The sequence below is a fragment of the Apostichopus japonicus genome, chromosome 9 (genome assembly GCF_037975245.1).
Source record: "Apostichopus japonicus isolate 1M-3 chromosome 9, ASM3797524v1, whole genome shotgun sequence".
Taxonomy (NCBI): domain Eukaryota; kingdom Metazoa; phylum Echinodermata; class Holothuroidea; order Aspidochirotida; family Stichopodidae; genus Apostichopus; species Apostichopus japonicus.
In genome coordinates this window covers 13,608,055-13,680,143 of record NC_092569.1, presented here as the reverse complement: position 1 = coordinate 13,680,143, position 72,089 = coordinate 13,608,055, and the positions used below count along the sequence as shown (strand labels likewise).

The 72,089-nt window shown below is 38.3% G+C and overlaps 4 protein-coding genes and 1 pseudogene across 7 annotated transcripts in view; all 5 read right to left on the bottom strand.

Annotated features, from left to right (window-relative positions):
• LOC139974170 (techylectin-5A-like) overlaps window positions 1-4,037 on the bottom strand; it is a 7,827-nt gene extending 3,790 nt beyond the window's left edge. Inside the window, exons 1-8 of one of the 3 annotated variants that reach the window (XM_071981132.1) lie at window positions 3,539-4,037; window positions 2,176-2,301; window positions 1,134-1,202; window positions 953-1,021; window positions 772-840; window positions 592-660; window positions 411-479; window positions 1-184 (exon numbers count right to left, since the gene is read on the bottom strand). The exon at window positions 1-184 is cut by the window's left edge and continues 31 nt beyond it. In XM_071981132.1, coding sequence (XP_071837233.1) covers window positions 1-184; window positions 411-479; window positions 592-660; window positions 772-840; window positions 953-1,021; window positions 1,134-1,202; window positions 2,176-2,301; window positions 3,539-3,605 — 722 coding nt within the window. In that variant the 5' untranslated portion in view covers window positions 3,606-4,037. The remainder of the gene's footprint in view (window positions 185-410; window positions 480-591; window positions 661-771; window positions 841-952; window positions 1,022-1,133; window positions 1,203-2,175; window positions 2,302-3,538) is intronic. The other 2 variants (XM_071981133.1, XM_071981134.1) reach the window with 2 other exon arrangements.
• Window positions 4,038-9,782: 5,745 nt separating this feature from the next.
• LOC139973883 (techylectin-5A-like) lies at window positions 9,783-15,919 on the bottom strand. The gene is made up of 8 exons (XM_071980768.1): window positions 15,886-15,919; window positions 13,710-13,778; window positions 13,535-13,603; window positions 13,173-13,241; window positions 12,828-13,042; window positions 12,201-12,521; window positions 10,829-11,084; window positions 9,783-10,430 (listed from the first exon to the last, which is right to left on the bottom strand). Exons 1-8 carry the CDS (start codon window positions 15,917-15,919, stop codon window positions 10,126-10,128), a joined length of 1,338 nt encoding a protein of 445 aa, XP_071836869.1. The 3' UTR covers window positions 9,783-10,125.
• Window positions 15,920-17,823: 1,904 nt separating this feature from the next.
• On the bottom strand, window positions 17,824-21,756 carry LOC139973881 (uncharacterized). The gene is made up of 5 exons (XM_071980767.1): window positions 21,604-21,756; window positions 20,222-20,353; window positions 19,290-19,391; window positions 18,593-18,691; window positions 17,824-17,981 (listed from the first exon to the last, which is right to left on the bottom strand). Exons 1-5 carry the CDS (start codon window positions 21,668-21,670, stop codon window positions 17,824-17,826), a joined length of 558 nt encoding a protein of 185 aa, XP_071836868.1. The 5' UTR covers window positions 21,671-21,756.
• Window positions 21,757-43,594: 21,838 nt separating this feature from the next.
• Window positions 43,595-47,715, bottom strand: LOC139974179 (modulator of smoothened protein pseudogene; annotated as a pseudogene).
• A 2,401-nt stretch (window positions 47,716-50,116) lies between these two features.
• LOC139974165 (melanotransferrin-like) lies at window positions 50,117-68,541 on the bottom strand. 2 transcript variants are annotated; one of them, XM_071981125.1, is made up of 14 exons: window positions 68,355-68,541; window positions 63,052-63,182; window positions 62,110-62,230; window positions 61,218-61,439; window positions 60,424-60,547; window positions 59,118-59,295; window positions 58,302-58,385; window positions 56,643-56,802; window positions 55,511-55,675; window positions 54,653-54,822; window positions 53,807-53,936; window positions 53,118-53,280; window positions 52,213-52,477; window positions 50,117-50,759 (listed from the first exon to the last, which is right to left on the bottom strand). In XM_071981125.1, the coding sequence occupies exons 1-14, from the start codon at window positions 68,524-68,526 to the stop codon at window positions 50,550-50,552; spliced, it is 2,295 nt and encodes a 764-aa protein (XP_071837226.1). In that variant the 5' UTR covers window positions 68,527-68,541; the 3' UTR covers window positions 50,117-50,549. The 2 variants fall into 2 exon arrangements, with proteins under 2 accessions (XP_071837226.1, XP_071837227.1); XM_071981126.1 differs by lacking the exon at window positions 63,052-63,182 and having other exon boundaries at window positions 68,355-68,475.
• Window positions 68,542-72,089: the final 3,548 nt, after the last annotated feature.

Here is a 72,089-nt window from a genome sequence, read left to right as displayed (position 1 = left end):
CAGCTGCATCTACTCGCACTGATACAGTCACTTCCATTCAGCATTAATCCAGCTTTGCAGGTACAACCCGTGCTACCTAAACAGGTACTGTTACAAGCAGACTCTCCTCTGGGATCTTCACACGTTGCTTCACAAGTGCAGTTTCCATAGATCATGTTCGGAGGACACGTATATATCGAAGAACCTGCATAGAGATAAGAGCAGTTTGGCTTTGAAATGTCGTGATTATTGTGTTTTGTTTCATTTTTCCATGTAGTAACATCCTAATATGAACTTAACGGCGGAAAGCTGATTGCGACTTTAAAGAAAGCATGTAAATTAAATCATAATGCACATTAATGCAAAATTAATGTGATTTCTGCTATTATCACATGATATGAGTAGTGCGCTTGATATGCTACGGGACTTACCTAGAGTCGTGCCTTGTGGTTCGGTAGTGAATGCATTAGTTGGTTCCTCTGATTCTTGCACTGTCTTACCTAAACAAGGATAGGAAAGATGTTTATGAACAATTTAATAATGCAAAATTAATGTGATTTTTTCTATTAACACATACTGTGAGTTGTGCGCTTGATATACTACGGGGCTTACCTAGAGTCGAGCCTTGTGGTTCAGTAGTGACTGCAGTAGTTGGTTCCTCTGATTCTTGCCCTGTCTTACCTAAACAAGGATAGGAAGGATGTTTATGAACATTTGAATAATGCATCATTAATGTGATTTCTTCTATTAAGCATAATGTGAGTTGTGCGCTTGATATGCTACGAGACTTACCTAGAGTCGTGCCTTGTGGTTCAGTAGTGACTGCAGTAGTTGGTTCCTCTGATTCTTGCATTGTCTTAGCTAAACAAGGATAGGAAAGATGTTTATGAACAATTAAATAATGCATCATTAATGTGATTTCTTCTATTAACACATACTGTGAGTTGTGCGCTTGATATACTACGGGGCTTACCTAGAGTCGAGCCTTGTGGTTCAGTAGTGACTGCAGTAGTTGGTTCCTCTGATTCTTGCATTGTCTTAGCTAAACAAGGATAGGAAGGATGTTTATGAACAATTAAATAATGCATCATTAATGTGATTTCTTCTATTAACACATACTGTGAGTTGTGCGCTTGATATACTACGGGGCTTACCTAGAGTCGAGCCTTGTGGTTCAGTAGTGACTGCAGTAGTTGGTTCCTCAGATTCTTGCACTGTTTTACCTAAAAAATGATAGGAAGGATGTTTATGAAAAAAACTTAATAGTGCATAATTAATGTGATTTCTTCTTTTATCACATGATTCTTTATATATAGGCGTGTTTCATTTATAGTTGATCAACTGATGTATTGGTTACTAAAATATTATTTCATTTTACCTTCAGATAACAAATGATGACTTATGATTAACAAATTTAAGCAAAACACAATATTGAGGCATTACTCTAAATATTTGATTGAAACCTTACAGTAGCCGGTTAATCAATGTCGATTTCGTATAAGAGTCAATTAATAAGAGATATTATTGACTGACATTCATGATAATGGTCATATAATCTCATTTGTTAAAACCAGTTATTGGTATAAAATGAGTTAAATGTTAAACAAACATATACGTGAAAAAACCATGAAACCATTTTTGCTTGTTTATGGTATATTCCTGTCATGAAATATAATTCAACCAACACTCCTTCTCCAAATAAACACAGATGCGGAAAATACTACATTCTAACACATTGGTTACCAATTATAGTTTTCAGATAATACATGCTGACTGGTGATTAACAAATTTAAGCAAAACACAATAATGAGGCATTAATTTAAATACTTGATTGAAGCTATGATTATAAAGTAGCTTACTATATTACATTTGTATATAATATATTTTTTTTGTTGAAAAGTTAAAAAAACTTATACGTCAGAATGCAAACAATATTTGTGTATAAACATGAAAAAATTTCAAAGTTAAAGAGGGAAAACATCATGGGAATTTGGGATGCGCTATACCTTACCGATTAGGAAAAAGCCATCTTCAACATGAACTAATAACATAATTCAATGAATGTAAATATCTACTTGCTGCTTTTACTTGACAAATAAAGTCAATAAAATATTACATTTGTAAAGTTTCAAGTCTGCCATGGCTCCCAGTCATCATAAAACATTTTAATATTTATACTCAGATAAACACCCTCACCTGTGAATGGTGTTGCGGTAGTCTTAACACCCCCAAATTTGATGACATCACAATCTCCTTTGTCTCTGGTCCACTTTGTAGCGCCAGTCTCGTCAATTGTTGTTGTATAATAGCAAACCTTTCTTCCTTAGATGGAAAAATTATGACTTCATTTAAGTTCTAACACAGTGTCTATACTTCATCAACGATAGTTTTATTTCTTTGTTACCTATATCTGTTTTCTCGATATATATTTTCCTGAGAAAGTATGCTAGTTGATTATGAAACTTGTTGCTATTTGCATAATTTATGGTGTATTTTTGACCTTATTATATATTTCCATGAGTAACATTCAGTAAATTTATTAAAGCGATATGTTTAGCTTTTCGTGTATGAATGTCAGTGAAAAAGATGTTCTTTCTTTTACATCAAGAAAACTCAGATTTGTTTGAATCAAAGCCTTTTTGAAGAAATTTATTAAAATAATCTGTATTTTATAAACACAAGTAAATTTCATAAATTTTACAGATCTTAGTATGTTCAAATCGCTGTTCAGAACTAAACTTGATGCTTTCACAAAAACAAAAACGGTATAGCTTTGTTATAATTAATAACCTACTGCCAAAAATTAGCGCACCTAGTCACGTTTAGCATATAAGGCACATATTGCGAATACAACACAGGTAACGTGTTATATCACCTGTTGCTAAAACTGTCGATTAGAAATATATTTGTGTCTCTAAAGAAAAAACTTGAAAGGCTTAGCAGATATGATGATGTTTGAAAAGTTATGTTTATGTTTAATGCTTCATTCATGCTGTTTGTGCTTAAAACTGATAATCTTCAGAGCGTCGTTGCCTGAGGTGAACATTTGACGTCAATACCAAACCCCAAAAAGGTTTGAAGAATTTTTTTCTGAAATTCATGTGGACATAATGTAGCGTGATTTATATAACAATTTAACTAACTATGGTCATAATACAGCGACTAAAAAACGACAGAAATGTTACATTTACTCCTTCATTGACGTTAATCTCTTTAGCATTTAAAATTGAAACCTTCATTTTGTTGCAGCATTACTCAAAAACACAAATATTATATATTGAAATCACGTCGATAACAACATGGCATACCATGATAGGATAACTTAATTTTGATTTCCAGTGAACCTATAATAACTTGTAAATGACACATATTTATATTAAGTTTCAAGATAAGTCTATTCGTCCACTACATCATTATAGGTATTGCCATCATACTTTATGTACATATGTTATGACAGATTTATTCATAAAAAATAATGTAACGCATCATCCCGAATTAATCTTTGAAACAGCCTGTTTTGTTCAGAAAAGATGTTGAAACGTTAAGAGATGTAGCTTACCCTCGGTCCATTCGAGCAGTAAATAAATTCCGCAAACCATGGCAGCAATTATTGTGAATGGCTTCATGATTCCTTCCGAGACACCTCAAATCTACGAAGTATATAGTTGGAAAACAGACGATGCGAGCTAAGAATCACATCAACACAGCTGTTCCGATTGTCAAGTGTGAATGTACATTTATGCATACGTGTAACTCTTTAAATATCTATTTAATTCACCATAGCAACTCCAGAACCAATAGGTTACGTTTCAAATATGACCGCCACAGCGATGAATAAACATATTGTTTTATAGTAACTATGGATATATATAAAAACATTGAGTGATACAAATACGCTAATCTTTATTAAAATATAAAACTTACTTATAAATGTTACAAATATAATATCTTATTTTTATCTTGAAAATATTACACAGTAAAATAACAACTGGAAGTTAGCGCCATGCGTTTTGGTACTAGGTTTATAAGTTTTAATCTTCAGATTTCGGCATATTATAGTTATATTGGTAGTCCCACACAAATACAAATGCAGTTTAGTGACAGCGTTGGTTTTTTTTTCGTTTAGCCCTTTGCGTTTATCCTGTTGCTGTTATATATATATATATATATATATATATATATATATAGATATATTTATATATATATATATATATATATATATATTTATATATATATATATATATATATATATATATATATATATATATATATATATATATGTGATATATATGTGTATATTATAGTTATATTGGTAGTCGCATACAAATGCAGTTTAGTGACAGCGTCAGTTGTTTTTTTTTTTCGTTTAGCCCTTTGCGTTTACCCTTTTTCTGTTTTCGCCACCAATAATAAGCGACTGTGGACTATGAATTTATAAAAAAGATTTATATATATTATTTTATTTGGTTCTGACTCCATCAATGCAAATTACACTTATCTAGCGTCATACTTTCATTGTGTTACATTTTGTACTTTTCATTTAACAGCCAAGTATTGCTGACGTAGGTCAATATATTTTCTTTAACAATACTCCTTATTTGTCAGTTATGAGTCATGTCTTATTTCTCTGGTTTACTGTAATAATATATTCGTTTGGAGTTAACATGGATTTTAGTTATAATATATGTATATATATATATATATATATATATATATATATATATATATGTATGTATACATGTATGGATAGATGGATAGATGGGTATATGGATAGATGGAAAGATGGATAGATGGATATATATATCTATCTATATATATATATATATATATCTATATATATATATATATATATATATATATATATATATATACCGAAGTCCGTACCACTCGACCACAGTGATTCTACTGGTGTGTTAATGCGTATAAATTGGTTTTGTATAACTGGGTCATTGAGGGTTATAAAACTGGTGTGTTATTCCTTATTTAAGTACCATATATCTGGCATACCACTTGCTACACATTCATATATATATATATATATATATATATATATATATATATATATATATATATATATATATATATATATATATTTACATATATATCTCTAAATTAGACCGTTGGGCGACATAGCATAAAAAGAGCACTTAGGGCAACATTGGCAATTTAATGTTATTGTTTCACACTGGAAATTTGTAAAGACTCCAGTTTGAGTGCTTTTAAAAGTAATCCTTTTGCAAAATATAAATACCAAGGATTTTAATGAAATAATCAATTAATTGTACACAAACACACTTAGGGCGACAAAGTGCATCTCAGTGAATTTAACTGTGAAACTGCACTTTGGGCGACATCGCATCAAATAGCACTTAGGACGACATTGGCAATTTAGTGTAATTTCATTACATTGGATGATTGTTAGGACTCCAGTATGAGTACCATTTATAATAATCCCTAGCTTTGAAGTATATATATATATATAGCAAGGAATTAAATTAAGTAATGAATTAATTACACATACACATGTAATACAATGCAATTTTGTTAGCTGGACCACTGTAAGGACTCCAGTGTGGGTACTATTGATAGAAATTCCTTTGTAAAACATTATAGCAAGTGCTTCAACTAATTAATTAATAACACATATACATGTTGGCGTATGTGAATTTAGCTCTTTTCACAACACTTGGTCAACATATCATAAAATCAGCACATAGGCGATATTGGCAATTTAATGTTATTCCATCACACTGGACCACTGTTAGAATTCCAGTATGGGTACTATTGAAAGATATCCCTTGTAAAATAAACATAGCAAATAATTTAATTAACTAAGTTATTAATTACACATATATTAGTTGTCTTTTGTGAATTTATCTCTTTTAACAACACTTAGGGCGACATAGAATAAAAACAACACTTAGAGCGACATTGGCAATTTAATGTTATATCTTCACACTGGACCACTGTTAGGACTCCAGTATGGGTACTGTTGAAAGTTATCCCTTTGTAAAATAAATAAAGCAAATAATTTAATTAACTAAGTAAATAATTACACATATATGAGTTGTTCTATGTGAATTTATCTCTTTTAACAACACTTAGGGCGACATAGAATAAAAACAACACTTAGAGCGACATTGGCAATTTAATGTTATATCTTCACACTGGACCACTGTTGGGACTCCAGTATGGGTACTGTTGAAAGTTATCCCTTTGTAAAATAAATATAGCAAATAATTTAATTAACTAAGTAATTTATTACACATTCCATTGAATTGATGCATTTTTCACTAAAAATCAACTGAAGGTTGCAGCCATTTGAGGGAGATATTTGATATACATGACAGTTAAACTACCAAAAACAGGTTTCACCTGGCATATAACGTATATATATAACATATATTCTCCTCACTGCGGCATGCATTTAATTGTCAAGTGGCACTGCAGGAACGAAAAATTAGCAAAATTTCCTAAATTCAGAGTGCCCCTTTAATAGTTGGCATGATTCTAGAAATGACCAACTTTGTTTTGAGTATGAAAGTCTCCTTGAGACCTTTCACCTTCTGCAAAGGTACATGTGTCTATATGAATAGAAGTCTTTGTGTGATTTCTTGAAATAATGAGTGTGGACATGTCCCATCAGTCACAGTTTTTTAACATTTGTTTTAGTCATAAGCCAACAGAATGATTTTAGCTGTTATTGGGGGTCCATCTATCTAGTGCTACTCAGGGCCTAATCTGGCATGAGCAGAGATTCTTCAATTGTGTATAGGGTTATGTGCAAGACAACCTGAAACTTCTGTCCCATCAGTCACAGAATAAGCCTACATGTGTGGTGCAATGCAAAATGGGGAAATCCAGTGCTGAAAGACAGCGAAACAAGAGGGAACGTTTGAAAGCAGAGGGGAAATATGATGCATATAAAAAAAACATAATCAGCGTATCGCAAATAGTGGGCCCACAAGAAGAAGCGGGAGATGTCTTCACAACAAAAACAGAAGCGCCGAGAACGTGTACAAAAACGCAAATCAGAATACAGGTACAGTATATCTCTTCAAATTAATTTGTTAGACCATGTTATTGAAAGCAGCTTGTGTCACTGACATGATGGTGACATGATGAAGTGTTCATTGACCTGTGAGGGTTATCCTGAATCAAGATTGGTATACATGTCAGATCTTTGGATTTTACTGTCCTATCAGTCACAGTAGATGGTTCAGATAGTATAGCCTATATTGGACAGTTTGCAATGCCTAAAAGTATTAGTATAAGAATAGTGTCGTTCCATTCAAACCTGATTTCCTAAAAAGGGATGACATAACAACTATTATCATCTACAGCAGTGGCATGCACAGAGGTTTATGGAGAGGGCTGGATCACTGCATACAGGCCCTGCTGTCCAAAATTTGAGGAATGCAATATTCTTGGATCACAGAACAATAAGGCCGAGTTGAAGGAACTGGTGGGTCTATCAGGGGGGAAAAGAACCTGAAGCACTGTACAAAACACTCCTGGTCGGCAGTATCACCACAGGAGTACCCGTCACACAAGTGAATAAGTTTTCACAGAACCACTAGGCTGTAACTTAAATGATGTAAGGTCCAATCCAATCATTGGTAAGGCCAGGTGGATCCTTTTCATAGTATATGTATGCCCCTTTGCCTATTAGTTTTGGCTCTTTCCTCATGGGATATTGACCACTTTAGTATTTTGGGGGGAAATGGAGAACATGGCTCAAAATAATTGTATTAGACTTTCACTATATGATTGGCAGATTGGATCCTAATCCACAGTTGAAAGTATTTCGGTACTTTTGCTGCCCAGGGTTAAGCTCAGCATTTTGTCGAAAGCTCATGTGACTTAAATGACTTCATCAATGTTGTATAATTAGTATCCTGTTCATTATCAATGTTTGCATGTTTCAAGGCTCGGCTCGTTCTGTTGTTGTTAGTAAATAAAATGCAAGTTTCAAATGCATATGGAGTGTGTTTCATTTTTCCAGTTGTCAGTACAAGTGGGATGACATGAGTCCCATACATGGGCAACATACCTCACCAAATATGGGCCCAAACAGCTTTCCCAGTGAGGCCCCAACAGATCACACACACATGACTCAGTCATATGGGGCTATATGAGACAGCAAGTGTGGAATGGAACAGGTTTTCCCATGGGCCTGTGTCAGTTCTACATATGCCAGTTGCTTCTATGGGATGCTCATATGGCAAACCAATGTGGGACCCACACCCCCATTGGCCAACTCGAGTGGGCCCTACCTGTGATGACTATGGGTGGCTAGAGCCTAGATGACCCAAGTTTAATGCTAGTTGGCACTATATGTGGATGCAAACTGAAGTTAGTGCAAAACAAAATTTGCTATAATTTTGGAGGAGATAGCGTCCCATCAGTCACAGAGCTTCTGTCCCATCAGTCACAAGGGAAATGCCACTGTGTGAAATAGTTAATGCCAATATTCTCTCAATGCCTTCACTCAAGATGTTTTCACTGAAAAAGATTATAAAAAGAGGGAGCACCAACCTAAAAATTACTGAGTTTATAGATACATTCATTATCTATTACTATTGTTAAAACATTATGTTGCAAAGGTCCCTTTGTAAGAAAAGTAATCTGTGACATTTGGGTGCATGCCCAAAGAAATTTCAATGATAAAAAATGTTGAAATTCATATCGAAAATATTTCCAGGTATGTTCTTTATAAAGGGGTGTGGCTGGGAAAGCAATTTTAAAGTCACCTAAAAGCTAACCTAGATCAGCTTTCATGGTAACCACATCAAAGTAAATACAATGTGTCAGGTATGGCCCCATGAGCAACAAATGGCCATCGCCAGTAATTATTGGTGGTGGGATAGCTTTGCCAGCCTCACGGATGACCTAGGTCAGCTCATGAGGTAACCACTTGAAATCTACTGGAAAATGATGGTTAGGACTTCAGATACAAAGGATGGGCATTTCCAGTCATTTTTATTGGTGGGTACCCCTGCCAGTAGACCACCAAAATGCCCATCCCCTCATTGACCTAGGTGAGCTCATGAAGTAACCAGTTGAAAACTACTGGAAAATGATTAGCAGGACTCTATATGTGAGGGATGGGCAATTCCAGTAATTTATATTAGTGGGGTACCCCTGCAAGTAGACCCCCAAATTGCCAATCCCCCTCATTGACCTAGGTGAACTCATGATGTAACCAGTTGAAACGTACTGGGAGTGATAGGTATCACTTCATATGTAAGGTTTGGGCAATTCCAGAAATTTCTATTAGTGGTTTATTCGTGCCAGTAGACCACCAAAAAGCCCATCCCCTCATTGACCTAGGTCAGCTCATGAAGTATCCAGTTAAAAACTACCGAAAAATAATTAGCAGGACTCTATATGTAAGGGATGGGCAATTCCAGTAATTTATATTAGTGGGGTACCCCTGCAAGTAGACCCCCAAATTGCCAATCCCCCTCATTGACCTAGGTGAACTCATGATGAAACCAGTTGAAACGTACTGGGAGTGATAGGTATCACTTCATATGTAAGGTTTGGGCAATTCCAGAAATTTCTATTAGTGGTTTATTCGTGCCAGTAGACCCCCAAAAAGCCCATCCCCTCATTGACCTAGGTCAGCTCATGAAGTATCCAGTTAAAAACTACCGAAAAATAATTAGCAGGACTCTATATGTAAGGGATGGGCAATTCCAGTAATTTATATTAGTGGGGTACCCCTGCCAATAGACCCCAAAAAAGCCCCCAAACTGTGCTTTTGATTAGAAAACTGCTGAATTTGAGATCCAGATTTCTTCAAGAAGAAAACGTCGAAATGGGGATAATTTTCACATGGTTAGAAAGAGAACAATCAGAACTATGAGAACAATGTATCAAATCTTCCACCAGACAATTCCTAGAAAATGTCGGAAGCTACATAGTTCATGGAGACTTTATATTATTCCAAATAGAGAAAAAAGAATGAAAAAAAAAGTAAAATGAAAAAGAGAACAATGAATCTACGTACTTTTCATGGAGCTTTTTTTAAAGAGAGAAGCGATAAGCGTCCTCACATAGCTGTTCTAATACTAATTTTCCACCTCATCTACCAGGCATTCATTGGATAATAATTTGTCAATAACACTGTTCATGAGTATACTATTGAAGTGGTCGAATTTCCATGGTTGTACCGCTCACACCGCAATCGTTCCCAGCATGACCCCACCAGAAGATGCTCCTGTTACCGTTTTCATTGTAACGTCCGTTGAGATTGGAGTAACTGCAAAGGCCGTAGTGTCCATGTATGTGCCAACTCGCGCATGAAGGTTGTTCATAGCCATCCTTATAGCCGTACCACCAGCCACCTTGGTGTCTCTGTGAACAATGTATGCCATCCCGGCCATCGTTGTCTCTGTCGCGGGTACTGAAAAGTTTCCCAGAGTTCCAATTCATGGCATCATAACCTGAAAGGGATAAAATAAAAGACAACAATCCCAAAAGCCGAAAGAAGGCGGCAAAACCTTTATAACAGATGTTTCATCAATTGATTTACTGCAGTATAAAATAGTTCTATCAGAGATGAATGTCTATACCCGACAGGTATGAATGTTTTCGGAGAAGAGGAAATAAGGGTCTGAAAGTATATCTTTATACCCAATGTGTTTGGGAAGTCTTTATATCGAGCGCGCAAAATTCCATTGACTGAGGGGGTGTAACTTACATGGAAAATAAATTTCGCAATGCTGGAAGAAATCCACATCTAAAATATCATTTTCCTATATAGCACTAGATACGAGTGATGAATCTCATCATCATTAAATCAAAGTGTCTGGTGACATTTGCATCACTAGAAGGTACGTACCAGAATTTCCTGTGTAAGTTCCCAGAGATAATGTATAGTTGTCCCTCTCGTCACCGATGCTGAATGTGCTATAAAGGGCGAAGGTCCGAGAACCTGAGACTATGTTCACTTTAAGCTGGTAGACTTTTTGATTTGTAAGGATGTGTATTTTATCGTTACCAAGCCAGTGATTGGCACTTAGATTTCCAAAACCTTTTTTGTAAGCATTCCAACCGCGATAGAAATCCGTTAAGTTCGAGCTCCTTCGTTGAATAACCTACAAAAACCAAGAAGAATGCAAAGTGTGAAATCATTTAGTCACACTGAAATGCTACAGTTAGAACACTGACACCGCGCGAAGAGGGTGTTGATGATGATGGTGGTGATGTTGATGATGATGATGATGATGATGATGATGATGATGATGATGATGATGATGATGATGATGATGGTGGTGGTGGTGTTGATGATGATGATGATGATGAAGATGAAGATGATGATGATGAAGATGAAGACGACGAAGATGATGATGAAGATGATGGTGGTGCTGATGGTTATGGTGGTAAGATGATGGTTATGGTGGTAAGATGATGATGATGATGATGATGATGATGATGATGAGGGTGAGGATGATGATGATGAGGATGATGAGGATGATGAGGATGATGAGGATGATGAGGATGATGAGGATGATGATGATGATGATGATGATGATGATGATGATGATGATGATGATGATGATGATGATGATGATGATGATGATGATGATGATGATGATGATGATGATGATGATGATGAGGATGATGATGAGGATGATGAGGATGATGAGGATGATGAGGATGATGAGGATGATGATGATGATGATGATGATGATGATGATGATGATGATGATGATGATGATGATGATGATGATGATGATGATGATGATGATGATGATGATGATGATGATGATGATGATGATGATGATGATGATGATGATGATGAGGATGAGGATGAGGATGATGATGAGGATGATGAGGATGATGATGATGAGGAGGATGAGGATGATGATGATGATGACGATGAGGAGGAGGAGGAGGAGGAGGAGGATGAGGAGGAGGAGGAGGAGGAGGAGGAGGAGGAGGAGGAGGAGGAGGAGGAGGAGGAGGAGGAGGAGGAGGAGGAGGAGGAGGAGGAGGAGGAGGAGGGTGAGGGTGAGGGTGAGGTGGAGGGTGAGGGTGATGATCATGATCATGATCATGATCATCATGATGACCATGATCATTTTGATGATCATGATGATCATGATGATGATCATGATGATCATGATGATCATGAAGGTGAGGATAACCATGTATAGCGATCCTGACAATGAATGTTCTTAAATTGAAAGAAAACAAATATAACGAAATACCGTCCATCCTCCACCGCCTGTTGTCATGTCGCAATACACATGAAAGCCGGTTTCCTCCCAGTCTGTGGGATATATCGGATACACCCCGTCAGCCCGCATCCCATCCATATAATACTCATAACAATCCTTCCGATGTGTGGTAACGATACGCATGCAGCTTTGTCCATCTCCAGCGAACCCTTCGTTACAAACACAACTACCGATACCCGATCTAACTTCACAAGTTGCCTGCTCATTACATCGGTACTCCTTATGAATGAGACCATTGTCGGTACAGGTTACTCGAGAGGTACAGCTAGGGTTGAGGAACGTTTCCCTCTCCTGTAAGAAAATGATTTTTGTGTGTAAAGTTTGAAGACTTTTATCCAAATAATGGAAAAGATACATACTTAACGTGCTGTTATTCAGTACATATAGATTGTAACAAACATTGAATAAAGCCGTTGTCGTCTCATTAAAAATACACCTATACTGTCTTCTCAATAAACCCTAAGTTCATTTGTATACCAAATAAAGGACTGCAGGATGCTATAATATTGTTAAAAGCAGCGGAAGTGCTAATAGGATGCCGTTTTTTATTTCGGGCATTAGTTTATTACACAACGTTAGCCTGCTTGAGTGACTTACACTGAGTGCAAATCCAACATCTTCGAGATAACATCGACATTGGTTCAGAGGTATACAGTCTTCTCCAGGCTGGGTAATGCTAGAACTGTCAGGGCAGATGCATTTCTCTGGTTCAATGGTAGTTGAATTAGCACATGTTTGTGAGACGGAGCAATTTCTCTTGCAAGTACTTCTCCCATCACTCCTATCGTATGGGCACCGTTCAATATGCGAGTCTAGATTCAAACAAAACAAGCAATTTTAGGTGAGATCAAGGTCTTTTTTAATATTGTGTGAACAGGAAGTGGGAGGGGGCGGATCGAGCTCCTGCAGGTAAGCAAAGTAGATACATACTACGGGACTTACCTAGAGTCGTGCCTTGTGGTTCAGAAGTGACTGCAGTAGTTGGCTCCTCTGATTCTTGCACTGTCTTACCTAAACAAGGATAGGAAGGATGTTTATGAACAATTGAATATTGCATCATTAATGTGATTTCTTCTATTAACACATAATGTGAGTTGTGCGATTGATATACTACGGGGCTTACCTAGAGTCGTGCCTTGTGGTTCAGTAGTGACTGCAGTAGTTGGTTCCTCTGATTCTTGCACTGTCTTACCTAAACAAGGATAGGAAGGATGTTTATGAACAATTGAATATTGCATCATTATTGTGATAATTTCTATTAACACATAATGTGAGTTGTGCGCTTGATATACTACGGGGCTTACCTAGAGTCGTGCCTTGTGGTTCAGTAGTGACTGCATTAGTTGGATCCTCAGATTCTTGCACTGTCTTATCTAAAGAAAAAGGGATATAATGTTAATGAAAAACTTGCATCATTAATGTGATTTCTTCTATTAACACATAATGTGAGTTGTGCGCTTGATGTACCACGGGGCTTACCTACTGTCGTGCCTTGTGGTTCAGAAGTGACTTCAGTAGTTGGTTCCTCTGATTCTTGCACTGTCTTACCTAAACAAGGATAGGAAGGATGTTTATGAACAAGTAAATAATGCATTATTAATGTGATTTCTTCTATTACACATAATGTGAGTTGTGCGATTGATATACTACGGTAGTCAGGTGGCTTAGCAACAATTTTCAGGCTTAACGTTACCGGCCGGACAAAAGTACCAAATTTGGCATGGAGTTTCTTTTCGACCTATCTATCGATTTTATCCGTGGAACCCACTTTATCGGTTCCGATTTTTCAAGATGGCGGCCAAAATCCAAGATGGCCGCCAGAAAAAAAGGAAATGTCATATATCTGGCTGTAAAAATCGGAGATGAACAAATGAGGGGTCAATTCAGGTATTTCCGGGGTCACTGAAACAGATGATGATCATGGCATGTTGCTTGAGTAACCCACTTCCAAGATGGCGGCCAAAATCAAAGATGGCCGCCAGAAAAAAGGGAAATGTCATATATCTGGCTGTAAAAATCGGAGATGAACAAATGAGGGGTCAATTCAGGTGTTTCCGAGCTCACTGAAACAGATGATGGTCATGGTATGTTGCTTGGGCCACCCACTTCCAAGATGGCGGCCAGAATCCAAGATGGTCTCCTGGAAAAAAGGAAATTTCATATATTCAATCCCCAGACCCCCTGTGCCCTTTTCTGATCGGGACCATCAAACCTTCCGTCCTCAAACGTGTAAATGAAACCGGGCTAGCACCCTGACTATATGTTATGGCTAGTATTCTAATTGTGTCACTTTGGTTCAGGAAGCCACTTAGGACTTATTGGGGAACTCTGAGGTGTGATCGACCGTGTGGATAGACACTGACGCAAAGCTCGTTATTATATGGGAGTTACGAGTGTCATGTAAGACTGATTACATTGAGTCAACTATATAATAGGGTAACTTGAGGGAAAACAGACCAGATGTGATTACCGACTCATTGAGAGATTTTGTACGATTGTGCACCCTTCATAAACACAACGTCAATTGTGCGAACAACACACGCTAAGTCAGGTCACTAGTCATCTGAGGTATTTAGGTCGTTCTTTTCGAACCTGTACTCCAGGGCTGCTATAAGCGAGGATCTCCAGGAAGACTTGTTGTCTGGTATAGACAAGGCCCCCCCCCCCCCCTCATAGTAAAACGATAGCTTGGGTTCGAATCTCTTCGTTGGTGAGCTCTGGACAGCGGTAGCAGCTATGAAGAAGGGAAAGTCCCCGGTCCCGATGGCCTCCCTGCTGAGTTCTATAGGACCTTCTGGGAGGTTCTCGGTGGGGACTTTAGAGACGTGTTCGCTACCGCTTTCCAGTTGAATTATATGAGCCAAACAAAGAGGGCTGGAAATATTGTTCTCCTCCCAAAGTGGGAGACCCTTTGGACCCTAATAGGCGTACAATAACGCTGTTAAATCTGGACTACAAAATCCTGGCCAAAGCATTAGGAAATCGCTTAGCGGATGTAATGCCGGATATTGTAGGTCCTCTCCAAACTTGCGCTGTGCGAGTCCTTCGGATTGAACTCAGTGTTTATTCGTTGGGTCTCGTTACTATATAAGGACGTCACGAGCATGGTCACTGTTAACGGATTTACTTCTGGTCCCTTCCCGGTTCGAAGGGGAGTCCGTCAGGGTTGTCCCCTCTCCCCGTTGTTGTATGTTCTCTTCAGCGAAACGCTCAGTACCTCGCTGGACAGATGCTTGGGGTTTCGACCTTTCAATGTACCGGGTGGGGCTAGAGTTAAATGCGTGCAATATGCCAATGACGTCACTTGTATTGTCTCGGACCTCGTCTCCTTCAAGCCTTTATCGAAGGTTTTGGCCACCTTCCAAGAGGCTACTGGTGCCAGACTTAACAAGTCCAAGACCAAAGGGCTGCATTCAGGAGGTTGGCGTGGCCAATCCCTCCCGTTCGATGCTACTTGGTCAGATGTCATGATCAGGGTAATCGGCATCTGGCTAGGTTATGGTGCCCCGGAGGCCACCACTTGGGCCGAGAAGGCTGATCAGGTGGAGGCAAGGCTCGACACATTCAATCGGAGGTGACTCTCCCTCCCTGGGAAGGTTACAGTTGTCAATCGTTTTATTGTTCCTCTCCTTTGGTATCCTGGTGATGGCTGCACCAGATTCTGCCTTGGTGCGATTGGAGAGGATCATTTTTTATTTCATTTGGGGAACGTGCAAACTAAACCTTCTCAAAAGGACCATTCTGTAAAAGACCCCCTTGAGCGGGTGGGCATGGTTTGGTCCACCTACCATCTCAACTGCGCTTTCTCCTTTTGAAAGGTTTGTTCGTTGCGTTTGAGAATCCTTCGTTTGCCTTTTTTGTTAGGTTCTGGGGTGGTTTTCTTTTTCGCCACTACTGGCCCGGATCCTTTTCCAATAACCGGCCAAAGGCGACACGCCCTTCGGGGGTGTATACTCAGATTGGTGACTCACTTTGTAGAATCAAAGAGGAGGGTGGGCCAGATGTTCTGCTGAACGTGGCCCCCTCGGCTTGCCAAACCGCCATCTCTCCAGATGTGTGGTGTTCTGTGTGTTGCAAGTCACTAGATAGCCGTCTCCGGGACTTGGCGAGGAGGATTGCACATGGGGTCCTCATCACTAACCATTTTCACCTAGTCAGGTGGCGATTAGGTTATGGGATTTGTCCCTGTTTGGGCTGTAAAGCCATCAGGACTATGCAACACCTTTTGCTGGAGTGTCCCTTTGTCCGGTTGGTGTGGGAATGATGGTTTCACGCCTTCATTATTAGTGTTATTGGTTGACCTCAGATGACTAGTGACCCGACTTACCGTGTGTTGTTCGCAGAATTGACGTTGTTGTTTTGGTTATTAGTGTTATTGGCCCAAGCAACATACCATGACCATCATCTGTTTCAGTGAGCTCGGAAACACCTGAATTGACCCCTCATTTGTTCATCTCCGATTTTTACAGCCAGATATATGACATTTCCTTTTTTTCTGGCGGCCATCTTGGATTTTGGCCACCATCTTGGAAGTGGGTTACTCAAGCAACATGCCATGATCATCATCTGTTTCAGTGACCCCGGAAACACCTGAATTGACCCCTCATTTGTTCATCTCCGATTTTTACAGCCAGATATATGACATTTCCCTTTTTTCTGGCGGCCATCTTGGATTTTGGCCGTCATCTTGGAAGTGGGTTACTCAAGCAACATGCCATGATCATCATCTGTTTCAGTGACCCCGGAAACACCTGAATTGACCCCTCATTTGTTCATCTCCGATTTTTACAGCCAGATATATGACATTTCCTTTTTTTCTGGCGGCCATCTTGGATTTTGGCCGCCATCTTGAAAAATCGGAACCGATAAAGTGGGTTCCACGGATAAAATCGATAGATAGGTCGAAAAGAAACTCCATGCCAAATTTGGTACTTTTGTCCGGCCGGTAACGTTAAAGTTGCTAAGCCACCTCACTACGGGGCTTACCTAGAGTCGTGCCTTGTGGTTCAGTAGTGACTGCAGTAGTTGGTTCCTCTGATTCTTGCACTGTCTTACCTAAACAAGGATAGGAAGGATGTTTATGAACAATTGAATATTGCATCATTAATGTGATAATTTCTATTAACACATGATGTGAGTTGTGCGCTTGATATACTACGGGGCTTACCTAGAGTCGTGCCTTGTGGCTCAGTAGTGACTGCATTAGTTGTCTTATCTAAAAAAAAAGGGATATAATGTTTATGAAAAACTTGCATCATTAATGTGATTTCTTCTATTAACACATAATGTGAGTTGTGCGCTTGATGTACCACGGGGCTTACCTACTGTCGTGCCTTGTGATTCAGAAGTGACTTCAGTAGTTGGTTCCTTTGATTCTTGCACTGTCTTACCTAAACAAGGATAGGAAGGATGTTTATGAACAAGTGAATAATGCATTATTAATGTGATTTCTTCTATTACACATACTGTGAGTTGTGCGCTTGATATGCTACGGGACTTACCTAGAGTCGTGCCTTGTGGTTCAGTAGTGACTGTAGTAGTTGGTTCCTTTGATTCTTGCACTGTCTTACCTAAACAAGGATAGGAAGGATGTTTATGAACAATTGAATAATGCATCATTAATGTGATTTCTTCTATTAACACATAATGTAAGTTGTGCGCTTGATATACCTCGGGGCTTACCTAGAGTCGTGCCTTGTGGCTCAGCAGTGACTACAATAGTTGGATCCTCAGATTCTTGCACTGTCTTACCTAAAAAGGATAGGAAGGATGTTTATGAAAAACTTAATAATGCATAATTAATGTGATTTCTTTTTTTATCACATGATTCTTTATATATAGGCGTGTTTCATTCACAGTTGATCAACTAATGTATCGGTTACCAACATATTATTTCATTTTTCCATCAGATAATACATGCTGACTGATGATTAACAAATTTAAGCAAAACACAATAATGAGGCATTACTTTAAATATTTGAATGAAACTTTTCATAAGCCGGTTAATCGAGTCGATTTCGTAAGAGTCAATTAATAAGAGATAGTATTGACTGACATTTATGATAATGGTCATAGAATCTCATTTGTTAAAACGAGTTATTTGTATAAAATGAGTTAAATGTTAACCAAACATATACGTGAAAAAACATGAAACCATTTTTGCTTGTTTATGGTATATTCCTGTCATGAAATATAATTCAACCCACACCCCTTCTCCAAATAATCACAGAAGCGGAAAATACTACATTCTAACACATATATAAATCAGAGCATTCAACGACTTCCTGTTATTAAGAGCTAACATGTATGTAGGAAAACCATGGAGGTGATATTTGACAATTATAATACATGTTTACACCTACCAGCTGGTGTCTGGGTACTCATATTTACAGCTTGTGTCGAAAGAAATTCTGTAAATATTGTAGGAGGGATCAACGTAGTTTCAGAAGATTCTCCTGTTCCTACGCCAAATGAGAAATCCAGTTGTTATTGTTATATACTCATTATTTATACCAAGTTGTGGTTGTGTGCAATCCAAAAAACAATAATAATTACCCAACATTCGAATATAAATTACATATTAACAAAATAAAAGATATTGCTTTCAATTTCAAAAATTATGCTAGGATTTTATTAAACATGTTGTCGAAACGAGACAAATTCTTAAAGCAATGCCACTCTTGGCCATCGAAGAGTGCATGAATGCATGGTTACAACAGATAAACTCCTAATATGCTAAAGTACGTATACCCACTTGGTAGTGTATTAGTGCTACCAACAGTTTCTGTAGATGGTATATGTATGCATGCATGGTTATAACAGATAAACTCCTAATATGCACAAGTACGTATACCCACTTGGTAGTGTATTAGTGCTACCAACAGCTGCTGTGCATGGTGAATATATGCATGCATGGTTATAACAGATAAACTCCCTGATATGCAAAAGTACGTATACCCACTTGTTGGATTATTATTGCTACCAACAGCTTCTATGATGATAAATGTATGCATGATTACAACAGATAACCTCCTAATATGCACAAGTACGTATACCTACTTGATGGATTATTAGTGCTACCAACAGCTTCTATGGATGGTTTATCCCCTGATTTCTGTGCAGTAGAAGAGGTCAGGATATCCTGAGTAGTTCTTGGAATTCCTTTGCCAGGAGAATATGTTGAAGAAAATATATGATCAAAGGTTGTTTTCATTTGGTTTGTAACTTATTTGATCGTATAGTCAAGTAGAGTGTTACATCACCATATCTTTCTACATGGAGCTTTTTATAAATAGCTTTTTAAGAATTATTTGGGTCGATCAGAAATGAGCTTTCTTTGGATAAACCTGCAAATTTGTACTTTTTTCCCTTATTATTTGAAATTTTTGCTTAAATTTTGTTTATTGGAGTACACCACACTGCCATCCTCAATACCTTTGTTATAATTAACTTAAAAATAGAATTAAGAAAAGAAGTTTATGACGCGCACCCCGATGTAAGAAATTTTGTAAAATATTTTCGGTAAGTATTTGATGGATTGATTCGACTTCAAAGGCATTTCATTAGGTATATCTGCTTTACTTATGGGTCGGTGTCCTGTTGGATAGAATATTATATAGAACCTATTGTGATTGCTCAAGATATATGCGCATTGCTTTTATACATAAAATGCCGATATTCATCGAAATCCTGGAAGACAAATAATGCGTTGCATCTTAACTTTATTAAGTTGATCTGGTATTTTGGGAATGCTTTCTAAAATCATTCCACTCAACTCGTCTCTAATGTTTAGGGTGTCAAGCTTACCGATTAGGAAAAAGCCATATTCAACATGAACTAATAACATAATTCAATCAATGTAAATATCTACTTGCTGCTTTTACTTGACAAATAAAGTCAATAAAATATTATATAAGTACAGTTTCAACTCTGCCATTGCTCCCAGTCATCATAAAACAATTTAATATTTATACTCAGATAAACACCCTCACCTGTGAATGATTTTGGTGTTGCGGTAGTCTTAACACCCCCAAATTTGATGACATCACAATCTCCTTTGTCTCTGGTCCACTTTGTAGCGCCAGTCTCGTCAATTGTTGTTGTATAATAGCAAACCTTTCCTCCTTAGATGGAAAAATTATGACTTCATTTAAATTCTGACACAGTGTCTATACTTCATCAACGATAGTTTTATTTCTTTGTTACCTATATCTGTTTTCTCGATATATATTGTCCTGACAAAGTATGCTAGTTGATTATGAAACTTGTTGCTATTTGCATAATTTATGGTGTATTTTTGACTTTATTATATATTTCCATGAGTAACATTCAGTAAATTTATTAAAGCGATATGTTTAGCTTTTCGTGTATAAATGTCAGTGAAAAAGATTTTTTTTCTTTTACATCAAGAAAACACAGATTTGTTTTAATCAAAGCTTTTTTGAAGAAATTTATTAAAATAATCTGTATTTTATAAACACAAGTAAATTTCATAAATTTCACAGATCTTAGTATGTTCATATCGCTGTTCAGAACTAAACTTGATGCTTTCACACGAACAAAAACGGTATAGCTTGGTTATAATTAATAACCTACTGCCAAAAATTAGCGCACCTAGTCACGTTTAGCATATAAGGCACATACTGCGAATACAACACAGGTAACGTATTATATCACATGTTGCTAAAACTTTCGATAGAAATATATTTGTGTCTCGAAAGAAACACATTGAAAGGCTTAGCAGATATGATGATGTTTGATAAGTTATGTCTATGTTTAATGCTTCATTCATGCTGTTTGTGCTTAAAATTGATAATCTTCAGAGCGTCGTTGCCTGAGGTGAACATTTGACGTCAATAACAAACCCCAAAAAGGTTTGAAAAATTGTGACAATTTTCTGAAATTCATGTGGACATAGTGTAGCGTGATTTATTTAACAATTTAACTAACTATGGTCATAATACAGCGACTAAACAACGACAGAAATGTTACATTTACTCCTTCATTGAAGTTAATTTCTTTAGCATTTAAAATTGAAACCTTCATTTTGTTGCAGCATTACTCAAAAACACAAATATTATATATTGAAATTACGTCAATAACAACATGTCATACCATGATAGGATAACTTAATTTTGATTTCCAGTGAACCTATAATAACTTGTAAATGACACATATTTATATTAAGTTTCAAGATAAGGGAAGTCTATTCGTCCACTACATCATTATAGGTATTGCAATCATACTTTATGTACATATGTTATGACAAATTTTTTCACAAAAAAAAATAATGTAACGCATCATCCCGAATTAATCTTTGAAACAACCTGTTTTGTTGAGAAAGGATGTTGAAACGTTAAGAGATGTAGCTTACCCTCGGTCCATTCGAGCAGTAAATAAATTCCGCAAACCATGGCGGCAATTATTGTGAATGGCTTCATGATTCCTTCCGAGACGCCTCAAATCTACGAAGTATATTGATGGAAAACAGACGATGCGAGCTAAGAATCACATCAACACAGCTGTTCTGATTGTCAAGTGTGAATGTACATTTATGCATACGTGTAACTCTTTAAATATCTATTTAATTCACCATAGCAACCCCAGAAACATTAGGTTGCGTTTCAAATATGACCGCCACAGCGATGAATAAACATATTGTTTTATAGTAACGATGGATATATATAAAAACATCGAGTGATACAAATACGCTAATCTTTATTAAAATAAAACACTTACTTATAAATGTTACAAATATAATATCTAATTTTTATCTTGAAAATATTACACAGTAAAATAACAACTGGAAGTTAGCGCCATGTGTTTTGGTACTAGGTTTATAAGTTTTAATCTTCAGATTTCGGCATATTATAGTTATATTGGTAGTCCCACACAAATGCAGTTTAGGGACAGCGTTAGTTGGGTTTTTTTTCGTTTAGCCCGTTGCGTTTACCCTTTTGCTGTTTACCAGCTGCTACAAACCGCCACCAATAAGAGGATGAAGACAATGGATTTATAAAAAAAAGATTTATATCATTTTATTTGATTTGGTTCTAACTCCATCAATGCAAATTACACTTATCTAGCGTCATACTTTCATTTGTGTTACATTTTGTACTATTGCATTTGACAGCCAAGTATTGTTGACGTAGGTCAATATATTTTCTAAAACAATACTCCTTATTTGTCAGTTATGAGTCATATCTTATTTCTCTGGTTTACTGTAACAATATTTTCTTTTGGAGTGAACATGGATTTTAGTTATTATATATATACATATATATATAAATATATATATATATATATATATAAATAGGTGGATAGATTGATAGGTGGATAGGTGAATAGGTGGATAGGTGGATAAATGGATAGATGGATAGATATATAGATTTATATTTTTTGAGGGCGTTGTGGTCAAGTGGTTAAGACAGTGGACTTGTGATCTAAGGATTACAGGTTCGAGCCCTGGCCAGATCATTACGTTGTGTACTTGGGCAAGGCGCTTTATCTCCATTGCCTCTCTTCACCCAGGTGTATAAATGGGGACTTGCGAGGTAACTTGTAAAAATAGTTGTTTGCGCCGGTTTGTGGCTGCACCCTATGGGAAGTCCGACCCCGGGGGACACGTGGTTGTGGTGCAATGTGGTGCCCCAGGAGAGATTGATTGAATTGTGCACATTGGTGTGTAGGTGTGACAAGTTACCAATGACAAGGGTTAAGTTGTAAAGTCGTGTGAGAAGGCCTTGGCCCTGAACAAGACTGTAAACCTGAAACTGAAACTGATATATATATATATATATATATATATATATATATATATACAATTATAGATAAACAAAGATTACAATGGCACCTCGTACAAAACTAGCACCTTTGGCAATCAAAAGGAAATCGGCGCCTTCGGGACCTTATGCTTCTGGCGCCCAGGACCTAATGGTGCAGCAGTAAATCGGTACGCCCGGACCCAGTGATTCAGAAGTGGTTCATTGGATATGCTCTCTGTCCTATGAAAGCATAACAGACTAAAGATAATGTTTGTGGGTTTGTGTCTCCCTTAATAATAGGACGATTCCTCCTAAGACTAATCTCTAAAACTCTAAACTAAAAGTATAGGACAATATATTCACTTATGTACATCGTAATATAAACTATACTGTATACGCAACCAATATTTTTGATTTTACAACAATTATGGAGCAAAAGTCCGCGTATAAGGATAAGCTAGTGAAAAGGGGAAGAAAGTGTTTTCCATTAAGGCAGTATGCTGTCTACTAACTAATTCATTTTTATGCTCATATCCAGGTCTCGCATAACCCTATAGGAGTCCGTGGTGGTGGTGGGGGGGGGGCGGTTAACCATTACCTATATACGCATGCACTCTTATCTTCGATTTATATATCTAAATCTGTAAATGTTTACCTGCATCTCATAAAATTTGATTCGCTGTTCTTTTTATGTAGATAACATTGAAAACGATATAATGAACATAAATGTTCAGTGACGGGATACAATATAAAAAAAAAATCTTTATTTGCACATGATATATTATATTCGTTACAAGTATATGAGGAAACGATTACTTTTAATAATATTTTAATACCTACTTCTTCTTCCATTTTCTGGAATATATACGTCTACGCGGAAATATTACATTAAAAACTGACATAATAGTCTTATGATACAAACCATCTAGACATCAAGAAAAATTATATGTCTCTGAAAGGTCTCTCTACATTTACCTTCAAAATTCGCTTTCTGTACCGTATATAGGCCATAATTAACACGACTGAACCTTGCTCATTTTTATAAATAATAGGCCTATATGCAAAGCATTGATAAAGCCATATGACGATAAAAATATCAATATGGAAACATAAAAAGAAAATTCTAAGAATAGATATATTTACCTCAAAGTAGATTTACCATGCTTGTGGTGATAACAAACAATAATAAAAAAAAAAATTGTTATAATCTAAAGAGATACAGAAACCTCCCCCGTTAATACCGTATTATGTTGATATTATATATCGCTTGTTGCATCACTTGAATGGACAATTCAAAGGAACATTTCTGTCTCAATAGATATATCCTACTGAGAGTACAATGGCCGCACACATGAGTTTGAAACCGATTATCTCTAAACACAATGAAAGACAATTAAAATGAACGATAAATGGTTGCATATCGTCAAGTGTGTCTTTAAACTGATCATTGTGTACAAATAATCAATCTTGCAAAAAGCATGGAGGATGATAGAAGCAACCACGGCTTCAAAATTCTACAATATTAAAAAAAAAAAAATCGCTCGCTTCAAGATTATTACTACATCATAAAAATCATAGCCTTAGTTTAGTTCATTTTGTGCGATTACTGATTTGTTCCTCTTGTACCCATATGAGACGAAGCGAACCATAATTCTTGGCTCCTCGGTCGAAGAGTCTTGTCAAGTCAAACTCAACGTTACGTTAATAAATGAATCAATCATTGCTTATATTTTTATAAAGCCTTTTCTGAATTGCAAGCAAGATGACGGTTGTATTATTGCTTATATGTATAGTAGAAGATGTAGAAAGAAAAGTACCGTATATGAACAAAATTATCGAGTTTAAGGAAGAGGGGATGTAAGAAGGTGAGAATGGGGTGAGGGGATGTAAGAGGGGAGAAGGGGGTGAGTGGGTGTCCAAAGTTAAATCAGTAAAATGTATGCTTTATAATAATTGCATTTATATATATATATATATATATATATATATATATATATATATATATATATATATATATAAATATATAAAATAGTATGCTTTATAATAATTGCATTTATATATATATATATATTTATATATATATATATATATATATATATATAAATAGTATGCTTTATAATAATTGCATTTATATATATATATATATAGATATAGATATATATATATATATATACATATATATATATATATATATATATAGATATATATATATATGTATATATATATATTATAAAGCAAACTATTATATATATATATATATATATATAAATATATATAAATATATATATATATATATATATAAATATATATATATATATATATATAAATATATATAAATATATATATATATATATATATATATATATATATATATATATATATATATATATATATATATATATATATATATATATATATATATATATATATATATATATATATATATATATATATATATATATATATATATATATATATATATATATATATATAGGTAAGTGATTGGAAGTAAAACAGCCAATGTTTGGTTTTTGCAGAGCTTTCGAGCAAAACTAGCTCTTCTTCAGTGCATGATCACCGAAAGTGACAAGGAGTAGCAGGAATTGAAACTGTTTTATAGAGAAGATGTCGGCATGGTTGTAAAGGCAAACTATAAAAGGTAACTAACAGAGAGGATAAGGGAAGATTTTTTATTTCCCCAATTTTCCGGATGAAATCCGTAGTGTCCTGCACATAGGACGGTAGGGCCGAAACGAGAGGTTGGATGAGGAGATCCACGAATTTGGAAATTTTTTCAGTCGCTATCTTCCCTTATCCTCTCTGTTAGTTACCTTGGATGTGTCTTCGTTATACACAAATATCCCTAACGAAGAGGGCATTTCGGCCTGCACAAAAGCATTCAAACCGATACGTGGCAAAACCCCCACGAAGAAAGAATTGGCCGAATTAATGCAACTTATCTTGACCAACAATAATCTGGTATTTGGCAACAAACACTACCTCCAAATTCATGGCACCGCAATGGGTACCAAAATGGCACCGTCTTTTGCCAACATCTTTATGGGAAACCTCGAGAAAGAATTTTTATCTCGACAAAACTTGAAACCACACACGTGGTTACGTTACATTGACGATATCTTTATGATATGGACCCATGGTGAGGCTAATCTAAAACTCTTCATTGATGACATAAACTCGTTTCATCACACTATCAAATTCACTGCTGATTTTTCTGGACATGGCGTTCACTTTCTGGACACCACCGTGACCCTACAAAATGGTTCACTCAAAACAGACTTGTTCAATAAACCCACGAACAAGCACAACTACCTCTTACCAAGTAGTTGCCATCCACGTCACTGTACCAGAAATATTCCGTACAGTCAAGCGTTGCGCATTCGACGCATTTGCTCCTCTGAAGTCGATTTTGATTCACGCACTAAAGAACTGTCACAACACCTCCTAAACAGACAGTATTTTCGGGGTACTATTGAAAATGCCATCAAAAAGGCTAAAAGCAAACCCCGTACCGAAACATTGACGTACAAAACTCGTCAAACCAGTTCCAAAAGGGTACCATTGGTTACTGAATTCCACCCTGGTCTCCCACCACTGGCTACTATCATTCAGAAGAATTTTCACCTACTTCAAGGCACCGAACGCCTGAAATCAGTATTCCCAGAATTACCTGTCATCGCTTTTAAAAGACCCAGCAACCTACTGGATATCTTAGTTCGGGCATCCTTTCGGGATGACACCCCATTAGGGGAAAGCAAAACAGAAACTACAGGATCATCGCCCTGTACACAAAATTGCAAAACGTGCTTACTTGTCGATTCGACCGGGGCCTTTCAGAGCAACCAAACCAAACGCACGTTCCAAATTCGGCACAAAATTAACTGCCTATCCAAAAATGTCATTTACCTCATCTACTGCATTATTTGTAACTTACAATACATTGGAGAGTCAAAAAACACTCTTAGAATGAGAATGACACAACATAGATCGGCGATCAAAACAAAAAAGATCTACCAACCTGTTGCAAATCACTTCAATCTCCAAAATCATTCAATTGAGAATTTGCGTGTTATTGCCATTGACCAGAACGATTCTTGGACAGATAAATCTAGGAAAGCGAAAGAAAATTTCTGGGAACTAAACCTAAAGACCACGGCACCATTCGGTTTAAACATCAGAAACGATTTGCCGTCCCAGATAAACCAAAACAATTCCTTTACAATTACGACGGAATCGGATTAAAACAATCCGACGCGGATTAAAATAATCCGACGCGGATTAAAATAATCCGAATGCTAAAACTTCTGCTCTATTCAGCAGAAATCAGTAAGTCGCTTTGCCTTTACAACCATGCCGACATCTTCTCTATAAAACAGTTTCAATTCCTGCTACTCCTTGTCACTTTCGGTGATCATGCACTGAAGAAGAGCTAGTTTTGCTCGAAAGCTCTGCAAACACCAAACATTGGCTGTTTTACTTCCAATCACTTACCTAATTCAATTATTGTATCTCACTCGAGATCCAGCCTTTCTCTAAATGCAGCATAGTTGTTTAACAGTTTTTCCGTTATTCCTATATATATATATATATATATATATATATATGGTTCCCTTTTGGAACTGTTTTGACGAGTTTTGTACGTCAATGTATCGGTACGGGGTTTGCTTTTAGCCTTTTGATAGCATTTTCAATAGTACCCGAAAATAATGTCTGTTTAGGAGATGTTGTGACAGTTCTTTAATGCGGGAATCAAAATCGACTGCAGTAAGTTTGATTGTGAGATGAAACGAGTTTGTGTCATCAATGAAGAGTTTTAGATTTGAATCGTCATCGGTCAATATCATGAAGATATCGTCAATGAAACGTAACAACGTGTGTGGTTTCAAGTTTTGTCGAGATAGAAATTCTTTCTCGAAGTTTCCCATAAAGATGTTGACAAAAGACGGTGTCATTTTGGTACCCATTGCAGTGCCATGAATTTGGAGGTAGTGTTTGTTGCCAAATACCAGATTATTGCTGGTCAAGATTAGTTGCATCTATTCAGCCAATTCTTCCTAAGTGGGGGTTTTGGCACGTTTCGGTTTGAATGATTTGTGCAGGTCGAAATTCAGTCTTCGTTAGGGTTAATTGTGTATAACGAATATATATATATATATATATATATATATATATATATTTCACCATAGCAAACTTTTCTGGTGTGTTGATCTTTAATAAGTTATTCTGAAGCCAAGTGATAACTAAAATCGAAGGGAAAATATCGTATTGAGATACATCTTCTTTTGTGTTCAATATACCATTCAGAATATTCATTAATGGCGTTGATTAATTATCGCTTAAACTCTTGGGCAGAGACAGCAGTAAAGGTTGATATACATATCATCCAATCAGATATCAACAACGTAATAAATAAATGATATTTTCGGTTATTCACTATCAATAAAATTGAAGAAAATCGAAGTCTTTAATAAGGTGTGATTCTCATCTGAACATATTAAAATTTGATTCATTGGCAACTGCAGCAAAGATATATTTACAAAACCATTCTAAATCTCTCGATAGCCATGCCTCTCCATGGTAACCAAAAATCGAAGGAAACATTTCTTCTTTAATAAAGCTTCCTTTTGTGTTCAATACACCAGTTAGTTTATTCATTAATGGCTTTGAGAACTGACTTATTGTTTTAATCACAGCTAGGGCTTTATGTATTTTTTCAAGAGGAACTGTACTTTAATGAGAACAAACACTTATATAGAAGAGCAATATTCTTGGCTCCAGTAAATCAGCTTCAAGGTACACGCAGAGAAGCGGATATGTATTTAAACTGAGGTTAAAAAAAGGACGGAAGGTTAACTGTAATAGACAAATGCACACGATCATACATTTTGCTGCTACAGTTGGTTTTGTCCTATACAGGCTCTCGCCAAGGAGGTGTTACCCCTTGTAGATTGATCCAGGGCTCCCAAACTATGGCCAGAACTTCCAACATACTCATGTTTCAAACCCTTGTATTGGTAATGATGGTACAGGAACAGTAATATCGATTGTGCTGACCTTACAAACCAGAATCAAGCCATGTTATCTCTATGTTGGCGTTGCAAAGTTGTAGAAAACAATGTTGACGTACAGCCATCTCACTTTGTTCTACTTTGTCATAGTTTTTTATATATATATATATATATATATATATATACCATTCTGTCCTTTTCTAAATCGATATTGATTCAAAAAGGTATCCATCAACCATATACACTCCCAAGCGTGCAAAGAGTACCGCATGTGTTTTACGTTACGTCACAGGAATAGAAACATGTCGGTTTGTGTGATAATGCATGGGGTGATGATAAAGCCGGTGTTAAAAGACGTTATCTGATGTGATTAAAAGAAAATCAAGTTTATTGTATATATTAACCTGAAATAACATAATGGTAGCCAAATCCTTACTCCCAGCCTCCAATGAAAAGTCTTGACCATATCCGATTAAAAAATTAAATTTAAACATTTATGAAATTGACACATTTGCGCTTAATGGCATCGTCTGTGTGAGCGATATGCAATGATCGGATGTGATGTTAAGTAAGCTTCATGGCAAACTCCATTAAGTGTTTACAGGACGTGGAGAAAACATGTCGGATCTATACACTATATCTTGTAAGTTATTGGAAATTTTACTTTCATATCTCTCAAATATAAGGATGATTGTTAAGTGCTGAATTCACACCTTAACAGCATCGACGTCGTAGTTACTCCTCGTTCAATTCCACTCTTTTATTTTTAATTTGCTTCAATATTAATATTTACAATAAAAAGTAAGTTGTGTTTCAAGATTCGAGCAATACCAATAATTGCGGTTATCACGGTCAATCAGTATAAATAACGTGTTATCTCACTCTACTAAACTATTATGGTTCGGTAATATTCTTGCCTTAGTCAATTGTATTGGTTGCGATCTCTTGAAAATATTTATTTCATATCACTGTCTGAAAACCAGGAGCCAAGTGATCAGGGTTTCACGGGAAGGGATGTCTCCTCCCCATTTTGATCCACTTCTGTAAAAAGTAAGGACGCTGAAATGCAAAATTGTGTGATCTTTTACAATTTACAAAGAACAATTGAAAGTCATAATGTGGGAGGGAGGGAGTGAGGGCAGTGGTGTAGCCAGACATTTCAATCTTGGGGGCACAGGGGGTACAACACTTAATTAAGGGACACGATGTTTATTTGAATGAATGCTATCAATGGGGAGGGATCTAAGGAGAAGGGGTGTCCTCCTGAGAAATTTTAGATTAATTAAGGGTCCTTAGGTGCAATCTGGTGCTATATTTTGCAACTTGAAGTAACTTTATGTTCAAGCTTGTTCGTGACTTTATTGAACAAGCCTGTTTTGAGTGGACCATTTTGTAGGGCCACAGTTGTGTCCAGGAAGTGAACGTCATGTCCAGGAACAAATCTTATCTAAATCCGCTTGAAATTTCTCAGAATCGCTTTTGGAAGAGACCTCAGAATACAATTTGGTGTCATCAGCAAACTTCTTAGCTGCAAACAAAATATCTCCGTCGATGTCATTTATATAGGCAACAAACAACAGGGGACCTAATACAGACCCTTGTGGAGCCCCACTAGAAACGTTCTGCCAAGAAGAAGCACAGCCATTAATTACCACCCTCTGTTCCCTATTACCAAGCCAATTCCCGATCCAAGACAGTAAATTCCCTATGACACTCATGCTCTTCAGCCTAAGTAAAAGACGCTGGTGGGGAACTTTAGTAGTATATTCATTAATGGCTGTGAGAACGGACTAATTGTTTTAATCACAGCTAGGCTTTATGCATTTGTTTAAGAGGAACTGTACTTTGATGCGAACAAACACTTATAGAAGATCATCATGCTTGGCTTCAGTAAATCAGCTTCAAGGTACACGCGAAGAAGCAGAGATGTACTTAACCTGAGGTTAAAAATGGACGGAAGGTTAACTGTAATGAACAAATGCACGCGCGATCATATATTTTGATGATATAGTTTGTTTTGTCCTACAGGCTCTCGCCAAGGAGGTGTTACCCCTTGTAGATTGATCCAGGGCTCCCAAACAATGGCCAGAACTTCCAACATACTCATGTTTCAAACCCTTGTATTGGTAATGATGACATAGGTACAGTACCGTAACGATATCGATCGTGCTTATCTTACAAACCAGAATCAAGCCATGCTATCTCTATATTGGTGTTAAAAATTAGAGAAAACAATGTGACTTACAGCCACCTCACTTTCTTCTACTTTGTCATAGTTTTTTTTTAATATACCATTCTGTCCTTTTCTAAATCGATATTGGTTAAAAAAGGTATCTATCAATCACATACACTCCTACGCGTGCAAGAAGTACTGCATGGGTTTTACGTCACGACACAGGAATAGAAACGTGTAGTGTGTGTTTGTGTGATAATGCATGGGGTGATTATGAAGCCGGTGTTCAAGTGATATTATCTGATCTGATTAACAGAAAATCAAGTTAATTGTATATATTAACCTGAAATAACATAATGGTAGCCAAATCCTTACTCCCAGCCCCCAATAAAATGTCTTGACCATATCCGTTTAAAAAATTAAATTTAAACATTTATGAAATTGACACATTTACGCTTAATGGCATCGTCTGTGTGAGCGATATGCAATGTTCGGATGTGATGTTAAGGAAGCTTCATGTCAGACTCCATTAATTGTTTAATGGATGTGGAGAAAACATGTCGGATCTATACACTATATGTTGAAAGTTACTTGAAATTTAAGTTTCATAACTCTCATATATAAGGATGATTGTTAAGTGCTGAATTCGCCCCTTAACAACATCGATGTCCTAGTAACTCCTTGTTCCATTCTACTGTTTTAGTTTTAATTTGCTTCAATATTTACATTTATAATAAAAAGTAAGTTGTGTTTCAAGATTCGAGCAATACCAATAATTGCGGTTATCACGGTCAATCAGTATAAATAACGTGTTATATCACTCTACTGAACTATTGTGGTTCAGTAATATTCTTGCCTTAGTCAATGGTATTGGTTGCGATCTCTTGAAAATATTTATTTCATATCTCTGTCTGAAAACCAGGAACCAATTGATCAGGGTTTCACGGGAAGGGTTGTCTCCTCCCCATTTTGATCCACTTCTGTAAAAAGTAGGATGCTGAAATGCGAAATTATGTGACCTTTTGCAATTTACAAAGAACAATTACTTTCAAGAAAGTCATACTGTGAAGGGAGGGAGTGAGGGCAGTGGCGTCGCCAGACATTTCAATCTTGGGGGCACAGGGGCACAACACTTAATAAGGGGGCACAATGTTTATTTGAATGAATGATATCAATCGGGAGGGATCTAAGGAGAAGGGGTGTCCTCCTGAGAAATTTTTGATTAATTAAGGGTCTTTAGGTGCAATCTGGTGCTATATTTTGAAACTTGAAGTAACTGTATGTTCAGGGTAGTAGTGAAGTTTAAGCACTAGCGGTTCACGCCGGGGCCTCTGTGACCTTGTTAGTGAGAAAACAACTGGTTATTGTGATGGTCAGGGAAAGAAGTTTTACTGATGAACATAATACGTTTCGTCCTTTGTAAAATAAAAATTTGTTTGAGTAATTTTTTAACATTACAAATCGCATCTAGGGGGCAATTGTGGGCACGATTTGCTTTGGGAGGGCACGTGCCCCCAGGCCAATCCTTGGCGACGCCACTGCGTGAGGTGAAGGTGCTACTGATGAAAATATCGCCAGTTGCTTGTGCTAGTCACATGGTAAATAATGCGTACATTATGTACAAGGTTTTCACTAGTTGGGGTTCGATTTGGGGGTGTTTCCGTTCCACAAATGAGAACAATTTTGACAGTAATGGGTACTGCGAAAATATGCGGATTCAAATTGTAATTACATATATTATCATTAGTCCTACAAAAAATTTATTCATTTTGTTGAATGTGATGAAGCCAACAGAGATTTAATTTTACACATATCATTATATTACAATCTGCATCATGATGGGAGGGGTGAAAAATTATTAAGATGAAAATATGACCTGCTGCCAATTGCATGGCAGATTAAGTGTTCACATAAATTGAGAGGTAAGAAAGTTGTTCATAAATTCCGAACCAAGGTAGGCTAAGGTTTTTGAATTCGTAGCTGGCTTTGTAGTCCTAAATTCGCTTAAAAAGACTTATTTTTTTCTCTAGTATATATATATATAATTTTTACGAGGTGCGTTTTTAGTGGTGTACCCTAACGCAAAGTAATTGTGTTACTTGAGTGCAAACGTTTAACTGATGAAATATGCGATAGTATTGATCGCCCGTCAACGTAACAGCAGTATTAAGATGGGAGCGCTCTTAGTAAATAAAGTAGATAGGGCTCGAAAACCTATATATCGCTGAATAATGTATCTAATATTTTAACCGAAGAACATTTAACGTGATTTGACCGTTCAAAATTTATAAATGTAGAAAATGTATGTTTTCTTTTCTTTAGTTTACTGTTGTTTCAGTATTATGAAGAAACTATAATTAAGTGTTCACTAAGCTCAGTAAGTTTATAGTCACTGATATGCGGATGTGATTTGGACTCTAGTTATGGTATGGTGCCTTAGTAGTTAATGGTTATCCGTATATAGTCAGACCTATATGAAAGCATTCTAGTAAACGTTCAGCATGAAGAATAAAAAATCCCAATAGTTAAATAGCCAGTAACCACTAAAGGATGTTTAGAAGTAATATTGTTGTCGTGCAATTTTACGGGTGGGGTATTGGAGGGAGGGGGCAATGGGATAGGGGTGGGGGTCAAATGGTTTGGGTTCTTCGGATTTGTGCGTAAAATTGGAAGTATCTTGGAAGTCTTGTTGTTGTGTTAAGATTTTCGGGGAGGGTGGTAAGTGGTGGGAGTGGGGGGTATGAGGAATGGTGGGAGTGGTCGGGAGAGATTGGAAGGAAAGGTTTTTGGTGGATCGGACGGTATCCTGAAGCGTGGGTTCTTGTAAAAAAAAGTATCTAAATTCCTTCCTTTAGACGTGTCTTAAAAGCACTAAAAGTCAACTGAACTGACGAATACCAACCTTCTCAGCTATTGTCTGTTTGGAGGAGGTGGAATCAAAGTTATTTAAGCGGTGTGATATTAGCCGAAGGAAATGATGAAGTACATCGGATAGAGATATCGTTCAATAGATATATTCAGTGCCGGTATTTTACAAATCCAGTTAGTCACTTGCATGGCAAACAAATTATGCTGAATATGTCACTTTCACCATAATGATACATTAAGACGTTGGTGATGCCTGTGTTTGAACACTAAAACCTCCACAACGTACTTATTTAGATAACAGCTATCTTTCTTTCTGACAATATTAACACTAATAATTCTTCGGAGAATAGTGTTCACATTGTTGTTTCGTTGTATCTTACGACATGCTATATCATTCAAGAGGATGGACGAATTTTCATCTCAACAGATCTGATGTTGCAGTTATTAGACCACTCAGAGAAGATGTTTTCTCCGTTGCCTCCATTGTAGTCACTATTAAGGTTGTCATAAGTGCATAATGAGTGGCAGTTCTCGTTGTATTGGAAATAATCACAATAGCTAGAACGATAATAGCAGCTCACACAATAATAACTATAGTTGACATGCCACCAGCCGCTTCTGTACTTCTCTGCGCAGTGAAAGTGACCACATGCATCATTGTCTCGGTCATATGTGCTGACCCCCCCCCCCCCCTGCTATAATAGAGATTAGTTCCTGCAAAAGGAAAAGAAGGGGAGCTCAGTTGATAACACATGGTCGATAAAGTTGGGGAAGGGGTGGGGGTGCGGTGGGGGGAATGAATAAATGACTATATAACATTGTGAACCAGACTTGGACTTATTTAATTTAAATTTTTAACTAGTTGCTAGAGATTGCTGAATTTATTTGTATTGTTCATTTCTGGTTTGTTTGTTACAAAGTCGTTGGTTTAAGAGTGGACAATTCAATTTTAGTCATTGTAACCATTATTCAAATCGAAATTCATACACAAATAAAAACAAATTCTAATGTCGATCAGTTTTTGTAGAAAATTGTTTTTCCGAAGGGTATAGATAAATATTCAAGTCGATGAATCCAGCGGTATGAGCTATGTTTGGTGAAGTCGAAGCTCTCTTGCGGTTGCTCCTCATCTCCTCCGCCAGTTCGACGGAAGCCGGAGATCTTTTAGTGCTTTGAGGCGTTTGAAGACATGGCTACGGAGCACCATGACTCAACAGAGGCTGAACCATGTGATGGTGTGCCATATTCACCGCGAACGTCTAGCCTATAGTTCAAGCCTGTGGAGTTAGCAGAGAAGTTCGTTTGTTCCTTGGCTTACAGACGCCGCATCTTCAGGCGATTCCAGTAGAAAACTAGTGCGCTTCGTCAATATCACAATAGATAGCACTTCATAGCTAGAGCCAAAGCTTGTTCATAGTTTTTGTTTAGTTGTAGATGGTGTTTCAAAAACGGTGCTCGTTCCCTAATATTGGGGAAATGATTTAGGGAGCATATTCCTTGGCAGTGAATCCCATTTTACCTTGTTGTTGAGTGATACCGGAGTCTACTCCACAGTGAGAACACTGGGTACACGCAGGGACGTCGCTAAGGGGGGGGGGGGGGGGATGTGGGGGTGTCTCACCCCCAAACTTGGTAAAACTGACGACAGTTGGAAAATTGGAGTGCGACATTCGGAATTTCCGACTGTCGCACTCTAGTTTATCTAGGCCTATTTATTTATTCCTGTGATTGTGCATGACCTAAAAATTGAAAAATTTCGGTCATATTTACCACGTTTTCCTTGCCACTTTGAGAAAATGATCTCGCGATTCTTATACTCCACCGTACAAAACTTCGTATGATTTTGAATACTCCAAAAAAATGCCTAATACTTAGAACTACCGTCATAGGCGTAGGAGCCCAATTTGATTGGGGGGGGGGGGGGGGGATGTAACGACTTGCCCGAAAAATATAACCCACATTTTTCGCGCGCTACGCCACGCCTTGCATAATACATATGCATCGGTTTTTACATCGCATGCAAATAACATACAATAGTTGTCCGTCTTATTACCCTTCCATTTGGTAAGAATTATTGGGGAAGTCGTTGCAATATAAATGGTAATATTTATATTAGTTTAACCACTGAAAAACACATTGCAAATAATCTTTCTTTCAGTAGGTGCTGGAAAAGTTATCAGCATATTGCCCGAATTTTCTTGCGGGGGGGCTAATAAGTTTGTGAAATGAGTGCCAGTGGCTACAATTGTATCGTAAAAAAAGTTCCGAGTGACGAATTTGTCTTTTTCTCCCCGAAATCACGCAGCTAGGTGGCTGTTATTCAGCCTGGCAGGTGCCATCTCCAGCGATCTGGCAGGCATTCAAATCTGAAATTTTCTTGGTACGCTGCGCGCCAACCGATGGTGGCGCTCCGCTTAGATAGTAATTACGGCCGAAATACTCGAATCGGTTACGTCCCCTCCCCCACGTTTAAAATCGGATTGACGCCCCTGCTCCTTTGCATCAAGAAACCAGCTGGACAGGTACAGCCCTCACTACACAAGGAGTCATTATTACAACCAAATTGTCCGTTGGGATCTTCACATGCATGTTGCTTGGCAACTGTAGATTCCGTAGATCATGTTCGTAGGACATGTAGCGATCAATTTATCTGCCAGTTGGTAAGATAAAGAAAAAAAAAAACATGTAATTTTTACAAGAATATTTTGCTTTTTGCAAGTTGGATATACCTCCCAGTCAAGAAAATATAGTCATTTTCAACTTTTACATTTAATAGCCACCCTCCCCCCCCCCCCCAAGGAATTTCAATAGCTGTGGATTAATAAACCAAATTGAATTAGTGAAATAGAAAGGTGATATTATTCCACACCGATTCCCCTTTGCCTGTGTAATAAGATAACTTTCATCGTATGCGTAACCGCCTAAAGTAGTGTAATCCTCCCATTATACCCGAAATAACTGCTCCGATCGATATCGAGCGGACCTCGCTTTATTTACCTACCACGAAGTAACATAACCAAAAATAAATCAAATTGAACTGGTGAAATAGAAAAAGGAATATTACTCTGAGCAGTGGCGGCGGAACCGGGGGGGGGGAGGGGGCAATAAAAAAGTTGAGGGGCAAATGCATGATAAGCCCCCCCCCCCCCACAATATTTACCAAGGCTCCGAACGTGCATATGCCCATTTTTCAATGCATAATTGTCGATCTGTCCGATGCACACGTATACTATGTAGGTGTAATAATTTTAGTAAATGCTGGGGGACCCTCGGCCCGTCCCATGGCTATAGACCACATTGTCACCCCAACTGTGTCTTCACACCCCGTGAAAAGTGGAAGCAGTGAGTGTGAGTACCGGTAAGCGCAACACAACTTCGTCTTAAGCCAATGACTTGCCTCATTTCAGCCTGTTCTCCAACATCCCCTGAAGGATATATCCTTCTAATGGTAGCACATTTCCCATGGATATATCCTTCAGGGACATTTCCTTCTAATTGGAGATGTATCTTTCGTAGGGTATATCCTTCTAAAGTGCCCTTAAGTGTGATAACTGGGTGCTCATTTCGTTTGTGCATAGTAATTGCAAGTAGTAATTTACTACACTCAAAAACGTCTTTGCGAGTACACTACGAGTAATAGCTACTCTCTTAAAACACCATCAAATTACAATGTTTTTACAGATTTTAATCTGAGAAATTGCAGGCTTGAGACCCATATTTTAGGGCTAGGTATTCGCAGCATTAAACACTCGGGAAGTGCTGATTCCGGCCATCTGGGGGTTTGAAAAACCCAAAATTTTCTTGTACGCTCCGCGCCAACCGATGGTGGCGCTCCGCTTAGATAGTCTCCACAGACTAGCCCCCCCCCCAATAAATTTCCCGTTCCGCCGCGCCTGATTCTGACTGAATATTAGTAAAAAAAGTTTGGGTGAAATGACCAGGCTGGTTGGGCGAAATGACCATGCTGGTTGGGCGAAATGACCAGGCTGGTTGGGCGAAATCCCAGGCTGGTTTGGGTATCAGATTTTGCCACATGTTGACCTCTACCAATTTCAATCATTGGGGTATATATATCTACCAAGCCGACATTAATTTAACTTGCGGTTCAAGTGATACTTGTGTTTACAAGCTTTGTTGACAATTTCCTATTAAGCTTCACAAACTTATGGATACCAATAAGGTCAAAATTGTTGTTGTTGCAAAGAGCATATATACTAACTATGAAGATACGTCACCACACCAAGTTTGAACTACATCGCAAGGGCGTAGGAACCGGGGGGCTGGTGCGCCAGCCCCCCAGTGAAAAATATGGGGGGCGGAAGTATCATTCCGCCCCCCGCTCAGCAAGTCAGAAAACCCCTTTTTCATTTCCAAATCAGAAAAAAAAAATCTCATTTGGAGCACCAAATTACATCTAAGGCCAGGTGAAAATGCAAAATTATTTACAAAATGGAGTGGGTGTTAAAGTGTGCTATATTGCACCAAATTGCATCTGAGGCCACCTGGAAATGCAAAAAAAATCCAAAGGGGAGGGGGACACCCCCTCCCCTTTAGACTCCTCCCCAGGCCGGCCATCAGTCTTCAGCCCCCCCCCCCCCCCACTCAAAAGTACCTTCCTACGCCACTGCTACATCGGGCGTACAATGAAAGAGATATTGACATTTTAAGAATTTTATGTTAAGGCCCATCTCATTAGTATTAATTAAGGAGATGGGAACCACAACCAATAGTGCATAGCTAGACATCATGGGGCATCTACCTATCCAGTATGACATCGACTCAACTTGTTGGTCTTGAGATATCATGTTTACAAGCTTTTTAAAGTGATAACACTCTAGCCACACTTATTCATGGATAATAATGAGAATAGATTTATTGATTATATGATCATGTACTTATCGTCAACTTACCATCATCATACAAGTAGGAAATCGATCGGACATATTGTTCAAGAGATATTGACATGTCAGGGCCCGCCCACTCATTAAAGCAGCATTTTGCGTCCTTTTCTTTAATTTTTCTCAACCTCACTGACTCCACTATGCCATAACGACATACATAACTAGCTTATCTATTTAAATCTTACTTCAAATGGTGGCATAAAGTCGAAAACAAGAGCCCAAGGGCACTGTGGTTCCTTGCTTAGGGTATATGACAATACACATAATATTATCAAGCAAGATTGGGCTGAAAAAGTCCAAGTAATTGTGGTCCTACATGTTCCCATACATGTTCCACCACCCCATTCACAACTTGTCCCAAAATATCAACCATGTCACACCTTGGCATTGAGATGTAATTGCATTAAATGTCAAAAAATTAACTTTGAACTTGTATGTGACTTAAAACACAAAGGTCACCCTGAGGTCAACATGTTGACATTTTTGATCGGTGAGACGTGAATATAGCATCAAACTATAAAAATTTCAAACATTTTTTCTTTGCCCATTTTCTCCCCCCATAATACTACTTTTTTAACATTAGCTGACCTTTGGTGACCTTGGATCACATGACCGTTAAGTTTGAAAATATTCCCCTATACCATTTGCAACTTGTCCAAAAAAATCAACCTTGTCACACCTTGGCACTGGGAGTTATTGCATTAAATGTCTGAAAATTAACTTTGACCTCAAATAACTTTGCACACGAAGGTCAAATGGGGGTCAACCCATTGACATTTATGATCAGAAGGTACCTTTAACATCTGAAAATAGCATCGAAACTGTAAAAATCCCCAAAACACGAAAAGGTCACCAGAGGTCAAATTGAGGTCAAGGGTCACCCAGATGCGGGTCGGCAATTGGATTACATTGAAGCAACTCCCAACCCTAACGGACAATTTGTTCTCAAGTTGTCCCAAAAATACTAGTTTTTTATCATTAATTGACCTTTGGTGACCTTGTATCACATAACCGTTAAATTTGAAAATATTCCCCTATACCATTTGCAACTACTCCAAAAATGTCAACCTTGTCACACCTTGGCACTGGGAGTTATTGCATTAAATGTCTGAAAATTAACTTTGACCTCATATAACTTCGCACACGAAGGTCACACAGGGGTCAACCTATTGACATTTATGATCAGAAGGTACCTTTAACATCTGAAAATAGCATCGAAACTGTAAAAAATCCACAAAACACGAAAAGGTCACCAGAGGTCAAATTGAGGTCAAGGGTCACCCAGATGTGGGTCGGCAATTGGATTTCATTGAAGCAACTCCCAACTCTAACGGACAATTTGTTCTCAAGTTATCGCAAAAATACTAGTTTTTTATCATTAATTGACCTTTGGTGACCTTGCATCACATGACCGTTAAGTTTGAAAATATTCCCCAATACCATTTGCAACTACTCCAAAAATATCAACCTTGTCACACCTTGGAACTGGGAGTTATTGCATTAAATGTCTGAAAATTAACTTTGACCTCATATAACTTCGCACACGAAGGTCACACGGGGGTCAACCCATTGACATTTATGATCAGAAGTTACCTTTAACATCTGAAAATAGCATCGAAACTGTAAAAATCCACAAAACACTAAAAAGGTCACCAGAGGTCAAATTGAGGTCAAGGGTCACCCAGATGCGGGTCGACAATTGGATTACATTGAAGCAACTCCCAACCCTAACGGACAATTTGTTCTCAAGTTATCGCAAAAATACTAGTTTTTTTTCATTAATTGACCTTTGGTGACCTCGGATCACATGACTGTTAAGTTTGAAAATATTCCCCTATACCATTTGCATCTTGTCTCAAAATATCAGCTGTGTAACACCTTGGCACTGGGAGTTATTACACTAAATGTCTGAAAATTAACTTTGACCTCATATAACTTAACGTACAAAGGTCACCTTGGGTCAACTTATTGACATTTTTGATTGATGAGACCTAAATTAGAGAGCATCAAACTATAAAAATTCAAACATTTTTTTCTTTGCCCATTTTCTACCCCCAAAATACTAGTTTTTTGACATTAATTGACCTTTGGTGACCTCGGATCACATGACCGTTAACTTTGAAAATATTCCCCTATACCATTTGCAACTTGTCCAAAAATATCAACCATGTCACACCTTGGAACTGGGAGTTGTTGCATTAAAATGTCTGAAAATTAACTTTGACCTCGTATAACTTCGCACACGAAGGTCACACGGGTGTCAACCAATTGACATTTTTGATCGGAAGGTACCTTTGATATCCAAATCTAGCATCAAAACCAAACATTTTCTTTTTTGCTCGTTTCCTTCCAAAATAAGCACATTTTTTCTAATGTGACCTTTGACCTTTTGACCTTGGTTTCAGATGTAGTTTAATCTCCTGATTCCAAAAAACAAAACGAAAAGTCTGTACAGCCGTCCTAACTCCGACCGAAAAACTTTGACCTCATATAACTTCGCACATAAAGGTCACACGGGGTCAACCTATTGACATTTATGATCAGAAGGTACCTTTGACATCTGAAAATAGCATCGAAACTTTAAAAATCCCAAATACACGAAAAGGTCACCAGAGGTCAAATTGAGGTCAAGGGTCACCAAGATGCGGGTCGACAATTGGATGACATTCAGGCAACTCCCAACCCAAACGGACAATTCGTTCTCAAGTTATCGCAAAAATACTAGTTTTTTATCATTAATTGACCTTTGGTGACCTCGGATCACATGACCGTTAAGTTTGAAAATGTTCCCCTAACCAGTTCACAACTTGTCCCAAAATATCAACCTTGTCGCACATTGGCACTGGGAGTTATTGAAGTTTTAATATTTTCGGTTTTTGGACCATAACTGACCTTTGTTGACCTTTGTGAGCACCAAAAACAATAGGGCACACCTTCTCCATATGGCGGATCTATAGTCCAAGTTTGGCCTCAATCCAACATTCCCTTATTGAGATAGAGCGTACCCAAGCAAGTGTCACAGACGCACACACACACACACATACACACACACACACACACGCCAACCTGACTGCATAGGTTCCTTTTGCTAAAGCAAGGAACCAAAAATTGCAACTTTCAACTTTGTTTTTTCTCCAAGATATTTTCCGTTGGGATCCCAATAAACCTCGCCCATAATATGAATATTTAAACACCACGAACGTTATTGACCAATACGTAATACAACACCATGCCTTATTTGTGTACAGTCTATATGGCAGTTGTACAAGGGAGTTCCATAACAACTCCCTGGTTGTACCAACGCAGTCTTGAATCTATTTTTAGCAACGGCTCATACCAAACCTGCATCTCTGATTGGTTGAATTCAAACTAGTGGGTTCGGGGGGAACTGTATGCGTTTAGTTTTAAATGTGGAATTTGTCGTAAACACTCTTCTCGTTATCTGCAAATATCCTTAATTACTCGCCAATTAACGTTTTTGGCAGGGAAAAACTTGGCTAATATCTTAGCTTGCTGTTTTGTGATTGCTATATGAAAAAATTCGATGGACATGTCAAAAAAGCAGAAAACGGCGACCAAACGCAAAATGCTGCTTTAATATTAATGAGATGGGAACCACACACAATAGTGCACGTATACATCATGGGGCATCATCTACCTACCAAGTGTGACATTGATTCAACTTGTGGTTGTTGAGATAACGAGTTTGTAAGCTGGCCGTCACATACACACACACCAGCACCATTGTAAAGGTGATTGGAGTCGTTGGCATGGTAACCAGTTGCTGAAGAGGCCAAACCTTCAGGCTACAGCCAGCCTATACGGATTAATGGTGCTGGTTATATTATAGGAGCCACACACCACTCAAGTTCGGAGATAATTTGTATGGAATGACCCAGGTAATGTACAAGTTATGGCACATTGGTCATGATCTATATGTTACAATTGAAATCGAGGTTTACAGTATACTCTACCTCCTTAGCCTTTTTCGATAACTGTAGTCTCAGCTCTGTGAAGTAATGTCATATTAAAGGTAGTCTGTATAGGCCCCAAATCATAGCACGCTATAGTTTATAGAAGTTTTCCAAAAGTACTTTCCTGGAAGTCTTTATTTTCCAAATTGTTTTGAGAAATATTCTATATGAACACATAAGATGACTGAATGTCCCAATGAGGTCAACTTCCTTCAAGGTGGTAATACAACCAGTTTAAGTTAAAGTTTTAGACCACAGGTGACCATATTAGAATATCTAGCATATTTGGGGCCAATACAGCATACCCTTAAGCCAATGGCCACAGAGGATACAGTTAGGGAAAGAATTTATCCAGTATTCGCATCGCAAAATGCTTTACAACATGATCAAGTTGCTATACAAGATGTACACAGTAGCAGTTTTCCACACAAGAACTATAGTATTCAAATGAGTGAAAAAAAATCAAAGCCTTGCCACATAAAATTTGAACACTAAACTATTCCCTGAAGTTTTAAATCATCATGCCTGCTCCGACACCCAAGGTCTTCATCATTCTTGACCGTGTTTAGATCCTTACATGCTAAAACCCTGCCTGTACAGTATTGTCACTATTTAACAACTTCTACAAGAATCACAAAAAAATACAAAAGAAATACAAATGCAAGGAAAACTAGAACTCTCTTTAAACTTGTTATCATATTTTTACTCTTCTGCCCTTATTTTTACATACAGTAACTGATAAGATATCAGTTATACAGGCTCCAATGTAGAAATGATATTGATATTTACAAATATGTTATTGTTACATCCTGTATAAATACACAGAACGAAAGCACATGCATTGATGACGGAAGGCAACCCTCATTGTTGAACAATGTAATAGACTGTACAACAAAATGGATAGCTTTGATTGTTTGCAGGTAATTTGTGTTCCCTTTACTGGTATTCAAGATATTCGCATAGTTTATAAAGCTGTTAACGTTTCATCAGTTTTCTTTTGAAACACCATTAGTGGTAATGTAAGGTCTTATATGTCATGACTCTTCCCTCTTAATTTTAACCATAAGTTAAACCCATTATAGAACAGTATCCTCTAACGTGTTACAGTAATTCAAATATCTCAAACTGATTTTCCTTATCCGTCATGTAATGTATTTGAACCGGCTGTTTAAATTTACAGCTTTCGCACACATGTAAACGTTTTTTTTTCTCAGGAACTACAATGGCACTTATGTGTAATGCGCAAGTTCTGTTCAGTGTACCTTATTTACCACAATTACTGTAAAACTCAAACAATTTGCCCTCGAAACATCATGTTTTCTTAATTAATGCAATACACCTACAGTAGCACCAGCCTCTTAATTTAATCATGCAAAGAAAAGTTGAGTAACTGTGTATAAAAATACTGATTTAAAGTCAAAGTATCTCTGAAACTAATTTCACATTTTTAAAATCTTTCATGAAAAAGTGTCTCTTAAATATTCTGATAGTAGACAACATCACAATTATCCTAATGAGAAACACATTCAATACTGTTAGTCTCAGTAGTTGAGAACTTGAGAACCCCATCTCAATATCTTTTCCGTAACTGGAGATGTGATTATGGTACAGTAGATACATCAAAAGCTTATGCAGAAACATGATGATTTGCTTGTTAATATGTTTACCACGTACAGTACATTACACAAATTCATCTATTCTGATCTTGCTTTTGTATATTTCTTTCAAATGAGAGATGAAAATTTAAACTTTACTGTACATACTACAGTACTACAGTACTTTTTCTATGATTCTTAAAAAGAATCATGTGTTCCTGTTTGCCGTACGAGCAGTCCTTTCCCAAACTCAGCAAAATTGTACCATGGGTGTACAATGCAAACGGGTACTGTATGAGTAACACTTATGGAAGACGTACGGTATTGAAGTTGGTAAAAACCACAGAACTTATTTGACATCTAGTAACCACAATTTGCATCAAAAGCAAGATATATGATTAAAGAGGTACAAACTTTGTTGTGTGGACTTAATATATTACAAAACCAATCCATTTCTTTGCACCAGAACATAGGTCGGGTGGTGTAGACTACTTTGCACTGAACTTTCAGGAGCTTCAATCAAGCTTGGCTTAATACATACAGTGAGTTTGGCAGCCAATAGTTGGTACAGTAGTACATGATGCTGCCATGTAATAGCACCAAACCAAAAGAATGCATGTTTGGGTTCAAGATGGCTCCCTTATTGAATGGTCAGAGTACAAGTTTCACTACTGTAACACAAAGTCGGCAAGTAACATTCGTCTCTCTGGTTTTGCGCAGACCGTGTGAACATCCTGGAGATAAGATCTATATACACAAATTAGCACTGCTCACAAGTCCATCCATAATGATGAGCCTTCCAGACTTACTGTAACTTCGTCCCAGCACTGTGGCATATGCATTCAGCCAAAAAGTCCTATCATCCAGCAGACTACATTGCATTCACCAACTTATCGACACATGTAGTACAGTATCATGCATGTCCCCTCCACACTATCATGGCAAAGTACATCCTACCCAATGCAAGGGCAGCTCCACCCACTGTACACAAAATGCCCATGAAGAAGAGCACATATGACATACCGGTCTTTGCACTGCTTGGCAAGAGATAGGACTGACCCCCTATCAAAGGCAGATCAAATCCCGCAGGGAAAATAACGATAGCTACGCAAAACAGGAACCATGCAAGCAGTCCGAGATACTTTGGGTACCTTCTCAATTTGGGTTTTTTGTCCGACAGAAAGATCATTCCAATACCCACGGTCAAGGAGAGAATGCCACATACGATGAGGCATGCAGCAAGCAACCACTCCACCGGTCCAGTGGGCATCATACACAGCATCTGCCGGCCGTGGATCTTCTCACAATGTATGAGAAGGCCCAGGCGCAGATCGTCGTTTTCTGTGACAACCCATGTTGGTTTTACAAGGCTCCAACCGGACAATGTAATGGCAATAACGTAGAGTAAACAGGCCCCTTTCAAGAAGGAATCCATTTTTATAAACTTGGTTTTCTTCTCACTTCATTCTGTGGGCCTACAACCGGAATGACTGTAGTGAACTCCCTCAGCGAAAAGGTGTAGGATATATGAACTGCATAAAAAAAACAGAGAAAATGAGTTTAATGATAGGTGCATAACGGTACGACAGATCTACATTTAAAGAGAAGTTAAAAAGGGAGTGAAGACTTGCGCACAAAGAAATGTCTCATGCAGATAATCGACCTAGTTTCAAATGAGGTGTAACAGAAGTGTTAGACACCGCCATCGATCCCAGAAAATACACACACAGCTTGCTACCGTCGGTAATTAGACACTAGTGTACAGTCAATACACACAGCTACGGTCAATACCCACAACACAGTGTACATAGCAACGTGGACATCTCAGGTCTAGATAAAAGATAACAAGGTATTAGGTTTCATTACTGTCTGCATTTTGTAGCGACAAGAAGAAAACGTCATTTGCAAGCAACGGAAAGTTAACTTTTTTAGAGTGCAGCACGCGGTTTGGGGCGAGTATTCAATGCCTTTAATGGTTCTATATAACTACTGTCATTCAGCAAAAGACATACAGTAGTAACAGCAGACTAAGACTTTATGGAAACCCCAAATCCAAAACTCACAGTGACAACCTTTTATCATTCACAGTGGCTACTGTAGAAGCATATGACTTCTGAGATAAAATTATACTTACAGGCTATAGAATTCTAGGCTTCTATTTTGAGTGAGTTGTTACCTACTCAAATAATTTCCACTCTTGAATGAATCAATATTAGGCCAATCATATGCAGCATTGTGAGCATTTTAATACAATTTTACATAGTTAAATCTCGGCAGATTGGATAAAATTTGAAACCTCTGAAGCCTCTGGAGTCCACCACATCATATAGCTTCCAGGGGCCCTACTGTATGACTGGCCCCTGGATCCCACACAGAAGCAAATGTTCTTGTTGGCAAGTCAACAAATTGCATCCACCACTCTCCCTTAGATGAAATACTGTCTATGCACTTAGACTTTCTCTACATTAAATCAAGTTACATATTTTTAGTTGGACTATTCCTTCAACAATTTAGCGGATGGAACTCAGGAAAAACCTGTTCAATTTGGTTAATGAAATATTCATAACAGTATAAAATGACCAATGACCGTGCTTGACGCACACCCCCCCCCCCCCACCCACGTACCTCAAGATGAAAAGTATGGTAACGCCACGAAATGTACATTGTAATACTGTATCTTGTCATTCAATTCGTGCCCATAACATAATCAACTGTTTTTAACGTTGAAAAACAGAAATAGCACTAGAAATAACACCAGCCAGGTGAAACCCTATTATTCTGTAGTATGCTGCATATAGCGTAGGCTACAAGCCTACATAGGTCTACTGTATTAACAAAACATAGCATAGCCTAGGCATATGACCTAGGCTAGGCTGATTTTGGTAGCCTAATAAGACTAACAATTAGTGTAGTACAGTGTACTAGTGTATGCCTACACTATAGTATAACAGGCGAGTTTAGGGCTACGGTAATAAGGCTAATTTTGGTCTTTAGAGATCCTGATAAAAAATGGTAAAACGATATCCAACGCCTTAATAGATATTATCTGTCTCTACATTTGGCTATACTTACAGTTTTTAGTTTGCATAGAGTGTTTTTCGATATAATTATCAACCTACTACTTGGCTTGCAATGACTTGGTACGTGTCCAAATAACAAGTCATTGTTTCGGCTACAGGCGTGTCTAAAATTATGCCAGATGTAAACAGTCTCCCGCCCTCAACTTTGACAATTTTGGCATTTGGTTCGGTTTGATATTTTTACCTGAATTTTTCGTTCCTTACGATTCCTTACTACTACGCACACTGTACTTGAGTTTATATGTTACTGTAAAAGTGCAGAAAAATACTTGATTCCCTCATTTTTTTCGATTTACCAATATTGCATCTATACGTTTCTTATTCATTGTGAGAAAAATATTATAAAAAATATATTAAAATATAGAGTTAACCTATACCATTTCCTTACAACTTCGAACATGCATAGTATCCACCACACTGCAAGAAACCAACACAACATTTTGCAGCGCACATATGAGGAGTACGTAGCCTACGGTAGGCTTCATTTTGGTAAGAGTAAAGTTTAACAAGACAAAGGATCGAGCCGGGGAAAAAAAACAGTGGATTGATATTTGCAGTGGTACCGGCAATTAAAGACAAATTTGTAAAACAATTTTGACATGATAAACATATAGGCTACAATTTTTTTTTCTCGTGGTTTAGACGTAACAAGTTGGCTGATAAAGTGTTAATAATCAGATTCAGTCCAGCACTTGATTATCAATTTGATTCCCAAAAATGCAACAGAGGGAGCAAGTTTGAACTATTTGACCTCTCAAAGATATCAAATTTTGGATCGCAATATAAATAGCTTGCAGGATATTTTGTTATACTGTAGAAACATTTTTAAAACTAATGTTTTCAGTATGATTGATTTTCTGTGTGATCATTACGTTTTCCTTTGCACAGATGATGATACCTTCTTCAATATGCTATTGATGTCGCCATGCACTAAAGAAAAATGTGTTTACCGGAACTTAAATATAATAATAAATTAAGAACGTCTGAGTCATCCCTTTTTCTTGAGGGTGGGCCAAACCCGGTTTCGAAATTCTTCAAGTGAATCATTTATATTGTACATCCCTCACCCCCCCACACACACCACCCCACCCCCTCCCCACCCACCCCAATAAGAAACAAATTTTGGGCAGCATCCATACAAAAAGTACAAAGTAGCGGATGAACATTTGAATATTGATGTTATGTTCACTGTTTAGTCTCAATCATGGGCGGCGATCATGGGGGGGGGGGGAGACATGTCCCCCAACATTTTAGGTGGGGATATAGTATCTAATATCCCCCCCAATATTTGGTGGCATAGTCTTTTTGTGTGGCTATAAATAGAAAATAATGTGTGAGATTATTTATCCAAATCATATTTGGCGGTGGCTAAAACTTCATCCAACACATGCTGCATGAAGTAAATGACTCTTCGTGGTCGTTTTTGTGACTTGTGACCGTATAGCATGTTGTCACTAATGATCGTTATCATAATGTCTGTACATCTATTGTGTATCAGTGTAAGTACGTATACAATCATATATGATCCACATCGATATGGGTTCAATGTGTTTCCATTTGACCTGTTTCCTACAAGATTTCTAACCGCAGGCGCGTAGCCAGGGGGCAAAGGGGGACCGCCCCCCCCCCTCGAGCATATTTTGTTGTATTTTTTTATGATAGCGAAGTTTTATGGTAGCCATTATAAGAGGTTTTAATATTTGTACACCAATAAATTAACTGTGTCTGAATTTTCGAAAATTCCCTGACCAACATTCTTCATATATACTACCCTCTACTCGTGCAATTTTGACCGGTCTGTTAGGGGTTGAAGGTTTTTTGTTCTATATTGGTTTTCCATAGATGATATTTTGTGCAACATTATGGGCATGTTTTGAAGTGAAATTATTATTCAAATTCTGAACAAATAATGCGCTTAAAACCTTGAAAAGTGGGGCTGACGGGTATTGTGGGCCGTTACGATAGTATTACCTACAAAAGCACATTTAAGTTTTTGAGAAATGTCATTTTAAGTATCATACATAAAAGGTTCGGACTACTTTAGTATTAAGTACAGACCATTAAATTAGTTCTTCCACTTAAACAGGACTTAATAAAAGAGAAAACATATATACTAAGGTGTCAAATAAAAGTGTGACAATGGTGATAACCAATATGAAGTGTAAAGAACATGTTTTGGTTGAGTTAGAAAATTAATTATGAAAGAATATATATGCATTAATTTACATTTAGCTTTAGGGAACATTCCAGATAGTTATAGGGAAGTAGGGAACAACGTAGACTTTGAAGTCCCGGCTTCTCGGAACAAGGTTTATACTTGCACGCAAATACAGTGACGTCACACGGCCAGCTAAGTTATGGAGGTTAGCTAACGCCTCCCTCCCTCCATCACAAGCACCCGTGAACCAAACCCCTCCTCCGCCCCTCCGAACCCCCACTTTCCATTTTAATTTCATTTCAATTTCGGTAAAATATCGAGATAAATAAGAGGCAGAGATATTGTACATTATATTCTCTTTCATTTTTTACTTTTATTCATTAGCTCATGATCTACAAAGGAAAATATTAAAAAGCAAATGGGAGACGTTAAGCGAAGGAAAACAGCTGTTATGTGATAATCGATTCAATTACCATGCACATGTTAACTCAACTCTATCAGTAATTTTGTGTACATATTTATATTGATCTACCCTTGAAAACAGTAATAAATACGTACAGAAACTACTTGTTCAATCAAACACCAACTTCTTCGGGACTCTTTCGCTACGAATATATTGTATCCCCCCCCCCCCCCCACACACACACTAACACACGCGAGCTATTCTCTCTGTCCACTCCTAACCTTACAAGACAGTGAACCTTAAGTTAATACGTTTACTTTTCCATCAAAGATTGGAAGGTATCTTAGCTATTATACCGAGTTAATTCAGTTAGCTAGCCTAGTTCCTTTCACACTTAATAGTCTCCAATGCGTTAACATAGCCGCTTCCCAGATAAGTATCATATCTACGACTACTACTTGGAATACTCCTCAAATTGATCGCTGAATCTTTGAACAGCAAATTTTTGCTAGTTTGGCCCTCGTTGTCGACGTAACCTTTCGAGTTAAACATCTTGAAACCCCTTTCTTCTGGATGACCGAATTGTCCCTGAAATGAAATTTAAAAAAAAAAATGGATAATTGAGTTTAATCGGTCGGTTCCTTTGTCTGTAGAGATAGTTAGAAGCGAAGATTATCATGACATTTTGAAGGCATTTTCATCGAACAAACTGGAATAGATTAGTTTTCTCTAAATTGTATCCATCGTCTGCTACTAGTGGGAAGTGTTGGATTACACTCGCTGGAACTCTAGAGAATAATATATGCTTTCCCTTGTTAAATTTTTCTTCCCCTTTTTCCCCTTATTAAGTTTGTTCTCGAGCAGAACCCGAAGATAACAACAAAAAATGGTAAATCTTGTCTGAAAGTATTCACGCATGCCACATGTCGGTATTGTGAACCCTTTGACCTTGAGAACTATACGCATTTATCTCATCTCCATACTGGATACTTCTTTGTGGCGTCCCAATGCGAAATCTGTGGAACCCCCCCCCCCCCTCCCTTACCGACCTTGCAAAATCGTGAAGGGGACTGGCGGATTGCAAAGTCGGCAATGACTATACAACGTGGATCGCAAAGTCGGTAACTACTTTTACGGTTAGATTCTTTCAAACACGACAGCATACAGAATCGTTGAATTCAAAGCCGAAGACATGGTGAATTATGTGCATGCTAAGTTCTTCAATACCGCCCTCGTAAACTTCCGGGGAAACATTTCATCCTCATTTACTTTCGGGGAAAACATTTCATACTGTAGTTTTGATTTAGAAAAGTTATTCAAGATTGAGCCTGGACCAAGAATACCAAACTATACTTGATCCACTTTCAACCCGACCCGACCCAGCCCCCCCCCACCCCCACCATTACACGGAGTCTGTAACCGTGTGCAGTGGCGTAGGAAGGTACTTCTGAGTGGGGGGGGAGCTGAAGACTGATGCCCGGCCTGGGGGAGGGGTCTAAGGGGAGGGGGTGTCCCCCTCCCCTTTGGAAATTTGTTGCATTTCCAGGTGGCCTCAGATGCAATTTGGTGCAATATAGCACACTTCAACACCCACTCCATTTTGTAAATAATTTTGCATTTTCACCTGGCCTTAGATGCAATTTGGTGTTCCAAATGAGATTTTTTTCTCATTTGGAAATGAAAAAGGGGTTTTCTAACTTGCGAAGCGGGGGTGGGGGGGGGGGGGCGGAATGATACTTCCGCCCATCCATATTTTTCACTGGGGGGCTGGCGCCCCCACCCCCCCCAGCCCCCCGGTTCCTACGCCCTTGACCGTGTGATCATGACGACGTCATGTGAGTATATTACGAGTCTCCTGGCAAAAGAACAGATTCTGTACACGTGATAGGGTTAAAGTTTGGTGAGCGATCTATTGAGTGTAATATTTAAATTAAACTATATCACGTGATCATAGCCAAATGGTCCACGAGAAGGATAAGCCGGCACTGGTTTTCATATACTGCACAGTTGTAAGAACTCAAGTTTTATGTTTGTTACTCACCACTCCCGCACTAAGTAGCGTGATAATCTGCGCAATCTCGTCGGCTTTCTTTTCTCCTGACGTCACGATAGCGTGGGATGGCCCCTGTCCGAGGTTGCATTGCCGGAAATTCCTGGGAGAGCTCCTTGTTCCATTCGGACACAAAAGTTGGAAATTTATCTGCGTCAAATTGCGGTTCCATTCGTGTTGGCCATTAGGGAATGTGTTATCTCTTATGGTTGTGTGTTTCACAAATGCTACGTCACCAGCGTTCTCAACAAGGCACCTGTCATAATGATCGAGGATGTCATATAGTTATTTCAATGAGTATAACTGTGAGATATTAGTTTGTGATCTGTGCTTTCGTTATGTTTGTAATATTTGTATAAACAGTCAATGTCCTCACAATTAAACATTGGGCGACGGAGCCAAGGTCATACAGGGGGCACCTGCCACCGTCGCATTTTTTTTAGAAAACCTCAAATGTGCCCTTTTGAAACATTAAAGTACGGTACCTCTCTTGGTAAATAAAGCATGACTCTTTTTTGACTTTCTCTGTGTAATTAAAAATAGGGGATATTTTCGTTGATAAATGAAAGATATAATGAAATCAAACAGGGCCTTATGGGGGAAGGGGGTAGGAGGGGGGATAACATCAAATGAAGGTCAAATAAATGGATCTGTTGTAGGCTATACTAAATCTTTCTTATAGGTTTAAATTGTTTCCTTTTAAACTGGTTTTGTGCTGCATATATACCTGCTGTATAAAATACAGGGCTTTTTGTTATATCATAAATAATTTACCATGCATATATAGCATTGCGGGCGGTATGTTAATATATTCATGTATCTCTGCGCCAAACAGTGGCTGACCATAGTCCTATCTATATTTAGTTCTAATACATTTCGATGAAAGATGCACGAACCTCAACGCTCCAGAATGGTAGTAGTATGGCTCGTGACTGTTTCGGACACAAAAGTCTTCATCTTTCCCGACACAGTTTGCACAGAGCTGAGGCGGGTTCGTTCCATATACGTCATAATCCCTGCTCTTAGCCCCCGGGACACAGCTCGAATTAAAGAAATTTCCTAATAAGTGACAGAAAATAAAAATTAAAAAGTCCTCTCGGTTATTTCATCACGTGTGGACGAGTTATTGTCAAAGCTATATATATATATATATATATATATATATATATATATATATATATATATACGTGTTTATATATATATATATATATATATATATATATATATATATACGTGTTTATATATATATATATATATATATATATATATATATATATATATATATATATATATATATATTGTCGTTTATGTGTGCGTGTGGGAATGTCTAGGCGTCACAACTGGTAACATGGACAAAAGAAATTCCTGCCATCAGTTGTCGAACAGAAGAGAACAAAAGTCATCGGTTGTCCAGACAAAGGGTTAGAACAAAGGGAACAGTTGTTGCTAATATAATAGAAAACAAGATTGGATGTTTGTGTGTATGGCTTACATGGCTTAAAATGATCTGTGATATTTTTTGATCATGACATATATTATTTTGATCATTAATATCAGATCATCACAAAATAAATCAACCTCTCACCTACGGCGGCAGTGACGTCACAACCATCTTTTCCACCTGTCGCGTCCATGTACCCATTTGCTGCAAGGAAACCAACAGGTAGCACCCACCCGGCTGTCTTCATAATACCGGTGTGGCAGGATCTCTTACCCTAAGTTTCAAAGGAAAACCACATATCTTACATAAGTTTTTCTTGTATTAACTACGTCAACATATGGAGGTATTTCAAATCGTCGCCCAATCACCTTCCCCTTCCTCCCCTACACTCTCGTCAGTGAAACATGGTTAAAGGTTTTAGGTCTTTACTTTTGATAATACCAGTCATGTATTGCTTCAAGCATGCTAGCAATTTCAATTTGCACCTCTTGGACTAAAGAAGAAACACTGCATTAAGTATTTGTACGGGACTTTATTTAGGGTAACGGAGTTCATCCATTCATCCATTCATTCATAAATGTTCCGACATGTCGAAAATCCCGCGACGCAAGGAACTTTCTTTCGAGACCCACTGTGTGTTGCGCCTCATAGTCTGAAAACCGTCGCCCTAAACGACAGCGTTATTAAAAGTCAGCATTGAAAAGATGGGAATTCCAACGTAAGAGAGCCTCGAGTGAGAGCTGACCCAGCTGGGTGCCTTACTTGTTACTTCAATTGCACTTGACCAAAGCCATCAACTGCAAACCAAAAATCATTTTGGCCGTTTTACTTGAATGGCAGTTGGGCTCAAAATGTAGTAACCAATTCCGGGGGAGGGAGGGGGGCGGGGGAGGGGAGGTCGAGACATTAGGGGCGCCTTGGTGCAATGAACAAGCTTGAACCACCTATTGCTTGGCCTCTGATTAATAATTGGATCTATAACCGACTTACCTCCAGTTGACGGATGCTGAATGAAGTCTCCGCCTTGACGACAGCTATTGACCAGTAACTGCCTGGTTGATTATAATTATAGACTTCTCCTAAAATTACTTTCAATCCATGATCCTTCCCGGCTCTGTAAATATCTCCCCCATCTAAGGTTACAATGTCGGCAAGACCAGCTGTAGATAATATGTAAGATGCATACAAGTAATATCCCTCCCATTGGGTTCTCTGCGATTGTCATTGTATCGGCTGATGGCCGGTGTGAGGAAGTTATAGAAAACCATTTCTTTTTTGTATTGGGACTCGGTGGGAATCATGCATTACACAGTAAAATTATTTTCGAGAACTGTACGGAATGCCATATATAACCATGTCGAAACATGTCCAAAAAAAATATATATAACTGCTAATTTCATATTTGTAGTGAACATTTTGGAGTTTAAATTCACACCATTAGTTGCAAAATGTCCAAAATAATATATCCAAATTTATAACAATATAAGAGTGTCAAAATATTATATATATATATATATATATATATATATATATATATATATATATATATATATATATATATATATATATATATATATATATATAAATATATATATATATATTTACTATTTCATTTATATATATATCTATATATATATATCTATATATATATATCTATATCTATATTTATATGTATGAATGGGTGTATGTATGTGTGTTTATGTGTATGTATGTATTTTTGTATGTATCAGTTCTACCACCCCCCTCCCCCCCCCCCACACACACATACCTGTGACTACGGATTGACGCCCTGCTCTCGCATGATGCGAAAAAGTTTTACTTACTCATTAACTTCATGTTAAACCTTACCAACTATGCTATCGATGCAATCAGCTTGGTTGGAAGCGGGGTAACAGGATAGTTTCGGTACCAGGCCAGCAGCCGAGAACGCGTCTCTCATTGCGCGGCATTTTTGTTGTTCTTGTTCCGATATGGTACAGAAGCGGATGGTATTTTCAGGGCATTTCTGTAGACCTAAAGAGAAGGCAAAGTATGACAAAGAAGCAAATAGTAAGGAGTAAAATAATAAGGCACCAAATACTTTCCTTCATATTTCCTTCATGGGCATGGTTTAGAGCAGGGTTGTCCAACCTTTTGCAGAGGAGGGTCACATGGAATAATTATAATGAAGGAGGGGCCGCATGAACCCTACGCTCGATTTTTCGATTTTTTGCCCGAAGCCCAAGGCAACAAAATGTGAGCACTGCGCGCGGAGGGCACTGATTTATTTTCCTTCTAGATAAAACAGATGAATAAAGTTCAGCCGCCCCCCCCCCCAATCCGCTGAGAGAGTGTCACACAAACTGACCTGTATGCAGACCCAGGAGGTTCGAATGATTGATTATATAGCTTCAAACTGTTATCAATAAATCTGCTCCCTAAATTTTCGCACCGTAGAGCATCTCGGGCGGGCCGGACGCAACCATGCGGCGGGCCGGACTGTGGCCCACGGGCCGTAGGTTGGACAACCCTGGTTTAGAGCAAACCCATGGTACGGTATTGATCGGTTATGGTAACAATTCCGTGTTGTAGTTACGATCTGCTGCTAGAGGGGAGGGGAGAGGGAGGGGGAAGAGGGAAGAGGAAGGGGAAGGGGAAGGTTCACAGGTTGCCAGTGACGTAAACAGTATTTTGAGGGTGGGGTGCAAATTCTGATTTTGTTCAGTAGGGTCAAGAATCTTTATGGACGGGCAGCTCGCGGATCAAACCGGTTACGAAAGAGGATGCGACTCCCATGTAGGGGGATGGGAATGGGGCCCTCCACCAAGGAACAAAATCACAGTTTCGACATCAAATATTGCACTTTGCACTAAATTAGGTCAATATATAGGCTTAACGCAAGGTTGTGTTTATAAAGTATTTTTTGAATCAAAAATTTCCCCGGACTGGCAATGAAGGTGGCGGGGGGGGGGGGGGTACCACGTCACATTCCTGTCCTCACCTTCAAAGCTTTCACCGTAATCACCCAAATATTCGGCATAATTATCAACTTTGACGTCAGCCATCGATTGTGTGTAGTCCTTGAAGATGAGATTTCTACCACTCCAAGCGGACGAGTCGAACATCGTAAATTCTTCATTGTCGTCTCCAGAAAATAAATTCTGCCAAAAGTAAGTCAAAACAATACGAGTATCAAAAGGTTCAACCTAAGAGTCGAGTATAACGGAACGACGAGACCATTGCCGGGCCAGGCTACATGTCTGAGTGACGGCAGACATTTTTAAAATCTCATTAGTTCAATATTTATGTTCAATTTGGTGAATGTTGATGTTTTGTCTCAAGAGTTTTCCCCGTTTTCCTTTTCTGTATTATTCCCTTGCGTACGAAGCCCGCGACTTAAAGGGGGGGGGGGGGGACACAAAATCAAACAATACCTTGGCTTATGATGACAGCGATCTTTGTGAAACACAACTTCCCCGACCAGCATCCGTTCGGAGATTATCTTAGTCTTAAATGTCGTTCCGGGTAGATGCCATTTTTGTTAACCTGCAGTGATGTCATAATATCGCTATAGGATCTCAAACATTTAACTTTCTCTTTGTTTTGTTTTTCAAGGTAGAATGTTAACATTGTTGACAACATGATGTCATGCATAACGATTTAATTAATTTATTTCCAATTACAGATAATAAAACATTGTAATCAATAAAGAAGACCATCAAGCATTGATACACACGTGGCTCGATGATGTCATATTTAGACTTGATCAAGTCTCCAGCCGTGCGTGTGAGAAAACGGTTAAGCTCAATTTGTGATAACTCCCCACATGGAATGAGATCTTTCTTAGCTGTTGTTCGTGACGGTTATCACGGTTATTTGTGTATGTCTTTGGCTTCTGCCTGATATATTTAGATCCACTTGTTAATTGTAGGTAACTCCAAAGCTGAAGGAGAGTCGTACGTTTCGTTTCGGTAGTTCTAAAACGCTCAGAAAAAGCGTTTCCTATCTGCAGGAAACCAAATCGACGCTTCACTAGACATGTTTACACCCCCCCCCCCCCCACACATCCACTTTATTTCAGAATTCCTGTCTAAACTTGTGTAAGGTTAGACTTAGATAACGGGTGGAACAGGCGTGTAGCGCGTGATCATGTAACACTATACAACACGATAAAGATATGTATTGTTATTAAAATATAATCTTAACTTGTCCACTTGACAAATATATTTTTGATCTGTTGTCAAGTTATGTGCAACGCAGCCATTTGCGTCAAGATGTAACGTTAGCGTTATTTGACAAAAAAGTAGACAGATTTGTCGTGTTATATTAACACGCTTAGTCTACAATTCGCCTGTCCCTTCAGAACCACCGTACTTAGAAAAAGTAAACAGACAATGAAATTTTAAAACGTACGGAGCTTCATCTTCGTTTATTTTGTTTGCCAAGAAAACTAGAATGGGGGGGGGGGGGGGAGGGGGAGTAGGGGAAGGCTGGGAGTGATTTGGAATAACTTAAGTCTTGAAAATTATAGTTTGAAGACCACAGTATATGGGAGCCTAAAAAGATTTCTAGAACGCTCCACTATGACTTAATAATTGACACTGACTGTGTTAATAATCTTGTAAAAGTTCCCCTTGCACACACTATCTATAACACCTACCGTAGCCGATTCAAGTAACCGCTGGTATGACTCAATAACCTCATCAGACGCTGTGCCCGACGTCATTACTGAATGACTGACACCCTGTAAAAGAGAGAGAGAGAGAGAAAGGGGGGATGGAGAGTGAGACAAAATAAATCTACTTTCACATTTCATGAACTTCTCGTACAAATAAATATATATCGCAAATTACATAATGGCTTGAGCAGGGCTTATCAAGTGAGTTCTTACGAACGCTGGAATTGTCATTGGTCAGCGCAAAGGTTCTTAGAGAGGCATTTGTTTTTCACCATAGATAGATCATGGGTAAATGCCAGTACGGCGACCAAGCCACATGCCTTAGAAGCATGTATACCCGATTTGTGCCATAGTGTAAGCAGTTTTTGCAGATCGGTACCCAAGTCTTCCGGCGGGCGACATTTAGGCCGCCTATTTAGAACCCCATATTCAAGTTGTGAGTGGTAGGGCTATAGGTTGGATGTTAAAGATGATAATGTCCATGACGGGGACAGGGCTGTACTGAAGTATATTATCTACGTTAATATTACAATGCATTGACAGGATGTTATTTATTGGAAAGAAAACTCCCAAGTTTACTCAGCTCACTCGATGGCATAAAACGAAGGGTTGAGTGAAAACGTTACCCTTAAATGTGCAACATAGTTAGGTATGTATACGGATATCTATTGGGCTTGCAATCCAAACATCGTCTACAAATACCCCCCCCCCCCTCCTCCCCCGCACTTCCTACCGACCTACCCTTTCGCTAAGATCATCCGTACTACCATATGGATACCGTACTATATAAATACGTACCGTTGAAATGTGACAGTTTGCTGCATCGCTAATAGGAGCTTGACTTCCATCTTTACAGAGGAGACGTAAATCGTCAGCTGTGACGCCAGCAGCCCAATAAGGGGCGTTTTCCCCGAGGTTTGCTTCAAGTGTGGCAGGTTTAATAAATGCCACTTCTCCTCTTCCTTCCAATAGGCACCTTGAGTTTGAAAGAAAAGTTCAAAATCTAATTTCACCCTTGATTGATTGATTGATTGATTTGGGCGTTTTCGTTCATTTGCAAATGTTTCTAGTGGCATTAAAGGGGGTGAAGACTCGCCCAAAGAAACGTTTGTCGGTAATCTGACATAGTTTCGAATGAGATGTAACTGAAGTGTTAGACACCACCATCGGTCCCAGAAAATATACACACAGCTTGCCACCTTTGGTAATTAGACACTAGTGTACAGTCAATACATGCAGCTACGGTCAATACCCACAACACAGTGGACATCTCAGGTCCAGATAAAGATAACAAGGTATCACGTTTCATTAGTGTCTGCATGTTGTGATGATGTGCCGCCATGGAGAGCGTCACCAAAAAATGGTCAACTTAATGCAAATATTTCCGTTGTCTTTGTGTGGTGCGCAATGTAATGTTTTGTAATTACAATTAATATGTTATATCTGTTTATTTGTTTAGTTTAAATTTCAGACTTGAACTGATGCGACCCAGGTCTTCTACCTATATATATATATATATCAGCATTTGGAATGGTTCTGTCTACATATGCAATTCAATCATATGTTATTTTGCTGTCGGTATTTCCCTTTAAAACATTCTACCTTCCGACCATTCTCCACCACAAACATAATTCTATGGAAACAAAAATGGATATTTCAAGGTGTGAATCCCAATTGTTAGATTGATCAAGGAATGGTTTTGACTTAATCAGACTGAAATGTAATAAACTCTAAATCGAATTCTACTGGAGCAAATTAATAGTGTTAAGTGTGTCATATCTCTCATCCCTCCCAATACGCCCTCCCTTGAACTTGCAATCACCCCCCCCCCCACCAGAAGATATATACAAGAAGATGAATCTGTAGGAGAAACTCAAGGAGAAGGAACATTTAATACGTTTCCGATGACGTCCTGTCTGAGGAAGAAAGACGAGAGATTGGAAGACAGGGGATGGTATAGACATTTATGACTTATGCCTCACGTTTACACCTAAGCTTGTCAACAAGGATGTATAGTTTCCTCAACTGATCTTGTCAAGGTTGAGGAGTTAGAGGAGGATAAGAAGAAGATGGGACGGGAGCATTTTAACGTTTCGTAGCTCACCGTAAAGCTCCCGAGTAGCCGTTATAGGGTTCAGTGTCTGCATCACGACCGCAGTCTCCGCTACAGAGATCACATAGATTATCTACGTCATCATTGTAGGGATTATTGATGGCCAATCTGGCACCTGTCAAAAAGATTAAATTACTGAATATATTAGAAATTCTCCAAATCATTCATGTGTCGTGTCAAATAACACCAGCCGACTTATATCCATTGTCATAATGTACACAGTAGCCTAATAGAAACGCTACAGCGTGCGTTATATGGTATTTGCATGTATGTTCGAATAATAATATTAACTGAAGTGTTGTAAAGCACGTAGGCTTAACAGAGACATAATACATTGAAGGATAAAATAATAGCAAAATCGATGAAAGATGAGCTTTTAATCCTTACCCTTCCCCTTGTGCAGGAGAGCACAGCTATAGACTGAGAGCATTGAATGAAACTAGCCGAATAAGTATACACTACAGAAACCCAATATGATTCGAAGACTATTATACCATAGGCCTAGTGATAGAACGATGGCTTCTTTAAGAACAAACATCATCGCTTCATGATTATCTTTAAATATTTCCCTCTCCTAATCCACACGTCAACCTTCTGATTACGGCACATTAACCACAATTTTACATTACATAATATATGATCTGACTTAAAACATGTCTTTAGACTTCCTATTATCTATATTCTACCGAGAAAAAAAAAGAAACTTTGCCTATGACCTCTATCCCCTTTTCCTTTCCCCGCCCCACCCGCTCATTATTCCTTCTGTCTTTAAAGATTGGACTTACCAGGAGCACAGCTAGAATTGAAGAACTGTGCTGCTGATTTCACGTGTTCCTTGCAGCCTTTAGACTTCATCTGACCAGATTGGAGAAGATAGCCGACGGGAATATTCCAACCTGCGGTGCGACCTACACCAGTGTGGCAAGAATGCGCCCCTTTGAGGTTCGTCAATCTCACGTTAGTGTACGTAGCTCGTGTCACTGCGATACCATAATATCCTGTTGATCCTGGTAAAGTAACGCAATATTGCTTTAAAAAGAAATACCATCCGCTCTTCTTTGAATTCAATTACAACATTGTCATGAATTAAATTTTAAAAAGGTAGTTATACAATGATGTAACACCTAGTTTGAAGTATTACCGAGTCACAAGTACATGTTTAAAAGGGGTTGAAAGCGAAGGAGTAAGAAATTACTTTGGTCTTAATTTCCCCGACCTTCCTTCCTTCCTTCATTGCCCAATTTGCGTTTCTTCATTAATTTGTAACAAATTTACAAAGCCTACCGAGACAATGTACAGCTGCTAACAATCAGGTTGCTATTGTTCAATTTATAAAGCTGAAACCATTTTAGATGCTTTCACCATTGAAATGATTTCACCTCCTGCAGTATAATTGCAAGTAATTATAATTAAACGCCTCGCAAAAATTATCGCCATATAAGAAAAAAATCAGAAAATTGAAAGGTTTTATCAGTTTTCTTCATTTTGTTGGAAACTTGACTATATATAATTAACTACACAGTGAACCATTTGATACTGTTTAATTTTGTAGTGGTAACGATTTATTTCTTGGTGGGGGGGGGGGGTGGTCGAGGGGTGGGTGGAGCCGCGACATTGCCACGCCTACTTCAATTCAGGGTTAGCTATTGTGTGTAATTATTCCGACTCGTAACTTACCACCAGAGTAAAGTTCCTTCATAATAGGTTTCATACCAAAGACTTTGCCAGCTCTAAAGACGTCACCACCGTCCAGCGTGATAAGGTCTGCACCGCCCTCACGGATAGTGATGAGGCATTCCTGTTGTGATTATAAAATACGAAAAGAAGTTTGTCCTTCATTTCATCCAGGGCTACTAGAAATTACCAAAATTGATCAAATGTAGTTTTTCATGGCTTTTGTCAGATTATCCCAAGTCTTCGAGAAGGATCAAACAAGTGGAGAGGTGGAGTGGCAGTGGCAGATGGGAGGGGCTGTGTTTTACGAGCGGTCGGTGTCAGCAGGGAGAGGCTGTGTTTTAATGGGCTGTCGGTGCCAGGAGGAGGGGCTGTATTTTGTGGGCGGTCGGTGCAAGGAAATGGGGGCTGTGTTTTATGGGCGGTTGGTGCCAGGAGGGAGGGGCTGTGTTTTAAGGGCTGTCGGTGCCAGGAGCTGTGTTTCATGGAAGGTAGTAAAACCACCGTGGTAGGTTAAGAATCATTGAAAATCATGAGAATTTTTTTTTTGGGGGGGGGGGGGCAGTGCTAATCACCTTTATCCATTGGATCATAGAGACAATCATGTCACCATTGCCACTTTTGTTCCTTATGTATATTATGAAAATTAGAATGAATTATTCCTTATTCCATATTTCGCGGGACACCTATTTAACCCGGTGGACCGATCGCCCACACCATTTTCTCCCGTCAAGATCGCCTTTACTTAAAGATGTATTACAAGCCAATGATTCTGGCCCTTCATAGATACCGTAGGTGGTAAAACGCGTAAAGGATTTTGCGTACGCATTTCGCTTCGACGTTATGACCCGCACGGCCAAACATATACGTTATATATATATATATATATATGTATATGTGTGTGTGTGTGTGTGCGCGTGTGTGTGTGTGTGTGTGTAACCTTACCTCTACAGTGGGTCGTTCGACACAGTGTACAGTAGGTGTAAGCTGGTGTTCAGCAAAGACCTGTGACATGCTAAGGCATTTAGCGTATTCAGCCGCGGTAATGGTGCACCATCGTGCAGGTGGTTCTGGTGCTGTAGAGAAATAACATTTTTTTTTTAACTTTTGTCCCCTGTTGACCTTTGACCTCAACAGAAAACGATATGTTCTTATACTGAATAATGTGGAATTCACATACTTAATATGAAGATCATCCACTATGTACTTTGTTTTCAGTGTTTACAGAAATAAAATACAATGTGCCATATATTCGGATATACCCATACCCACACACACACGCACGCACATAATGAAAACAAAATAAAACAGAATGTTTAAATTCGAATTTTACGTCGAAATGTCTCCTGTTCATTTCAAAAGTAGTAAAATATTCGTGCAATTATTTATGATGACATTTTTTTTAAACTGTTTTACAGATTGTAACGTTGCAGGGGTCTCAGGTTTTTACAGGACAGACGATTGATGTAGAAAGTCAACACCAGAAGAGACGACAGATAGACAGGGTTCTCTGTAGTTGCAGTTTACAGCATTAATTTTCGCCGCTTCTCGGAAACAACAAAACGAATTTAAGTGCATAGGTCTATCCTACAAAACTAGCTGAACAAATTTACAAGTATATATTTACAACGTTGCTCATGGAGCACAAAATCCTGACCATTAGAGGTCTTCAAATAATTCTGTCTGAATGATTTTTGTGTCAAAATATCTTCTCCTTGTATAGCCTCAGTGACTGCGGGTACAGTGAATTGCTGAATGGTTTACTCGATAAAAGCTGTTATCATTGAACCATGCTAACAAGATATTCACAATGCTAACAGCTAGCTCATGAAAACAAGTTTTAACATTGCGCAATGCTAATAGGATATTGCGCACAATTATAATTATATAAATTTATAAATTAAATATAATTCTCACATGTTAGTATTACATCAAACCAACTAAAGGTCAGATGCTAACAACTCAGAAATCTAGCTTTTGGAAAGAAAATAAGAAAAGAACCCTCAGAAAATTTAACCATTGGCTCAATGCACACCTACTTTCCCACAGAGAGCCAGACTGGGGAATTAAAGTAGAACTGTATACAGTATGTACAGCATAAGAACAATAATTAAAATGGGGAAAAGTAAGAATAAATGAAGGGGTAACACCCTTTACACTTTCCTCCTTCTCTGAAAAACTTACTCGTCTCGAGTAAGGTGTAACACAATCACACAGTTTCTTAAAACAAAATGTTTAACATTATTCACTTAATCTGGTGTATCTGCATTATCAGGTTGGTCAGAAACTATCAGATATACTGATACTGTTATATTTCTTCCCAGCATTAACTCGTTTAGTGAAAAAGCCTGTGGATTCGTGAACAGCGAACCTGTGGGCCATGGTTAGATACGGTAGCCACGTGTCTCGGTCTCTTTGGTCTGTGGTCCCAACAGCAGCTAACATGTTCTCCAAGGTTCTATTAAATCTCTGTACCATACCATCTGACTGCGGGTGATAAGGAGTTGGCCTGGTTTGTCAATGCCCAGTAACTGGCATATTTCCTGAAATATGGCATATTCAAACTGTCTTCCTTGGTCGGTGTGTAATTCTCTTGGTATTCCATACCTGCAAAATGATTCTTAGACCAGAATATCAGAGACCGTTTTTGCTTCCTGATCAGGCATAGGGAATGCTTCTGTCCATTTTGTAAAATAGTCTGGTAAAACCAGGATATAATTGTTACCCCTCTCTGAGATTGGTAGAGGACCCATTATGTCCATTGCACAGCGTTGCATTGGTGATCCTGCTGCATAGGTTTTCATAGGAGCTTTGGCTTCTTGGTACGCCTTTTCTGGCTGAACATTGACGGCAACTCTTGCAATATAGCTCCACTGACTTTCTGTAGCCACTCCAGTAGTATCTTCTCATCTATCGTGCCAACGTTGTCTTGAATCCAAAATGTCAAGTTAAACGGTGATCATGTACGAGGTACATGATTTCGTTCTGGAGTTCTGTCGGTACTATACTAGTTGCCACCAGATAGAGCCATCCCCGTACAGAAATCTTCTATACAGAACGTTCTGTCTGATTATTAGCTCCTCCCACTTCAACCAATAGTTTTTCAGAGTGCTTCTTCCAATGGAAACCATTTCTTAGGGCGGCCTCTCCTTTTTCATCTCCATCTGATGATTGCATCGATGTCTACATCTGCCAGTTGTAGTGTTTTGAATTCTTCTTGGATCCACTTTTCCGCACTGGCCACCATTTTATTTTTCTTCTGACTCAGAATTTAAGCAGGCTCTACAAGTCCCAATGACTCAGCTGGTATACTCCCATGTATCTTTCCCATAGTAACCAAATCACTGTCTGGAGGAATCACCACAGTCTCACTGACTGCGACTCGGCAAACAACTGGCTTCTGCTGTATTTCTGCCCCGCCAACCGTCATAGAGCCAATCTGTAATTTATGTTGACTTGCATCTATGACGAAGATGAACTTATGCAGGAAGTCCAAGCCCAGTAGTCCTTCAGAGTCGATAATTGCTACGCCAATCTGATGTTCGAGCTTCTCATCCTCCACCTCACGAAAGTTGCTATCCCTATTATCCCTATGGATGCTATCTCTTCACTCATCTGTTGTAAGGGTGGCCGTTGATTCTTAGGAATCTTGAAGTATGTCTCCGGTTGTAGAATGCTAACAATTGCACCAGTGTCTACCAAAAATCGGGTTGCTGCTCCAGAGAGGATGGTGTCCATATATAACCCGTCATAGTCTTTGTGCTTACTGAAGGCTGTTCTCACGGCACCCTTTTTTGGACTTCCTATTTCCCTGCCGGGCCCCGGTCCACTTGTTGCGCCATCTCTCTCAGTCTCATTTGGGCAATTACTTTTGTAATACCCGTATCCTTTACAGCCAAAATACTGGACTTTGCTCATGTCTCGTTGGGTCGTCGACCTCCTTGATATGGGCGCTGCTCAAGTTTGTCATTCATGACCCTGAGTTGTTGATTCATCAACTTGAGGAGTTCTGCAAGCTCGTTGCTGTTAGCCCTTTCTCCTGCCTGCACATTCCTAACAATTTCCAGGGACTACTCGTTGGCGCCCGGCAACTTGAAAAGCCTTAATCTCTATAGCCCCCTTAATTTCATCATCAAGGGTGGACGGTCTGGCCTGGTAAACCCCAATTGTAGGTCTGGTTCTGTCAGAGCATCTAAGAAGTGGTCCCTTGCTATGCTTCTTGTAAGTCTGGTGGGGCTCTCGGGTAGACCTGTTTGCTTAACCTGCGTACCGCTTGTCCTTATTCGGGGAGAGTTTCATCCTTCCTTATTTTTGGTTGTATTCCGACAATTTCATGTTGGTGTTAGAGACAGAATCTTCTTTTCAATGCTTCAACCAAACAGTAGAAGCCTCATCTTAAGGTTGGGCTGATGTTGGCCAGGGCAGCTTCGGCATTCTCCTTGTAAATGTGCTGTCAGACACATTGCCTTTGTGTAATCGTCCCATCGGTTGAGTTCGGCGATGAGTTCGAACTGGGTGAGGTAGTCTTCCCACGAAGACCTTCCGTTATAGGTATCTGGTCTTTCATTGAAAGTTGTTGTAGCCGACATTCGGATCGGTTGAGGATAATGCAGATAATTGCGGCTGCCACTGTATGAGGGGCAGCAGTGTGGAGTCTCTTGACTTCCCTGCTGATGGTCACTGTCTCGTTGCGTCTGCAATTTGCTGAGGTTCTGCTGTCTCTTTGGTTTACCCAGTTGGTCCTCAACTGCCTGGTGGATCCCTGTCCGTCTCATCGACAACACGCCAGAAGTCTTTTAATGCTGGTTTGTTCAGAATGTCCATCTTGGTATGAAAAATCCCACCGCTGCCACCAGATATAACGTTACCGGAATAAGACGGATGATATAGAAAGGCAGCAGCAGACGAGACAACAGATACACAGGGTTCTCTGAATTTGTAGTTTACTGATTTATTTTCGCCGCTTCTCGGAAACAACAAAACGGATGTGCATAGGCCTATTTTACAAAACTACGAAACAAATTTACAAGTATTTACAACGGTGCTCACAGAGCACAAAATCGTGAACCATCAGAGGTCTTCAAATAATTATGTCCGAAAGATTTTTGTGTCAAAATATCCTCTCCTTTTCTAGCCTCAGTGACCACCGCTGGGGGTACAGTAAATTACTTATGTTTTACTTGATAAAAGCTGTTAGCATTGCACCATGCTAACATGATATTTCGCAATGCTATCAGCAAGCTCATGGTAACAGGGTATTGCGCAATGCTAACATTTAATCATTACATCATGCTAACAACTGATGGTCAGATGCTAACAACTCAGGAATCTGACTCTTACTTGAAAATAAGAAAAGATCTCCCAGTGAAATTAGCCGGTGGCTAAATGCACACCTACTTACCCACAGAGAGCTAGACTGGGAATATACAGTAGAACTGTATACAGTATATATGGCATAAGAAATAATAATTAAAATGGAGAATTGAGAAAGTACAAAAATTAAACACCCTTTACAATATTTAGGACCAATCTTATTGAAGTCAATATAAATAAAATGTAATCAGGTCACGTGATCATACCTTTCCAAAAGAGAAAATAACACCCCGTTACACAAGGGTGGTGCGGTGGTTAAACTGTGGTGGTAAAGGGTGACTTTAAAAGGGAATTGTCAAGTAGTCCATGAAAAATAAGTTAATACTATAACGTTTCATAAGCTAGTTCGGATTTTCAAGTTATACCAATTTCAAATATGCTAAAACGCTGGAACGCTCCTTTAACCCCATTATTATTATATTATAACCTCAGTACAGTATCATGGTATAATTGCTAATAAACAAAACTAATGTTCTATCAAGTCAAACAAACGTGTTATTTCCATATAACGAAAGGAGTGCAACATTGCATTACATTCAACATGATTTGTCAATATCAAATTTGTAATCGTACTGATTGCACGTTTTGGTTTTTTTTTTTCGTGAGGCAATAAATGTTCTCAAATGTGGTCTGTGTCGCACCTGAGAACTATCACATATCGATACTGAAATCCTGCTTAAAGTCAACAATTAACCTTGGAGGTATACTAACACATATCCGTGTAATGAGATATCGTTAGATAGGAGAAAATATGAGTATATTGTTTAGTAGGCCTATATGAGATTTAAACACAACTTGCAAAGCATCAAAACGAAGAGGAAGAAAACGAAACACAAACAAGAAAGAAATGAAGAAATCTGAGTGAAAATACTCACAAGATGCTTCTTCTGCCCAGGCACCAAACAAAAACAGCAACGCTAAATATAAACGTATCATTTTGTCAGTTTTACTCTTGTCATCGACGCGGGTCTTTAATTCTGATGTCTGGGTGAGCCTGGGTCTCCGTGCGATATCTTCTAGCTGCTGTTGGAGCGCAAGTGTCGGCATCACGGAACCTGTACATCACTTTTAATGTTTTTCGTGATCTTACGAAAAGTAAGATCCAGTTCACATGGCTACAAAAATTAACGACATTCTATTTTGTTATTTTTTCTTAACCCACACGTTTTCCTCGATAGAGCTCGCTTACCTGGAAACGGAAGATAATCCATTCCTAGATTTCTGGAATTGTTGTTGTCGTGGTATCTTTATAACCGTTAGATAACATAGCAAGGTATCTTGATCATCCACTTTTTGCCCCTTGGTCTGTTTACAGACCAACGCATTGCTGGGTTCATGTTAGAGGCGAGTCGTGCGGATAAATACGATTAACATTTGTTACTTGCAACATTTTTGCAGCATGATACCCATAAACAGATCATATTTCGGTGAGCAAACTAAGATACCGTCCTATTTTCTTTCACCAAATTGGAAAATACAAATGATTGAATCAATGATTTAATTATTCGATTCGCTCCTCATCTTTAATAATTTGTTAAAAATTAATATAAACCTTTATATTTATAGTCATATTAATAATATTAAACGTTTCTACGTTTTTTCTTGCGCGAGTCTTCACACCCTTTAAGCACCAATATAGGATGTGAAATAACACCAATATGAACAGAGGGACACCTTCAATGGTACAATCACGTATATACAGCAGGAACATGTTTTTACCTATAGAGATGGCAACGAATCTAGACTATGAACTTTCACCTGCAAAATAGTCACATGGGTTGAGGGCGTTCTATATCTCTATTGTATAAGGTAACCTTAACCCCAAGGCAAGTGCTATAATGTTACCAAAAAAATGGTATTCTTCTGGGGAATCCCCTGTAGTGACGTCTGCGTTTAAAGGCGTTCAAATGTTAAAGACAAATGTTCTTGTGTATCGTCTATTTACTGACACCAGTCCATTTTATCAACGTCGGGAAGAAGAAGGCATGGAGGAGGGGAGGAGGAGGAGGAGGAGGAGGGGAGGAGGAGGAGGAGAGGAGGAGTAGGAGGAGTAGGAGGAGGAGGAGGAGGAGGAGGAGGAGGAGGAGAAGGAGAAGGAGAAGGAGAAGGAGAAGGAGAAGGAGAAGGAGAAGGAGAAGGAGAAGGAGAAGGAGAAGGAGAAGGAGAAGGAGAAGGAGAAGGAGAAGGAGAAGGAGAAGGAGAAGGAGAAGGAGAAGGAGAAGGAGAAGGAGAAGGAGAAGGAGAAGGAGGAAGAAAGAAAGAAAGAAACCCCACCATCCTTCTTCCAGGCTAGATCCCCTATATCATGTTTTCAATCGAAGCAATTATGTATGTAAATGTATATGCATCGACCGTTTACATATATCAATGACGTATGGTGGAGCAGGTTTCAATGCTGGGTGGAGAGGGGTAGGAGAGGGGTGGGAGAGCGGTATTGAAACAATTTACATGCATTGAATATTTGTATATATCACTGACGATTGCTGAAGAAGGTTTACCAATACTGCAGCTCATGTAGGGGCATCTGTACTGTTGAGTATCTACATGTTATAGAGTGAAAACTTCTATCTAGACTTAGAGACCACATTACTTTTCGTGATTTAGTGTGTATAAGTCAATGGGGCTTTTAATGGGCGTATGCTACCTTAATGCATTAATAGATGGCGCTACATAAATAAAAATTGATAGTAACCACATAATTTTGGTAACATACTATGACAATATGGAAACTGTATACCAGGTTTGTGTAGTTAGATATAGATCCTTTAGATTTTTTTACTTCTTGAGATATAAAAAAAGGCTATTTGACTATGTTTGAGTGTTCTTTTAAGTAACAAAATCTTACTGTTAACTTAGAAAACTGAAGGAAGGGTAGTTTCTCTCTTAATTCAAGGTTTTTTACCCAAAGGGCACATGACCACCTCCCTCACCCCCATCCCCCCCCCAAAAAAAAAAAAACTTGGCAATAATAACTGACATGGAAACTCACCTGTGAAATTTACAGCCATCGCAATAACCACTGGCGAAGAGAGCTAGGAAATTTTCCGATGCTTTTGGTACTTTATGACAGAAGACCTCCATCTTGATGTCACCGACGTCTGTATGCAGGGTTACAGACTGACCCCGAGAAAGAAAATGGCAAGAATGATATCAGAAAAAACCATCACAGAACCGACAAACCATTGACCACAGAAAGTGGACAAAGACAGGTACTAGAAGACCTCAATGTGTTGATCATAAGTGAAAGCCATCAAGAATATCAAGCACAATTTTAATATAAGAGACCAAAGTAAGACCATTTAAAACTGCTATGTACAATTAAATATATCCTGAAATTACCTTTTGACTTTCAAGTAACTGTATAAACTAGTACTGGGCTTTGATACTTGTGGCCTGTATTTTGTGCCTGTGCCTTAACCCTCCCTCCCGTAAGACAATGGGCTCTGAAAAATGGATGCACAATACTTCAGAGGAAAGTCACAACAATTTCATTTGCAAGCTGTATGTAATGGGATGACTCAGTGTATGTAAGTACTAAGTACTCACTTAAAAGAATAGTCCAGGTCAAAATTTATCTTTGATATATTAAAGAGGAACATAATCTAAGCATTCTGATGAACTTTGCATTAAATTCCTGTGTACCGTTTTTGAGATATTGACAGTTGAAGTTGCTTGTGAATTAAGTTTTAAAGGGAGAAAATTTTACAAGGTTGACAATTTAAGCCATTAGCAAAACTTATAAACTGCTGCAGTATGTCAAAGAATGATGTGATATAGAAAAGTGGAATTCTACATAGTTAACCGAACAGAAACAAACTTAGAACAGAACAGAATGTTCTCTATGTATGTAGGCCCAAACCTATCGACCAATACAGCCTGACAACTCTACGGGAGACTTAAAAAAGTCTAAACATATTGTTATTTTGTTAATAATAAAATAGAAAGAAAATGGCATACATAATTCTTATTATCATATTGACAAAATAGATACTTCTGGCTCCGTCGTATCGATGATAATTGGTGCCAAATTAAAAAAGCTCAAACAATTTAATTCTCTTCATTATGCTCTAAGTTGACCGTTCTACTTGTCATTGATGTTCTCCGTTAGGCTTTGATTGACCGAGTTGAACGCTGTGATGTCTTTAATATAGACTACGTAACTTTGTCTCAACAAGTATATACATGTATTTAATTTAAAGCTGCTTAGACGAATCGAATAAGTATCAACATCATCAGAGCACGAGATGGACAACGATATTGTGATTACGTCATTGACGGAAGATCAGCTTTTGTCAATTAGGTTTACATTTAGAAAATAAATCAATCTTCCAGCAATATATAACGTATACTTATACAGTAGATAAGGCTTTGCGTAAAACGTCTCGCTTTCTATTCAGTAAATACATTTCCAATTGCAGTTTATTTGCTTTACTTGATAACCTTTTATTATTCCCAGGTAAAGCAGACCTGCTATTGTTACTAGAAAGACTCTTTATGAATTCGAAAAGTAATTAAAAAAAGATATTGAATGTTCACAAAATATCACTGAAAACGCATATGCTCGTTATTTGAAGCAATGAATAGACTCGAATTGTAAGCATTGTTATGAC

Bases quoted from the DNA above. Each gene is read 5' to 3' on its own strand.
- LOC139973883 (XM_071980768.1), bottom strand. From the start codon at position 15,919: ATGATCCTCTCCAATCGCACCAAGGCAGAATCTG. The intron at 13,604-13,709 runs GTAAGCCCCGTG...CTTTTTCTTTAG, and splicing joins ACCACAAGGCACGACAGTAG to ATAAGACAGTGCAAGAATCT. The intron at 10,431-10,828 runs GTACGTACCTTC...TATCCCTTTCAG, and splicing joins AACTTACACAGGAAATTCTG to GTTATGATGCCATGAATTGG.
- LOC139973881 (XM_071980767.1), bottom strand. From the start codon at position 21,670: ATGAAGCCATTCACAATAATTGCCGCCATGGTTTGCGGAATTTATTTA. The intron at 20,354-21,603 runs GTAAGCTACATC...TTTCCATCTAAG, and splicing joins ACTGCTCGAATGGACCGAGG to GAGGAAAGGTTTGCTATTAT. The intron at 19,392-20,221 runs GTGAGGGTGTTT...CTCCTGGCAAAG, and splicing joins AACACCAAAATCATTCACAG to GAATTCCAAGAACTACTCAG.
- LOC139974165 (XM_071981125.1), bottom strand. From the start codon at position 68,526: ATGCCGACACTTGCGCTCCAACAGCAGCTAGAAGATATCGCACGGAGA. The intron at 63,183-68,354 runs GTGAGTATTTTC...ATTTCTCTACAG, and splicing joins CTGGGCAGAAGAAGCATCTT to CACCAGAACCACCTGCACGA. The intron at 62,231-63,051 runs GTAAGGTTACAC...TAATCACAACAG, and splicing joins TCGAACGACCCACTGTAGAG to GAATGCCTCATCACTATCCG.